Source organism: Henckelia pumila, chromosome 3 (assembly GCF_033568475.1).
Source record: "Henckelia pumila isolate YLH828 chromosome 3, ASM3356847v2, whole genome shotgun sequence".
Taxonomy (NCBI): Eukaryota; Viridiplantae; Streptophyta; class Magnoliopsida; order Lamiales; family Gesneriaceae; genus Henckelia; species Henckelia pumila.
Genome location: NC_133122.1, coordinates 16,148,629 through 16,209,576, shown reverse-complemented (window position 1 = coordinate 16,209,576; position 60,948 = coordinate 16,148,629). Strand labels below are relative to the sequence as shown.

The 60,948-nt window shown below is 34.4% G+C and overlaps 6 protein-coding genes across 12 annotated transcripts; 4 read left to right on the top strand and 2 right to left on the bottom strand.

Annotated features, from left to right (window-relative positions):
• Positions 1-1,098: 1,098 nt before the first annotated feature.
• Positions 1,099-1,895, top strand: LOC140893531 (uncharacterized). The gene has a single exon (XM_073302618.1). The coding sequence runs from the start codon at positions 1,109-1,111 to the stop codon at positions 1,604-1,606; it is 498 nt and encodes a 165-aa protein (XP_073158719.1). The 5' UTR covers positions 1,099-1,108; the 3' UTR covers positions 1,607-1,895.
• Positions 1,896-2,000: 105 nt separating this feature from the next.
• Positions 2,001-11,720, bottom strand: LOC140891327 (1-(5-phosphoribosyl)-5-[(5-phosphoribosylamino)methylideneamino] imidazole-4-carboxamide isomerase, chloroplastic). 4 transcript variants are annotated; one of them, XM_073299769.1, is made up of 9 exons: positions 11,583-11,720; positions 10,978-11,116; positions 10,836-10,894; positions 10,203-10,410; positions 9,676-9,761; positions 8,820-8,921; positions 8,601-8,734; positions 3,651-3,699; positions 2,001-2,352 (listed from the first exon to the last, which is right to left on the bottom strand). In XM_073299769.1, the coding sequence occupies exons 2-9, from the start codon at positions 11,087-11,089 to the stop codon at positions 2,176-2,178; spliced, it is 927 nt and encodes a 308-aa protein (XP_073155870.1). In that variant the 5' UTR covers positions 11,090-11,116; positions 11,583-11,720; the 3' UTR covers positions 2,001-2,175. The 4 variants fall into 4 exon arrangements, with proteins under 4 accessions (XP_073155870.1, XP_073155872.1, XP_073155871.1 ...); XM_073299771.1 differs by having other exon boundaries at positions 8,601-8,731; XM_073299770.1 differs by having other exon boundaries at positions 11,539-11,715.
• On the bottom strand, positions 6,332-7,781 carry LOC140893525 (uncharacterized). Of its 2 annotated transcripts, none has more exons than XM_073302611.1 (2): positions 7,024-7,781; positions 6,332-6,784 (listed from the first exon to the last, which is right to left on the bottom strand). In XM_073302611.1, exons 1-2 carry the CDS (start codon positions 7,775-7,777, stop codon positions 6,756-6,758), a joined length of 783 nt encoding a protein of 260 aa, XP_073158712.1. In that variant the 5' UTR covers positions 7,778-7,781; the 3' UTR covers positions 6,332-6,755. The 2 variants fall into 2 exon arrangements, with proteins under 2 accessions (XP_073158712.1, XP_073158713.1); XM_073302612.1 differs by having other exon boundaries at positions 7,099-7,781.
• Positions 11,721-12,509: 789 nt separating the features above from the next.
• On the top strand, positions 12,510-19,173 carry LOC140886712 (uncharacterized protein At5g03900, chloroplastic). Its single transcript, XM_073293443.1, has 13 exons — positions 12,510-13,115; positions 13,243-13,350; positions 13,430-13,530; positions 13,645-13,725; positions 14,245-14,317; positions 14,408-14,473; positions 15,782-15,868; positions 16,295-16,360; positions 17,378-17,520; positions 17,599-17,685; positions 17,787-17,850; positions 18,532-18,675; positions 18,769-19,173. Exons 1-13 carry the CDS (start codon positions 12,699-12,701, stop codon positions 18,910-18,912), a joined length of 1,581 nt encoding a protein of 526 aa, XP_073149544.1. The 5' UTR covers positions 12,510-12,698; the 3' UTR covers positions 18,913-19,173.
• A 1,128-nt stretch (positions 19,174-20,301) lies between these two features.
• On the top strand, positions 20,302-25,598 carry LOC140887225 (cell division protein FtsZ homolog 2-1, chloroplastic). Of its 3 annotated transcripts, none has more exons than XM_073294337.1 (8): positions 20,302-20,461; positions 20,876-21,556; positions 22,296-22,595; positions 23,421-23,511; positions 24,001-24,125; positions 24,937-25,029; positions 25,257-25,322; positions 25,404-25,598. In XM_073294337.1, the coding sequence occupies exons 2-8, from the start codon at positions 20,927-20,929 to the stop codon at positions 25,500-25,502; spliced, it is 1,404 nt and encodes a 467-aa protein (XP_073150438.1). In that variant the 5' UTR covers positions 20,302-20,461; positions 20,876-20,926; the 3' UTR covers positions 25,503-25,598. The 3 variants fall into 3 exon arrangements, with proteins under 3 accessions (XP_073150438.1, XP_073150437.1, XP_073150436.1); XM_073294336.1 differs by having other exon boundaries at positions 20,302-20,490; XM_073294335.1 differs by having other exon boundaries at positions 20,302-20,493.
• Positions 25,599-36,054: 10,456 nt separating this feature from the next.
• LOC140890511 (secoisolariciresinol dehydrogenase-like) lies at positions 36,055-37,979 on the top strand. Its single transcript, XM_073298360.1, has 2 exons — positions 36,055-36,211; positions 36,944-37,979. Exons 1-2 carry the CDS (start codon positions 36,174-36,176, stop codon positions 37,728-37,730), a joined length of 825 nt encoding a protein of 274 aa, XP_073154461.1. The 5' UTR covers positions 36,055-36,173; the 3' UTR covers positions 37,731-37,979.
• Positions 37,980-60,948: the final 22,969 nt, after the last annotated feature.

The window sequence follows — 60,948 nt, the reverse complement described above, 5'->3', positions numbered from 1 at the left end:
TACATGGTGACTGCTCGACTTTCGATAGAAGCTTCTCAGCTCGATCAAGAAGACGGAGGAGTTTGTCCGAGGATGAAGGAGGCCGATGAAGAGCTTTCCCAGCTTTTGTGAGTTGTTTTTCCAGCTCCACATCTGAAATTGACAGTTTCATCTTTGACACTCTACTCAAATTGTGGTTGCCGTTACCTTTCCGACTAAGATCCGGCAGGTCGGACCAATTGTTAGGAACCACAATTTATATATATAATAGAAGAGAATTACAATAAAGAAAAACCCAGAGATGATCTCTGTACAACCCTAGCTCACGCTAGTCCCTAGCAAAAGCTAGTATTAACCTTCGAACCAATTAACAGAATGCTTTCCCTCAATGTATTCCTTCCCTTTATAATACTATTTCCCCTTCCTCAAGTTATTTGTTTCTAGAATAAACATTTCTCTTAATGGGCTTGATTTGGTTAGGCCCAGTATCTTAGAACCTCTTGCATATTTGGGCCCGTAACAATATCAACAAAAGACTGTATAATCTTTCAAATAAAAAAAATGATATAGAAGATGCAGCGTTGGAGGCATGCAATCTTACATTATATTTGTGTGGAACAATGACTAGAATTATGAAAAATTGAAATAAATATGACTAAGACTAAAATTTGTTAACACAGAAAACCAAATTAAGCTGTAAAAATACAAAGATGTATGATCGAAATTGCAAGACTGGAGGAATACTTTGACGAGACACGTGTATCATGTTATCACCCAATTATGTTTTTTTCGAAGAGATTTCGTTTATTTTTGCTTTTTCCCCTTAATTATACCATGATTTCCCACAAAATATCAACACTAAAATGAACTAATTAGTAGGCAGTAGCTAATTAGTTTTATTTGCAATGTCTATGTTCAAATGCACCATGATGATCTCAGTGCTCCCTAGGATCCACCAAAAAAATCACTCAGTGGGACCAAAAGTGCATGCTGGTTTTCAAGTAAATTTCCGAAAGTAGAAGAGGAACCTCATGCTTTTGCCCTTTTAAATACACATAGTGCTTCCCGAAAAATTTTAAAAATTTACTCAACGTTGTGCTACGTTAGCTAAGTGTCTAAACAAAAAAAAATGGGAAATCTCTTAGTTCTCCAAGAAAAGGTTGTCAAGGTGATGAAAGTAGATGGGAAAATCCTGGAATACAAAACACCGATCCAAGTTCATCAAGTGCTATCAGAATTCAGTCACCATGCAATTTCCGATCAACTTCCGGTACTAAAACACATGCATCCCTATGCAGAAATGATCCGGGGTCACTTGTACTATCTTCTTCCTCTACCCGTATCACCCCCACCGGTTAAGCATAAGAAGAAGAAGACAGTTCGATTTTCTGATAATTTGGTGGATGAAATAGGGCAACCAACTGGGGTTGTGAGGATTAAGCTCGTGATCAGCAAACAAGAGCTGCAGACGATGCTAAGAGAAGGAGCAGTTTCCGTTGATGAGATGATAAGACAGGGGCAAAGAGAAACAAAAACAAAGAAAATTGTAAGCATTGAGAGAGAGAATGGTCGCATAACTTCAAAAGGATCGACATCAGACCCGGAGAGTATTTCAGAGGTGAACTAGCTGGTTTTTTTTTACTCTCCATCACTCTAGAGGAAAATACTATCATTAGATACAATCTTGTGCAACTTTACACCAATATTTCTGCGTGCTTATCACCATCAGATCAAATCATGTTGTTGAACGGTTATAAGACACGGAAATATGCGTGTGTAGCAACGTATAAATAGAATCCAGAGATCAATAGAATATAGATTTTGTCTTTTTTTTTTCATCACAGATGTACAAGAGATATTTCCACTTGTGAACCAGAGCTGAATTAATAAAAGAAGCTATGGTACTTGTGTGTGTCTGTAAGTTATCCATGAAACACCTTATACAGTACTCTAAAAGGTAAATTCTATCTTCTGATTCTCATATTTATGTTTTTTGGGACTCAAGGAAAGGACACTTCTTAAACACAAACGACAAATACTTCAATTTTGCTGATCATCCGATAAACAGGAATACTTTTTTCCTCACAAAATGATAGTAGATGGTTCTACAATTAAAAGGGAAATCAACTTTTGTACATAATACATTTAGAAATAATACGATTAACGACGAATAAAGATTTGTCAAACTTAAAGATTTCAAACTGTCAAGGCCTCTTGCTGAGAATGCCAAGTAACCACATCCTTGTAAGCCAAGTTACCCCCAAAAATATCCAAAGCACTGCCGACAGTAACATCAACATGTCCCATTCCTGCTACTTTGATCCTCTCTAAATCAGAAATGCAAGTAACTCCACCAGCATAGGTCACAGGAATCTGGCAAACACACATCAAAAGCAATTTAAAAATAAGTTCTCGTGTACAGTCTTTTTATACAAGGTTTTTTATATGGCACGTAGTCGTCAAATCTATGCAGCATGGAGACAAATACAAGGACACAAATGCAATATGGATACATGTACGACTTATAAAAATTGGGAAACTAAACGGGGAGGAAATGACTTTTTCACATATACGAAAGCGTCTACACACATATATATAATCATGTAAATATATCAAAACATTATAGAGATTTACAATCTAGAATATTTTATAAAACTAATAGTTGGTGTTTATAAATATTTAAAAATTTTAAGTACCTCTCAAATTGTTCAACACGATAAAGAAAAACCACTGAACATATATTATATATGCTCATAATGATGGTTAACCATGTCATATGATAAATATAGAAATCTCCGATGTATATCCCTCATTTATCCATAACATTTTTATCTAGAAAGTATCCTATACAATACGACACAGGTACATGATCATTTTAAGTGTATCTGTGCATCATATCTGGTCAAAGCGCACAGGATTGGAAGCATGTCAATTGCAGATGCTTAATGAAATCTCTTACTTTTTTATCAATAACACTTGAAGCATTGGGCATGGAAGCATGTCAATTGCTAATGCTTAATGAAAACTCTTACTTTTCTGTCAAAACAAATTGATGATAAGACTTCAAGCATTATGCTTGACGAATTGGTGACCTATGCACTGTATTCTACAGAAAATGCCCAATAAATATGAAAAAGATCATTATTTGACAACTTATAAGCTCTTACATTTTTTTTACTTCAAAATTAATCTCTTAAAGCACTTGGATAAATAAGTTGTCGAAGAAAGAAAAAATTGGAAAAGATGATAAACATTACTTCAAAATTAATCTCTTAAAGCACTCGGATAAATAAGTTGTTGAAGAAAGAAAAAATTGGAAAAGATGATAAACAAATCAAATGGGTAGATGACAAGAAAATAGTGAAAGAAAATGAATTTTTAAGTAATTTTGGATATAAAGGTGAACACTGAGGGTATGGATTAAAAAATAAATTGGTATTAACTAAATCTTTTAAACATATCTCATACGCTCTCAAGAGCTTATTGTTAAACTTTGTACAATCTTTCAAAAATATTATACAGAGATATATCTCATAAGTTCCTATGTATCTTATCAGATGTTTTAAACAATTTATAAACTAAACCTTAGTTCAAAATTGAAACAAGGAAGAAGAGAATTAAAACAGCAAGAGTAGAAAGGATTTAACCATAGCTTAACAAAAAAAACTCACCGGTGAGTACTTGCCGAGCAAAGCCACAAGTTCTTCATCAATTCCAAGCCTGAAATTTATGTAGCAGATAAATTAAAGTGACAACGGAGCAATATTTTACTAACTTTATTTTAACTTCTCTAGTGTTAAATTACAGCGTATATTGAGAAAGAATACATATCACTTGTATATTATTCATCTATCTCATACACACATATATATACAGAGTATCAGCCTATATTAGGAAATAGACTAATCAAATCCCTACAATCAATCCCTACAATCAAGGAGAATCATATCATATAATTCCTACATATATATACAATCTGTAACACTCCCCCTCAAGCTGGAGCATAGATATTGATCATGCCCAGCTTGTTACAAAGGTAATTAACCCGAACTCCAGTTAAAGCTTTTGTGAAGATATCTCCCAGTTGTTCTCCCGTCTTTACATATCCTGTAGTGATCAAACCTAGTTGGATCTTTTCACGTACAAAATGACAATCAATTTCAATATGCTTAGTTCGCTCATGAAAGACAGGATTGGAAGCAATATGTAGAGCTGCTTGATTATCAAGCCACAATTTGGCTGGCATTGAGATTTTAAGGCCTACTTCAGACAAAAACTGATATATCCACATTATCTACACAAAGCCTTTGCCATGGCTCTATATTCTGATTCTGCACTCGATCGTGAGACGACATTTTGCTTCTTGCTTTTCCATGAAACTAGATTCCCTCCAACGAAGACACAATAACCAGATGTCGACTTTCGATCATCTTTGGATCCCGCCCAATCAGCATCTGAAAAACACTCAACCTTAGTATGACCATGGTTGCTGTACAGGATACCTCGTCCAGGAGCTTGTTTCAAATAACACAAAATTTGTTCAACAGCTGCCCAATGATCAACGGTTGGAGAAGCCATATATTGACTTACAAAACTGACTGGATATGCAATATCTGGACGAGTTAAAGTGAGATAATTTAACTTTCCAACCAATCTTCTATACCTCTCAGGATTCTCAAATAATTCACCATCTTTTGTGAGCTGCTGACTAGGAATCATTGGAGTGCTACATGGTTTAGCCTCCAGTTTTCCTGTTTCAGTCAATAAATCAAGTACATATTTCCTTTGGGATAAGAGGATTCCTTTCTTACTTCTTGTTACCTCAACACCCAAGAAGTATTTTAAAACCCCTAAATCCTTTGTATGAAACTGGTTGTGAAGAAATGATTTAAGAGCAGAAATACCTTCAATGTCATCTCCAGTAATGACAATATCATCCACGTATACAACCAACAAAATGATGCCCACCACAGATTGTTTATAAAACACAGAATGATCAGACTTACTTTTCTTCATTCCAAACTTCTCAATTGCCTCGCTAAATTTTCCAAACCAGGCTCGAGGGCTTTGTTTCAAACCATATAAGGCTTTTCGAAGGTGACAAACTTTCCCATACTCCCCCTGAGCAACAAAGCCAGGTGGTTGCTCCATATAAACTTCCTCTTGAAGGTCACCATGAAGAAAAGCGTTTTTGATGTCTAACTGATATAACGGCCAGTCATGAGTGGCTGCCATGGAAACAAATAATCTGACAGAAGTAAGTTTAGCAACAGGAGAAAAAGTCAAAATAATCCACGCCATAAGTTTGGGCATAGCCTTTAGCTACAAGTCGGGCTTTTAGTCGAGCAACAGATCCATCTGGATGGACTTTAACGGTAAACACCCATTTGCATCCAATTACCTTTTTACCTGCAGGTAGATTGACTAAAGACCAAGTATGATTATCATCCAGTGCGTTCATCTCGTCAAGCATAGCACTACGCCATCCAGAATGTGACAGAGCTTCATGAACAGTCTTAGGAACATAAATAGCATCGAGAGAAGCAATAAAGGAGCATGAGGATGATGATAAGTGATTATAAGATACAAAAGATGACACTGGATAAGTACATTGACGTTTACCTTTACGAAGAGCAATTGGTATATCAGCACTGGAAATTGGATCTACCGACGAAGAGGCTGGTGCAGGACATGGAGTAGGATGAAGACGTCTACGAGAATAAACCTGTTGTATGGGAGGCTTGATGGGGACAGATTCAGTAGGGTCAGAAATAGAAGATGTGACAGTATAGATTAACAGATCATCATCTTCTACCTGACCAGGACTGTCCACAGATGGAAAGAAAGGTGTATTTTCCAGAAAAGTGACATCAGACGACACCAAGTACTTGTTAAGATGAGGACAGCAACACCTGTATCCTTTCTGAACCCGAGAGTACCCAAGAAAAACACACTTCAAAGATTTTGGATCAAGTTTTGTAACATGAGGACGAATATCCCGAACAAAAGAAGTACAACCAAACGTTCGAGGGTCCACGGGAAACAGGGGCTTAGTCGGAAAGAGGACGTGGTAAGGAGACTCACCATGAAGGATGGATGATGGCATACGATTAATTAGAAAACAAGCTGTGGAAACTGCATCAGCCCAAAAACGTTTCGGAACATGCATTTGAAACAACAAAGCTCTAGCAGTTTCAAGAAGATGTCTATTTTTTCTCTCCACAACCCCGTTTTGAGATGGTGTGTCGACACAAGAGGTCTGATGGAGAATGCCATGTTTAGTCATGTAAGTTCGAAAAGTTTCTGATAGGTATTCCTTAGCATTATCACTTCGCAATGTTTGAATAGGAACATTAAATTGAGTGTTAATCTCAGCAAAAAAAGCAGAGAAATGAGAAAATAACTCAGAACGACTTTTCATTAAATATAACCATGTCACACGAGAATAATCATCAACAAAAGTAACAAAATATTTGAAACCAGTTTGAGACAAAAGAGGACAGGGTCCCCAAACATCTGAATGAACTAATTCAAAGGGAGCACTGGCTCGTTTATTGACTCTTGGACTTGAGCTAAGACGATGGTGTTTAGCAAACTGACATGACTCACAATCTAATGAGGATAGGTTATGAAATTGTGGACAAAGTTTCTTCAGAGCTGGTAGAGAAGGATGACCCAATTGACAATGAGCTTTGAAAGGGGCTGTTATTCCAGAGCATGCAATGGACTTCGGTAATTGTGTATCAAGAATGTAGAGGCCTCCTGAATCATGTCCTTTACCAATAATCTTCTTCGTCGTAAGATCCTGAAATAGACAGTAATTTGGAAAGAATGAGACAGAGCAGTTGAGGGTACGAGTAAGTTTGCTGACAAAAATTAGATTAAAAGTCAACTGGGGTAAGCTTAAGACAGATTGCAAAGAAATCGAAGGAGTGGGAGTGATTTTGCCAGATCCTAAAACATGAGAGGTTGATCCATCTGCTAAAGTAACTGTAGAATTGGAGCTATGTGACTGAAATGCAGAGAATAACTGAGAAGAATTACCTGTCATATGATCTGTGGCACCAGAATCAATGACCCACTTCGTGGATGAAGAAACAAGACATGCATTTGGTTTACCTGACTCAGCAATGGCGGTAATTGGGGTGGATGAGGACTTTAATGACTCTTGGTACTGAGAGAATTTGACATATTCATCAGCAGGAACCGTGACAAATTGCTCAGAAGTGCCATTTGTGGAAGCGATGTAGGCTGACTGTGGTTTCTTATTCTGCAATTTCCCGCAATCACGTTTCATATGTCCCGGCTTATGACAATAATGACAAACAATACCACGAAATCCTCGAGTGTCAAAATGTTTGTCATAGTTGCTTGACCCTACTCCTTTACCATCATTCTTGTGCTGATATCTTCCAGATTCAGATATGTTATTTCGACTAACAAGAGCACTATTAAGTCCAACAGGTGGAAAGTTCTCTGTGCGCAACACCCTACTAAAAGTATCCTGCAGAGATGAAATCTCAGAGCTTGAGAGAATCTGAGATTTAGCTGTCTCAAACTCATGTGGAAGCCCGACCAAAAAACTCATTACGGCCATCTTCTCACGTTGATTTTGCTGTTCTTTTACATCAGCGCTGAATGGTAATAACATGTTGAGTTCTTCATAAGTTCTTTTAAAATCCATGAAATAGGTTGTAAGAGACCTATCTTGTTTTTCCGCACGATAAAAGGTTTTGCACACCTCATAAATACGAGAAATATTCCCTTTTCCAGAGTACAAGAAATCCAGATATTCCATTAGTTCCTTCACAAATTCACAGTGATTAATTAGACCAATTACCTCACTGTCGGAGTTTCGTATCTGTAAAAATAATCGAGCATCCTCTTTCAACCATGTCTGTTTTGACTCATCTGTAGATGGGTTATCAACCATATGCTTATCCATATCAATGTTGCGCAGATAAAGACGAACTGTCTTACTCCAATCAAGATAATTAGAGCCATTTAGATTATGTTCCGTGATTTTTGAGAACACAGGAACAACATCAGACACAACTACAGATTTCTTCTCAGCCATATATCCGAAGGGCAGCAAGAGTCAAAGGAAACTTTGAACCTTCTGCGTAAAAGGTCCCACACCTGAACTGATGCTGACCAAACCGAAAAGATTTCTGATAGCAGACGCACCGGTCTCGAATCTCTCAATCACGATTCACACGCAGGGATTCCGATGGCCGGAATCTAAGAACTGGCAGATCGGCAAGTGACTCTTCCTACAATTTGTATTAGCTCTCTGATACCATGTTAAATTACAGCGTATATTGAGAAAGAATACATATCACTTGTATATTATTCATCTATCTCATACACATATATATATACAGAGTATCAACCTATATTAGGAAATAGACTAATCAAATCCCTACAATCAATCCCTACAATCAAGGAGAATCATATCATATCATTCCTACATATATATACAATCTGTAACATCTAGTTTAAGGAGACTGGAACTCCGTGATACACAAGAGCAAACTAATGCGAAGGTTCAAACCATGACATGAAATAAGTACTAACTTTCACAAGCAAACGTAAGGAAGCATATAAGTTTAAATGCATACTTTTTGCCTTCAACATCAACTCCGTGGACCAGAAACTCATCGGCGTAATTGGCCAGAATATCCAACACTTTTTGATCAAGATATACGTCACTGAACTTCTGCCATCTATCTGTGACAATTGCATATCTATCCTTCTGGACAAAACTTTTCAAGTCAATAATCTATATATGTTGCTAGTGATACAAATTATTGAATAATCTCCAAAACCTATAAACGCACCTTCTTTCTGCAACTAAGATCCAACACAAGTCTCTGTTTTTGTACAACATCGGCAAGTTCCTTTAGCCTTTCAAAGTGTATTTCTCCATTATGAAATACATACTGCAACAAAATTGATATTTATTAAATCAACAGCTTCCAAAGAAATTTTTTATTATTTATTTTTTTTATCATGCTTTACATGAAGAGATTTTTTCGAACGAAAAATAACATCACAGATAAGTAGAACTTTTGAGATCTTTCTTCAAAATAAACAGACAGTTCGGGTAATTGTTCTGTCACACTGAAGTTGATGTTTTAGCTTTTTTCATGTAGTCTTGGTCTAATGTATGTCTTTTAAATTTTTAACATATTATTTATTATTGACTAGCATTGCCAATCTATCTAATTCAACAATCCTTTTTTTTTTTGGGTTTGTCGATAAAAGCATTTACCGCCACGAAAAAGTAAAAACTCGTTCTTTCTTGATTCTTCTATAGTCTAACATCCAAAAAACCACAGAAGAATAAAGAGGAGCCAACTCTGGAAGTGTGTCTATTAGCTTTTCTATATTTTCATCAAGACCCAGTCATCAGGCAATGGACTTCATGTAATTCAAGTATGCCCAAGTGGCTCGGTTAATTCAATGTTTGTACTCAGTAAACGGTCCCTCGGGGATCCTAGCATGCATAGCATGAGTCAGGCAAGCACAACTATTTAATCAATGTTCTCATTGCATCCTTAAGACTTGTTTCAATAAAGCATCATTTAGGAAAACCTGATTGCGACGGATGTGGCGATCTGTTGGATTAAAGGATAAGCTTGCTCAAAGTACATTCTTTCAGTAAATAAATGAATAAAGACAATAAATACGTACAGATGTAACAATAACATGGCTTGCTCCTTCATCTATATAACTCAAAGCATTACTTGAATTGATACCACCTCCGACTTGCAAACCACCTATATGTTTTTCAATTGGCAATAAGTAGTGTGGAAACCACATATTTGTGTTGCACAAACATAAAATAAAGATGTAACTTGCACATTTTAAGGTCTGAAGAGCAATTATTTCAATATCTTAACATAATTTTCTAACATCATGGCTCGGTGATGGTGGGTCAGTACGCATGGTAAATGCCATCAGTTATTCTACTTCACTTTATCAAGACAGTGACAAATTTATTTACTTAGCAGTGATCCAAAACTGAACCAAGAAACAAGTTGAGATGTGAGGTTCACAAATGAGAGACATTGGAAATGACTTAAATTGTTCTTTATTTGCACTCCATCAACATGCTCTATTGTATAAGGCCATATATAAGTATAACAACAAATGTCCCCTGCCAATTAAATAACTGATGCATCATAACACAACAAATTGATGTTTAAGAACCATTCTACCAGGATAAGCATGTAACGCTTCAATGGCTGCTGATATACTCAATGGATCAGCTCCAAGCATGATCACATGGCCACCAGTAAGCCCATCATCCCTGTACAATTTAGCATATTCTGTTGCTGACTTATCAGATACAAAATTAGTGATAAGATTCGGATCTTCTTCTTTAGAATCTTGAAGAGTGGATCCAACAATCTGTTTCACTTTTCCCTGAAAATATAAATTTATATAATATAGGTCTAACGTAATTGAAGCTTACTACATACCAAATCAGACTAAACAAATTTATTTCCTCAAGCAACATCGTGATGAAGCAAAGAGAATCATGATTACAGATTACTTGCCTCGTTTTGAGTTGACCTGAGCATTTAAGCCACTCTACAAACAAAAGTTGTCTCATTATCTCATATTAGTATGAAATGGATCAATTATAAAGTTCAGCGTGAAGTTAAACACCAACGTGCACCAAGGCATATCACTTTTACAACTAGGGTCATATCACCAATCTCTCTTTCACCTATACATGTGCATGCAGCCACACACACAGGCACGAAGAAAAATGAACTAACGGAGCATGTACATTTCCACAAGAAAAAAAAGAAAAAGAAAGAAGAACACAAGACATGGTATCCAACCTTGTGTATATCAATGCAAGGGCGAAACCGAACCCCACATTTGATTGCTTTTGGAGGTCCTGAAAATAGCTTAAACAATTCAACCACTTGAGAAACCAAACTCGATTAGTTCTACTGAAAATGCAAACAGAGTAAGGCATACTTGATAGCAGCCGAGGAGTGGCATGGATCAATTTTTGCTTCCCATGAGGGGTACACAGAGGAGTGGGCTTAGTGTTCCAGATTGGACTTGCTTGAAGCTTTTGAACACTCATAGCAAAATAATTCACTTAATGGGGCACCTGTAAATCAGCATGAACGAGGAGTCATTTGATCAAACACGTACCAGGCATGGCTTCCATTGCTTCAAAAGGCTGATAATCAGGAATCATGAGCTTTTAAACTACCGTGCACCCACAGTTAACTAATGAGATTGAACAATGCACCAATATCAAAGAAAATAAATGTATAAATATAATAAAATAGCACATCCATAAAATACAAACGAAAGTCATTGGAAATTTTATGGCTTCTCCTTGAGTTAATTCCTTGGGTTTTGTATCAGAATCTGATTCCTAAACACAATTCCTACTGTTACGAAGCATATAGAAACAACTGCAAATTCATTTTCTTTACTTTAAAATACAAATAGTCCTAGAAAAATTCAAAATTTCAACAAAATATCTAACGCCAAAAAACCCAAGTTTATGTTAACATGGATCACAAAAAATCAAAACTTATACAAAGAACAAGAGCTAGAACTCCAACCCTGCGGCAGGGAAACGACGGTGGTCGCAATTGAAGGAAAGTTGGCGGACGCAGCAAGTAGAAATGGTGGTGCTTGGTGGGTTCAGTAAGTAGGAATCAAATCGTTGAAATGAGCTGGAGGGAAGTTAGAAACGAGAGAACCTAATTTGCAACTGCCGTTAACTTTAACGTCGTTAACAACCAAAGGAGTTTTTGGTTTTTTAAGTTTAGGACCATCAAAACGTTGATGTAACAAACATATTAATTTTCGTAAAATTTTTTAATAAAAAAATTTAATTTATCAAAACCTCGGTTTAGTACATGCCGCCCGCACGGCATTACCCTGCGGGGACGTGTAATCCCATGATTGGTCAAAATTAGTGGGTCCCACGTAGAACCCACTGATTTTAACTAATCATGAACCGCCACATCACCCGCAGGACATTACCCTGCGGGTAGCATCGACTCAACCCAAAACCTCATGATAAATAAATATAATAAAATAAAATCTCATGATATCGATATACACGATATTAGATTAAATGTATTTTTAGTATCATTTGTTTTTGTCTTAAAAACACAAGGACTAAAATTGGTTAATGTCATTATTGGGATAAATAGTATGCACTCTTATTTTTGCATTATGATTTTAAATAATGATTTAGATTAAAATATGTATCGTGTGAGATGATCTCTCAATAATTTTGAATCAGGTTAATTCAATGCAATGAACCACTCATATCATAAGGAGGAAGTCAAATGCAATGAACGACTCATCGGAATATTTGTGTTAAGAAAGAAGTCAAATGACAATAAATTTTTTTTTTTTTAAAGAAAATTGGTTCAAGCACTGTGTTATAATTTTACAAAAAATTTATATGATGGTTAAAATTTGAAGTGGCATTTTTCCTTGTGAACCTTGACATTTCTACAGGGGTAATAATGTAAAATCAGCGGCGTCATCCTTCCCATTTCCATTTCCCCTCTTCGTTCCGATTTTAGAGATGGCGTCTTCCTCACCAAGCAAATGAGTTGCCAATTCTGAGACGGGGACTGTTGAAATATAAATACCCCTGAAATCATTGGATTCCATGGCCTAAAACCCTAATTCACCAAGCTCTCAAAATCTGCGAAAACATGGCATCCATGTCCATCTGCTACTTTACTGTTTCTCCAAAGTCCCACTTCTTGGCCCTTGCACGTAAACCACTCGAACCCTCCCAGTTTCACTGTTTTGCGCCGCTGAAATCACCGGTTATTCCGAGAGACAGCAGAAGGCTCCGGTGTGGAAGGGCCTCTGTTTCTTTCATTACGGCTAGCAGCAGCAGCGGAAGTAGTAATGCTGATGTCGTGACTACGTCTGCTATTAGGCCCGGTGGCAGAGTTGAGAGTGATAAAGTGCCTAAGGATGTTAGGGAGCGGGCTATGGCTGCCATTGACTCCAGCGGGAGGAGAGTTACGATTGGTGATGTGGCAAGCAAGGCGGGACTTAAGTTGAGTGAAGCTCAAAAGGCTCTTCAGGCTCTCGCTGCCGATACGAATGGCTTCTTGGAGGTCATTTTTTGGGCATTTATGTGTTTGTACTATCGTTTTGAAGCTCATCTATTTCATAATATCACACTGGGTTGTTTAAAATTGTGGGCTTATCCTACGTATGTTCTTAATGATCTTTCTTTAACAGGTGTCGGATGAAGGTGACGTTTTGTATGTGTTTCCGAAGGATTATCGATCCAACCTTGTGGCTAAGTCATTTAGGATCAAATTCGAACCTTTACTGGAGAAGGGAAAGGTATGGAATCATCCTGTAAATTGAAGTTTTTTTTTTGTAAGTTATATTCATTTGATTGGAATGAGGTTTTTGGTTTCAGATGGCGGCAGAGTATTTAGTGAGGGTTTCCTTTGGGACAGCACTGATTGCGTCCATTGTTCTTGTGTATACCACGATAATAGCAATAGTTTCGAGCAGTCGGTACAGTTTTCATCTTCCCTTGCCTGGATTGGAAAGAATTTTCATGGACATGATGAATGTTTGTGCCTTGATTTTTGATTTTTTTGCTCTGTTTCATTTCTCGGTCTTCAACAGAGAGGAGGACAATCGTGGAAGAAGAGGAAGATCCTATGACACGGGTTTCACTTTTTACTTGAGTCCGACTGATTTGTTCTGGTAATCTCCAACTCGTGTTCTATGTGGAACTAATAGTTAAATAAGTAAAAAAGAGGAGAGTATATTAACTTCTACGTAGCCGAGAATCATGTTTGGTTGTTCTGCTTGCTGACATTGTTATTTACCAGAAAGTTGTTGCACTGCTGTCCATCAAAGGAAAAATAATACTTTGAAATCTTTTACGAATCTGATTATCCAGTTTGTCGGTTATCAAATGATAAGAGCCAGTTATTTTTATTACATTGACATATTATCCACAAAGGAAACCTGTTGCTTGTTAATGTTAGTTAAATAATTGCATCCCCTTTCCTTTGATTCCCATAATGATACCAGCAATAAGAAACATGATAACATAAGATCTCAAGATTTTCGGAGTCCGGAGATTTAAGTACAGAGTGCTGAGGAAGTTAGCGTGATCTAATTTGGTTGAAGCAAGCAATACGACACCTATGATTTCGTTATCTACGTAAGCCTGGGACTAAATTTTCCGTTCATCTCACCTGTCAATCAATTATTCAGGTATTGGGATCCATATTACTACAGGAGGCGACGGGTTAGGGATGGTGATGGTGGGATGAATTTTATTGAATCCGTGAGCAAAAGTTCCAACTGAAGTTTATTAGCTTTTGGCTGTTTTTTTACCGATTAAAAGATGAATACATGATATTTTTAACTGGTGCAGGTCTTCTCCTTTGTATTTGGGGATGGAGATCCCAATCAAGGTATTGAAGAAGAGAGGTGGAAGTTGGTAATACTTGAGCACTAGTTTCAGTGGTCCGTTACTTAAATGTTTCGTTGCTAAATGTTAATTACATGATGACCCGCCCTTATTTTCTTCCCATCGTCTCTGAGTATTTTCAGAATCTTTGTTCATACCCTACTGATATGGTTATCTTTATTTTCCTACATATATAAAAAAGATATTGTTCTCTCTCATCTGTTCGTATCTTAACTGCATGAGATCTGATTCTTGTGCACTTATTTTGAATTTTTAACCCACTGTGGTTTAAACTGATTGTGGAGCTACTTGAAGGCAGATTAACTTGTACAGAATACTAGCAGGTGAACCTTCTATTGTCTAACAAATCATAAACAACATAGATTTTCAGTTAAACTCATTCCCGAACATATAGTTTTGATAGAAAAAAGGTTTTTCATCATGGTATACTTCACTGCCGTTGAGGACTAGCAGACCCTATGTTGAATATGACAGAGAAACCAAAGAATTAATCACAATAAGGAGCAGGACTTATGCTATGCGTTGTTGTATTTAAATAATCCTGGAAAGGACCTAATGTTGTATCTCAAAGAACGACCAAAACACAATTAGATCCCATATTTATTGAAAAGCTGACACATTATCAAAAATCTTGGTTGTCTCACCCTGATGACCATCATCCATCCCTATTCCAAGTAGGACTCGCATTGATGCTTCCCACTTTGATATATATGCATGAAGCTCACGTATGGAGTTCAACACTGGACCACTCGCATTAATTCGAGTATTCAACCTCCAAAAATATTAAAGAATCAAAATTTTAACCATGGAGAAGTTCCCTATTCAGACTTAAGAGGCAAGTGAAAAGGGTTGGAGGAATCCATCTGAAATGCCCATGACTCAAAAGGAGGATTTACAGATGAATACATTTCATAAAGATTTAAAAGCTACCATATCTTGTCAATATGTGGCAGAGGTAAAGCAGATATCATAGTATGAGAGTTATGTGCTCTACGAGGCTAGGATATGTAGTTACACGTCATATTCAGTAGATGCTTATGCTTAATGTGCCACCTATCCGTCAAATCTGTTAAATGATGCATTAAAATATGCTTTGGTTTTCAGAAAGAATGATTAGAGAACGAGATTCTGGTCTGTAAGATCTTACTTTGAATTGTTTTGGTACAGAATCAAATCTCATTTTTCATTGTTTATGCTTAGGAGGCTATTTGATATGAATGGAACATGGTATCTAATCATTTTTATGCCGAAGATCGTTTACAAACTTGTATTGACTAAAATTTGGACTTTTAGAACTTTTTCCGTGGTAATCTACAGATTGGACAATATATAGCTTCAAATGGTGGTGTTGTCACTGCTGATGAATTAGCCCCATATCTCGATCTGGACACTGCTGATAATAAGGTATCTTCAATCTGATACTCATTGCCGAAAGACAGTTCTCAGTTATCTATTGCATGTTCAAAGCACCGTGAACTTTCTAGATACCTAATTTTTTCTCACTGGTTTCAAAGGATATACTAAAAATGTCAAGGCTATTTTAACTTTGTCAGAGCCAAACCTCAGTTCCTAACTGGATTGATCATCTATTAATATATGTCGGTTGTGTTTGTTCAAACTCATCATTTTGATGCCAGTATCTACCAAGTTTGTGTGTGTGTGTCTCTGTCTGCTTAACTATTTGGACGCGTGTGGCCAGTTTTTTGTAATTGTTGTGCTCGTGTCTCCGTCTGCTTAACTATTTGGACGCATGTGGCCAGTTTTTATTAATTGTATTATGGTGAAACTTCTGGCATAATTTACTCTATTGTCATTGTTTGAATCACCCAGGATGATGATTCGTACATATTACCTGTGCTGCTGCGATTTGACGGTCAGCCAGAAGTAGATGAAGAGGTTTGTCCTCTTTGACTTGTTGTGAGTCTTAATTGTGTTTCTTTTCTGCGAATGTAAACTCAATTTAATTGCAGCATACTGATAGAAATTGTGAATGTTGTGCTTTGTACATCTAGCATCATCTCTTTCCACATTATGTATACTCGATTGACCAGTAAAAAATATGGTTAAAATGTCGAACCAATGTTGGTTTTTGAAACTGAGTGGTTCTTTGAGTCTGCGCAGGATAATAAAGGTAGACAACAGTTTCAGTAACCAAACAAATATTCTATATCCATTTAAGGATTTATGGTGTTAATTTTCTCTGGTGCTACTCTTGGCACGTGAAAGATTTCTTGACCAACATGGGCATTCTCTATTTGTCACTAGTTTCTCATTAATTTGTAGGTGAACTATGTTGGATTATTTGCATTTCTTGACTGGGTTGGAAGGCTGTTACATATAAGTTCATTTTAAGATAAGAAGAGGTTTAAGGATGATAAGATGCCCATAAATGCAAGTTTTGTATACCTTTTGAGCTGTGGTAAGTCGGACCCATCTTATTAATTAAGTTTCATTCCATGTCCACAAGTGCCCCACTTAATGATTTGCTCTTACTTGATCATCTGCATATGTTAAATTCAAGGGACAAGTATGATATGTAGTCTCACTTGGAGCTGCTCCCAAATGCAAGTTTGTGGTCTAATCCTTCAGTTGTGGCTAGTTAAGAATTATATGATGCATGTAAATGCAACTTTTTGTATAATTCCCGAGTTGTGGAAAGTCAAAACCATTCTCCCAATCAAGTTTTATGCATGTCCGCTCTGTGCTGCTGATTTTTCTGTACTTGTTCAACTGCATGTGTTAAATTCGAGCATCGAGTATAACATGCAGAGTCACTTGGAGCCGCTTGCAAATTCATGCTTGGTGTATAATCCTTCGGTTGTGGCTAGTTAAAACCAGATTCCAAATCATTGACTTGCCATCTTGTGCAAACATGTGCTTTGTCTGGATTTCTTGACTCTGTGTTGGGTGCAGGGGAATATTTTATACCGTTTTCCATCCCTACAACGCACTGCAGTCCCCCAGTCGAGTGGGCGGAAGGAATATGTCGGAAAAAAGTGGGCTGACTGGGTTGGTGGAGTTGAAAAGTTTTTTAATGAAAAGATGTGGCAATTTAGGTATCATTTTTATGCCTTCAATGTTATATGGTTAGTAGCATGAAGTTCCATGATCTAACATCAGAAATATTTCTGCAGCAAAACTAGTTCTTCAGAGAGGGCCATGGTGATTGGTCTTGGTGGACTTAATCTATTTGGGGTTATAATTCTTGGTTCCATGTTGAAGTACGATTCAGCTTGCATTGATTTTTAATTCAGCTTGCATTGATTTTTAATTTGGTTTATCTTCATCTACTCTTGACTTTTCACTGATTTGTAACATGAAGGAATATGACAGTTGAGCCACGGGGTTTCATATCATTTGTTTCCGACATATTTCCCTTACTTCAGGTATGAAACAGCTCATATACACCTACCAGTTGGATCGCGTTATCTGAATTCTGAACCATATTAAATGCAAACTATTATTTGTTTTAGTACAATGTGCTTTTGCAACCTTCGATTGGTCGTGGATCTCTTTTGAGATGTTTGCACGGACTTGCCTGTAAACGAAATAACCAAAAAGTCCAGACATCCTTATCTTTCTCTTCATGATGTCTTAGTTAGCAATGAGTGCTGTTCTGCTCACAGAAGATTTGAGGTATTTGCAAATTGCTTGGGATAAGGGTCTTGTCTACACAACTTCAGCTTGAAAATTTTGTGGTGAGGAGGATTTGATAAATACTAGTTTGCGCTCTGGTTGGAGTAGATGGAGACTTAATATCTCATCATTAGTTGTTTATTTCAATATTTGGTGTCTACATCTCATTTTCAAGATTCATGAGTTTTGTTTTGAATTTGATTATTCTAGTCAGTAGAAGCAGTGAAGTAGATTCTGTTAATTTGTTATGCAGATGCTCCTTATTTTGTGTAAACAGCAGTGTCACCGCCTATTCACTTTGTTTTCTCAGTATCGCCTTTGGTCCTGAAAAAGTCCATAGTCCATGTCACGTTCTTTGATACTTTCCCATGATACAGCTGAATAAGTTTTACGTTATGTTGCATCATTGTCATGTTCTTTTCAACTCACAGATATATGCTGGATCTTTCTTTGCAATTCCATTGATACGGTGGTTTTTGGTTCAAAACACAAACTCGAAAATTGTCAAGAGGAATCAAGCCAGGAAACAGCGTGCTATAGCACTCGAATCACCTGATCTTTCCTTGAGGCGAAAGGTGAAAGCTAACTATGTGCCACAACTTGTAGTCGTAGACATTTCATTGTCCTGTTTTGATCGTTCGAGTATACCAATCCGTTTCAATTTTCAGCTTCTGAGTGCTCGGGACATGGCACAGAAGAAGTTCATAGGACAGGATCGAATTGTTTACAGCACTGAGAGGGACTTTTTCGACCAAGATTATGATACCCGTGATTGGGATCGAAGGTTCAAAGAGATTGAAAGGTCCGAGTAAGCAAAACCATCGAGGTCTGATTCATCATCTCCCTGTTCCCGAATATATGTTTGTTCTACCGGCATAGTGGGACTTTATCCTTACTGACATTTTTTGTACAATATTTTATTATTATTTAAAAATACAGAAAGTCCTAGGAACAAAATAGGAGTGTATAAAATATGTAGATTGATGGCTCTTTTGTTCACAAAATTTGAGTAAGCAGCAATCACTTCTTGAAGATGCTTGAGGTCAAAATTATTGCTTGTTCTCAGAATTTTATATTGATGATGATTATTATTTTTTGCAAATGTTTTCCGATCTGATAGAATATTTGTTATTTGTAAAGCAGCTTTCAAGTCAATTTTTAAAAATTAAAATTGAAAGAACTATTGAGAGAATACCGTAAAATAGTGGAATTGCGTAATGCATAAATGAATAAGTGAAAAAACAAATATATTGATCAATCCTTTTCAAATCATTGGCGAATAAATGTTTTTTTTTAATTAAAGAAATAGTTTTGATTGATGAAATTAATACTTTTCCTCACCACCCTATATTTGGTAATTCAGGTAGCTTTTTCCGATTCTACCCCTTCATAAGGCAAGGGTTTATTTGTCCTCTATTCTGCCTACTTTGTCAAATATTGCTTGTAACTAGAGCTGGTATATCGGATTAAAATATCGAATTTTTCGTATATTATATCGAAATTTTTTCGATATACAGACATTTTTTCGGTATAATAAATTTTTTTTCGATATCTATACGATATCAATATGGATTTTTTTCATACCAAAATTTCGAAATTTCGCTATCGGTATGTGTATGAATTTTTTTCATACCAATATTTTTAGTACGGTATACCGAAAAATCACTCCTACTTATAACATATCTATTTTTTTATTATATATTATTTTTCCTAAAATAATCGCCATTCTTTTTAATTTCTAATTCCTATATTAAAGAAGAAAAATACTAAATAGTAACAATTATTCATTCGTCTTATACATCTGTTTTATTACTACAATTTTTTTTAATTCTAGTTTGGATTTTAAATAGAATATCAAATTATTATAAATAAATATATTATTATTTGACAAATAATATGTCTATTGTGAGATGATTAGTTGAACATATATATATATTTACATAAAAAATAATATTTTTGACGTAAAATTAATATTTTTATAGATAAATTCAAATAAAAAAGTTCTCTTATAAAATGAACTCTCCTCATAAATTTTTTATAAAATTGGTAGTGAGAGTAGTCCAATCCAAACTAATCGATGAACATGTGGCAATATATCGGAACAACCCAACAAATAAATGATAATAAAAAAAAAGTGTCGAGTCATGAGAGTTATAAATAAATAAATAAATAAATAAATTTTGGGAAAGAAAATGGAAACACCAAATGAAGCAAACCATGTCGTCTGCATCTGAAACAAGAAAGTGACAGCTCCACTCCACTTTGCTTTCCTGGCCTCTTCTTACTGACCCATTAGCTATTAGTCTCCCATTGCTGCAAAAAATCTCATCATCCTTTCCGCCATTGCTCAAATTCAAGGAGGTTCTTCATATCTCTCGAGTGACTTTGCGGTGGTTGTTTATTTCTTCTCGTTTACTACGCTTGCTTACTGATGCTTTATTGAATTTAGTCGCTCATTCATTAGTTTTTGATATGGGGTTTTATGAAGTTTTGGCTGCTGTCCTTTTAGACTTTATTTAGTTTTTTTATAAAAAAAAAAAATTTATGCGGATTGAATTTGGTGATACCTGATTTTTTTTTTCCATTTATGATGATATGCTGGTGAAATATATTTGTGTTTAATGATATATTCAGTTAGTGTATCATCAATAATCTCTGCTGGGAAAAATTCTATTATATTTTGCTTATTTTATTAAAAGAAAAAAAAATACTGACAGGCGCAAGAGCAAGACAATGAAAAAGGGCGGATTTTAACTTGATAATATTGTTATGCAGTGAGAACCTAATCAGAAAGGAGCTACTCGGAATAGAAGTTTGTATTTTAGAATGACTACGTGCATATCCCCTTATTTCACTCCCCCAGATACTAGAAGATCAATAGGGGCGTCCACTGTTCTTGGAGCAAGAGTTTCCCCCTTAAAAATAGTGGAAGAAAAAAATGGATTTTCAGTTATGAGTAAAAAATGTGGCTTGAGTATCCATCAGGTCAAATGTTCAGCAAACTCTCACAGGGTTGATCAATTTCAGAGTGAAGATCAGTTTCTGAATCTACACCCTGAGATCCAAATGCTTAGAGGTGAGACAAACTCTACAATTGGCCCGCCAAAACACGATAGTTGGAGTGGAAGTGTTTCTGAGAGCTTGAAAGGTTCATCGACTTTGTACAATCATAATGAGGCTAAAATCAAGGTTATTGGTGTTGGAGGCGGTGGCTCTAATGCTGTAAATCGTATGATAGAGAGTCGAATGGAGGGTGTCGAGTTTTGGATCGTCAATACAGATATACAAGCCATGAGGGCTTCACCAGTCCTCTCTGAGCATCGGTTGCAGATTGGCCAAGAGCTGACCAGAGGACTTGGTGCTGGTGGGAATCCAGATATCGGTATGAGTGCTGCTAAAGAAAGCAAAAAAGCAATAGAGGATGCGGTTAATGGGGCGGACATGATCTTCGTGACCGTAAGTTCAGCATTCACTGTCTATTCGCCAAATATCCTTTGGCACTGACTATGAAACTGTTTCATTCTATTCTATCATGATTTGTTGTTTGGTCTTATCACTGGCATTGTTATTCATTTCATTGTAATTTGTCACTAAAAGATGAACGATAATCGGAAATCTCTAATGATGTGATTTGATTGTTCCTAAGTTTTCAAGTGATCCGGGGATATGGAATCCTTGAAATGACTTTTTAAAATTTTCGATTGTGTGCTGATGCTCGGCTGAAAACCTTGTCATGTCAATCTTTCCTGATATTTTTATCTGGACAAATAACAAATTGTCCAACAGTTTTTAGAATATTATAAATCACATCCATGATTGATAATCATTCTTTTCTGTAGCTAAAATTCTTAATTGTAGATGGCTATTTATCTACTTCATGGTCCACTGGAATAACTGTCTTATGTTCTTTCTTTACAACAGCGAATTTGTTAACTGTTTCAGAACATATTTTTTTGTAATTTTTTATTTGCTTCTGGATGAATCTCAAAACATAGTGTTATTTTTATACTGTTGACACCTGGATGATTGAAAATAACCAGACATTTCTCAGACTCAAATGGTCAAACCTCTCGTGATTGGAGTGCATTAAAGGAACTTCCAAATTTTCTTTTTGGGTGTTTACATTTACTTAGAAAGAGACTAGTATCTGAGGATGTTTAGTTCCTCCTTATCTCTTATCCTGAAAATTTTGCAGTCTGGGATGGGTGGTGGAACAGGGACTGGTGGAGCTCCTGTAATTGCTGGCATTGCCAAGTCTATGGGTATTTTGACTGTTGGTATAGTCACCACACCCTTTTCTTTCGAGGGAAGACGAAGAACGGTTCAAGCCCAAGAAGGAATTGCAGCTTTAAGAGCAAATGTTGACACTCTAATTGTCATCCCAAATGATAAACTACTGACTGCAGTTTCCCCATCTACGCCAGTAACAGAAGCATTTAATCTTGCTGATGACATTCTACGTCAAGGAGTTCGTGGTATATCAGATATAATCACGGTATGTCAGCTCATTTGAATATTTCATTTTTTTTTCAGTGGATTTTGCACGGTCATTTTTATTTGGGATTCATCTGCATCTATGTTTCCTTAGAGAATTTTCAGTTTCATATTGAAAGATATTGTTGTCTTTTAATGAATTTATAGAGCTTATATAAGCTGTCAACTCTTATTTTAAAAACAAGTTTTTAAAGTGTTTTGATGAACTTATTTTAAATAACTTAAAGATGTTGATGTGTTTGACATTATAAGTTTTTTTTTATTGTCGAAATTATCAAAAAGATTATAATACTATGAATGTAACGTAAATAGTAAATTAGTAATATATATATAAAAATAGTTTTAAATTTATCATAAATGTTAAACATGTATTAAAGAAATAAAACTATTTTTAATTTTAATTTTAAAAAAATTGATAAATTATGTACTAAAAATGAGCAGAGGGCATGATGAGAATTTAACAAAATATACAAGGATAATATGATAAATTAAAATATCCAAATAAGATTTTTTTTAAAAACGTAGGGGCGACCCTATTTTTTTAAAAAACAGCTTATTTTGACAGCTTATCAGCTGTTTCACAAAAAAAATGCTAAACAAATTTAAAGAGTTTATAAACTCTGAAACAACTTGTAAGTTGTTTTCAAGACCAAATTTAAAGAGTTTATAAGCTCTGAAACAACTTGTAAGTTGTTTTCAAGAGCTTATAAGCTCTGCTAAACACCCTCTAAATATGCACAATATCTGCCGATTGACTGATATTTATTTGATTGGCTTCAAAATTTTTAAGGTGTCATGGAATTGATTTTGTGTGCATTATCTGCAGATTCCGGGACTAGTAAATGTTGATTTTGCTGATGTGAGAGCTGTAATGGCTAACGCAGGTTCTTCACTAATGGGTGTAGGAACCGCAACAGGTATTATCAAGATTTGCTATTTCTACTCATAACTGTTGCAATCAAAGGTTTGCAATAAAAAAAAGGTTTGCACGTGTTTGAGATTTTATAAGTCTGTATAGTATGATAATGATACACGCACACACATTTGAAGTAGTGAAATAATTGGAACATCTAAAATGTTGGTGTGATGGGATTGAGGAAGTACTGTTATCTTGAGGAATAAGCACAAAAAATTGCATTGAGTCCCATATATGTATGAAGATGTTGGTAGTGGTAAAATATGTTGAAGATGTATATTATTCAATTTCAACCATAGGATTATGAGGGTAGGAACAATAGAGAAGAATATGTAACATCATGGTGTGAGAGAGAAATGCATGTAAATTGACGAGTATAATTTGAATCAATAAATAAATGATTGCCATACTGATACAATATTTTTATCATTCTGCCACTTTCTTGTTAAGCTGTAATGTTGAGTTGTCAATATTGTCATATTACAAATAGGAAAGAGCAGGGCAAGAGAAGCAGCTTTAAATGCCGTTCAATCTCCTTTACTGGATATCGGCATAGAGAGAGCTACTGGAATTGTTTGGAATATAACTGGTGGTACTGATTTAACATTGTTTGAGGTAGTTCTCTCACTCAACTATGTTTTCTTTGCTGTATATCTGCGATGTGTGCCTGTGTTTGTTTCAATAGACACCATTACCATGTATTTGGAAAGAAAAAGTACTGTGAAATTCTATATTTCTATTACATTAGCCCTATCCTACAGCCTTATATGCTATTGCTTTCGTATGACTGCAAGAGAATTTATTGTAATGTTTAATTTTTAAAATTAGTTAATCTCCTGTATATCAAGATTCAGATTCCTAGGGCTGCAAACAAACTCCATTGAGCCGAATGCTAATTAAATTTTCATATTCGAGCTTTCAATTGAAATTTTTTAACTAGCTCAAAGATCGATAAATAATTATTATGACTTGAGTTTGGGTCAGACGCATGATTGAATTGTCCTCGATTCTGGTTTAAATTTAATCATTGACTTTTGTTAAATGAGTGTTTATACCTCAAGCCTGTGAGCTTTTTTATTTTGAATATACTGAAGCTCGTTTGAGTTTGGCCTTCATTAGTTTTGAATATCAAAAGAATCATATTTGAGTAAACTAAAAACAAATACACATGATGCATCGATTCAGCCACATGATTTCATGGAGTTTTCAAACAAACTCCCATTATGGTAAATTGGATGCACAAAATAGTGGTCGACCTGCGAACATTGAGAAATCAGATGCTGACTGGGAAAACTGAGTTTCATGTACATTGCTAGAAGGGTTTGTTATAGGTTTATCAATCGTTATGCGATGGAGATATAGAAGTTGTCGAATTTCCAGCGCGTATATATTCTCTTAACATATGTTTTTAAATGTGGAACGACAGGTAAATGATGCGGCAGAGGTTATATATGATCTTGTGGATCCAAATGCCAACTTGATATTTGGTGCGGTGATAGACCCTTCACTGAGTGGTCAAGTAAGTTCACTCACTTGAGGCTACTATTCATAAACTTCATACCAACATCATCAATCTGACACCCACTGGTCATTCAATGTTCGTATTTGTTTGCGATTTGGAGAGTTCTTGGCCAGAAAGTATCATTTAGTAAAGAGAGGAAGTTAAGTTAGGCGAACATATTAGACGGCCAGTTAACTTGGTTGTTATGGTACAAGTTGTAATACACTAATTGTTTGATAATACAGGTAAGCATAACTTTGATAGCCACTGGGTTTAAAAAGCTAGAGGAAAGTGCTGGGAAATCTATCCAGGTATTTGTGCCCAAAACACTCCATCATCTTTTAATACATTAGCCACATGAGTAATGGTAGAGGAAATCAAAATCGATGCAGGCAAGTCCTTTAGATTCGATCAGGCCATCTGGTGATGTAGAGATCCCTGAGTTCTTGAGGAAGAAGGGACGCCCACGCCCTCGTTATCCACCTATATAAATACTTGTTCTCCCTGTACAGCATTTTCATGTCTTAGTTTTGAGCACAACACTTTCTTGATAATTATGAACCGAGAGGAGATCATGGTTCAATTAATGCCGTTGGATCATTTTAATTTTTTTTTAAAAAAAAAGTCAACCGAAATTTTGAGGATTCCCTGAAAATACAACTCACAATAATTTGCGTAATATTAGTGTTTTTTGTTTGAACATGTAATGTTAGTGTTATTAAATAGTGATACTCACTAAAATTTGGTGGTCCGGATCCCACTCAAGCCCAAAGCTTCAAGTCTAGAGATGAACTTGAAATCAAGCAGATAATGTTAGAGGGGGCCGGGAGGGTATCCCGGCGTAGCCCCTCCGACGCTCAAGTCAGAGATGTGAACGAATAAGAGAAAGAGGAGCTTGAGCGCCCTCAAAATGAAAGTGAATTGAATTCAAATGGAAAGAGCAAATCCGTATTTATAGGAGGCAAAGTAGGGGACCACGAGCGTGTAGTTCACGCGCCTCTCCTTTAGAGCTTGCCCTCCAAAAACAACTCAAGGCAAAAAACCAAGCTTACCGCCTTAGAGCTTGTCCACCCTAGGGGTCGCCCACCTTGTGGCTCGCCCACCCTGGGGCGAGCCTCTCCTCCACCTCTTTCACATCTCCATTTCAAATTGTCATAAGCTTTCGACTTACCTTAGAGACCTCATGTCGAAAGTCCAACTCGACGGGGCTCTCCTTCACCCCTTAGGAGCCAACATACGCCTTCTTCCATAATCCCCTGATGAGCCAGCCCTACCTCTAAAAGATGAGACTCGGATCTTAGTCTTTGGTTATGGGCTTTTATTGGGCTCAAGCACTTGATGGGCCACTCATTGGGTATCAAATAGGTATATAATGCACATCTGGGGACAAAATGCTTGCAAGTCATTGTTGATTGTGCATATCTTAAAAATGTCATCTTGTCATTTTAGATTTGTTTTTTATATCTTCAAATATATATATGCATGATTTTTGCAAATGAAAAGCAATATTGTGTATTCTCAAGATTTCTGTAAATTGTATATACAAAAAATATAAATCAACATATATATATATGTATAATGATTACCTCCACCCTAGGGTGCAGGGTTTTTCGTGTGCGATCGCTAAAACCCGGATATAGGGTTTTAGTGTTTTTTTACACTAAAACACGGTACCGGGTTTTAGTGGTCATACACGAAAAGCCCTGCATCCTAGGGTGCAGGTGATCAAAATTTTATATATATATATATATATATATATATATAGTTTCTTTCAAGTGCCCACCTACCATGCCCACCACCATGTCCACCAATGATGTGGCACTATTCTATTGGACCTACAATTTATCACATCTTTATCACATCCAATAGAATAGTGTCACATCATTGGTGGACATGGTAGGTGGGTACTTGAAAGAAACTCTATATAGACATCATCTTTATTCCTACCCAAATTATCCTTATGTGATATAGATTATTACACTTTTGTTTTTGTTTTGTTTTTTAATTTCGATATTTCAAATTATAGTTTAATCCCTCGATTATTTTTACAACTATACTATTATTATTATTTAAATATAAATCAAATTAATTACAAAAATATTATACAAACAAGTAAAACGTACATCAATACACTATTATATTTAACACTTATTAAAAACTTCTTACACGGAGTTTTCATTTGTGATATTGTGATCACCCTATATCTTTCCAGCACTAAAAAATTACCATATATACAAAAATACATATAAATTATTATTATATATATATATATGTATATATATATATATATATTAATATATAATAATGATCCAGCAATGACCGTGTTTGTGGGCAAGAATGGTAGAAAATGACTTGGGAACCAAATATCTCCTTCAACATCCAATACCAGCCAAGTCCATTTCCCATTAAATGATTAAGATGCAAATGCGAAAATGACTTTATTCTTCCTCGATCAAATTCTAGCCCACGATTTTATTAAAATTCTTTCATATCAACATCTACCTCATACTATATCCACAAATAATCCTTTACCAGGAAAAAGAAGAAAAAGGACCCTCAACTACTTGTTCATTTACATTCCATTTAACATGGACATATATTTTCTAGAAAAGAGGAGCGTTCTTGTGAACTGATTTAGAGCATGTTCAATTGTGTGAGGATATCAGTGTGATGAAGTTGGTAACAACATTGCATGCTGATGTCAGCGATAACTTTATCTCATGGTTCTACCAAGGTTAGATAATGTTGAAGAGATGATATCCCAAGGAGGTGTCCAAGTTGGCAAACTGGGTGAACTCTTGGCGAAGGTGAGAAGTTCAATTTTCCATATCAACACCTTCTTGGATTAGTCTGTCACACAGGGCTTGCCTAGTGTGATTTACCTGGCTAACGTAGTTTGCAGGTTATTGCGTTAGTTCTGGGGTTTACCTAATGCGCACCGAAAGATAACAGCTGTGAGTTATCGCGTCATAAAAAAAAAAATGATGCTGCAATATTAATTTTTTGTTAAAATATTAATTTTTATTTCATTAAATAAATGAATATTTTAAAATAAAATTACATATAATTGAAAAATATTAAAATTACATATAATTAAAATTTAAAAATATATTATTAAAAATAATACACACAAATTAAAAAACACACAAATTAATTATTCATCTTCATGATTCACGTCCATTATTTTTTAAAAAAATGTATATTATTTTTTAAATATTAAAACGATCAGATTAAATTTGACAATTAAAATTTTTTTAAAAAAAATAATAAAAAAGAAGAGCAGGTGGGACTTTACCGCGCGGATTCTTTTTGCACGGCCCCGCCTGTTTTATTGCACGAGGATTTTTTTTTGGGACTTACTCGCTCATTAAACATGTTCTTGATCGACTTAATCTATATTTACCGTGAAAAATATAAGTTTTTATTGTTTAACAAGAGATCAGTCTCATCACGTGAGCCAAAATCTGTGTATTGAAAAATCATTTATTTCTTTCTTTAAAATGGCATCTTCCCACTAAAATATAGTTATTCAAAATCATATTAATATTAGTTTACATAAAAAATTAAATCCATGACAAATGCATGGATCTAACAGTCACATGACTCCCGTCCCGTCGTTCTAAAAAAAAAATATCTAAAAAAGCCAAAAAAAAACAATATTTTTGAGGTGCAGAAAATAAAATCACAAAGATTGGAATCTGAATCTTACAGCACACCAGCAGAGTTCTTCCATCGCCCCCCCGTATATAAAGGAAGCAAGAAGAAGCATCCCCGAACTAAATCCGATTCCCAATTCCAATCATGTCTCCGCAGAATCGGAACAACGAAATCCAATCCACAAAATCGAAGAAGAGCAGGTCTGGAACTGTGACGAATGCAAAAGTAGTGGAGGATAGCGGAAGCGGGAGGGAGAAGCTGAAGAGGCATCGGGTGGAGGTGGCGGGTCGGGTCTGGATACCCGATATATGGGGACAGGAGGATTTGCTCAAGGATTGGATCGACTGCGCGGTGTTTGATTCTCCGGTGATGGGTAGCACCGTCGTGTCGGCCAGAGCCTCTCTCGTAGAACAAGGGCGGAATGCCAATTCCGCGGCGGTTCTCGCAATCAAGAATTCATGATAATATTATTACTTGTTGAATAAGTTTAATTATTTTTTTCACCCTTTTTTCCCCATTTTTGTGGGTTTATTTATTCATAATTTCCGTTTCGTGGGGAAAAGGTGAAATTTAACGAGTTTGATGGTTTTAATCAGGGAATTTCTGTATTCCAGGTTATATTTTAGAAAAATGATATTCTTTGTTAAATATTTGAAAAACTACTTAATGTAACCTTCTTTTACTATTTTCTTTATCTTAAAATAAATTTGCTCCATTTTAGCCGATTATCATAATTATATCTAAAACCCATAAAGAAATGGAATCTCCCAACTATTTGGAAAGAAGTCGAAATCTCAACATTACAAGGATATAGAAAAGTAATTATTAGGTGACAATGTGTAGTTCATCTAACATTTATTTTACATTCAGTCTCGGGTCGGTTCGGGTACCCGATATCGGATACCCGAACGCCCACCCCTACCCATACTCACAAATCTTCACCCTTCACAACCCCAGACTCACGAAACCCACCCCTCTCATCGAAATACCAACACAATCAAAAACACATTCAAAATCAAACATTACATTACAATTGCAGAGAGCTCCTAAAGGTACGGAACACGATTGACCTCATCCATCTCCTCCGTTTCACGTCATCCAGGTACGACATACATGTTATTTCATTTCATTCCATTTCAATTCATTCAATTTCCTTTCAAATAGTCATCAAAATTTAATTTAAATTCACAGGACATATTTCATAGTCTCACCACATGAAATGCAACTTCTTTTTCTAAAATTCTGCAAATACATTAATTTTGTATTTAATTTAAATACCGTCATTTTTCTAAATGCCTAATTAGTAGAGTTGCAGTAGGGAATTTCTTACTAATAATTTAAATTAAAATTCTCTAAACATTAATTTGTTTTCATTGTTTAAGATTAAATGTAAAATTTAGCATAAATATGTCTTTAGAAATTTTAGTTAAATTTTGAGGGTAACTATCGAGAATTTTTTATAAAGTGTGATTGAGTGATGACCAATAAGAATTTGTTTTGATTACTTATAAAGTCTTAACAGTGACATAAATTCTTATGTTTAGTTCCAGGGACCCAGAAAAAAATGCTTTTGGAGTAGGTAAATTGGTGTCTGAATGTCTATGTACACATTCAAATGGCCAATCCTCAAATTCTACAGTAGGAAATTTCATAAAGTTAATTTAAATTTGATTTATCTAAACATTAATTATTTTTCATTGTTTAAGATTAAATGTAAAATTTTGCATAAATACATCTTTTGAAACTTTAGTTAAATTTTGAGAGTAACTATCGAGAACTTTTTTTATAAATTATGATTGAGTGATGAACAATATGAAGTTATTTTGATTATTTATCAAGTCTTAACAGTGATATAAATTATTAGGTTTAGGCCCAAAAAAATGCATTTGGAGTAGGTGAATTGGTGTCTGAATGTCAACCTAAGCTAAGTACTCATTTGCGTACATTCCTTACTCTAGCAATATTTGCAAAAATAGCATAGTGACAAATGTTTATGCAAAACTGTTTTAATGCGCTTTGTTTATTTTATTTGTTATGTCTGTTATGTTATGTTCTGTCTATGCGTGTCACCTATTGTTTCCAGAGGATCAACATACTGTATATGCTAGGCTATAGTGAGTTAACTCATGTTTCCTGCGAAATAGTTAAGATGATATATCTTAATAAATCGTGGATATCAGATACAAGCATTTTCTTAAGGCTAAAAAATAGCATTTTCATATGATTGAAAAATTTGGATCTCTAATTCTCTATAATTATTTAAAGATTAATTCTCTTCTCCATTTTCACCTCAGGTTCTCAAGCTTCATAGACTCAATTTCTTCATCAAACTAAAATTAAAATCAAAATTCAGCATGGGCCGAAAAAATACAATATTCTCACATATATAGAAGGTATGATTCAACATTTTACCAACTCATTTAGTATTTGGATTATATCATATTCCCATAATCATTTCTCACTGCAACATTCTGTATTTCTAACCTTAATCGTGTAACGAAGTTCTTAATGGGTTCAAAGTTAACAATTTTCTCTTATTTATGATAGTCACCGGTGATACAATACAATAATCCATTTTTTTTTAATCAATAGACTGTTATTCGAAAGTAGTAGTTATAGACTATATAATATGCCACCAAATTCTACCTTGCAAGGTACAATTATCTTCACCACTTATTATGAACCTCACTTCAAAAAAACAAAACTTTGTTGCCTCACACGCCTTACTTGATGTTGTCCTCTGTATTAATATCAGATTCATTCGCAGCAAGTGCCCCAAAAGTCAAAAAAACAATCCGAGGATGCATCTAAACCAAACAAGAAAATAACAGAAAGAGGTTCCATCTCAAACAAGTTTTTCAAATTTCATTTCATCATTGTCCTACATATTGTCATCAATTGTAATGTTATAAAAAAACAAGTGATCTTTGCTCATATTTATTTACTTATATATGATCATTTTGTATTGTAACTTTTCAAAATCATTTCATGAAAAAATAAATAAATTTGATTAAAGTTATTTTAACATTTGTATACAATTTTAATTTCGCTTTTTAAGTTTATAATGTATTAAAAACATTTATCACCTCTGAACTTATCATTATTTTTATTGTTATATGCTATGATATACGTTACGCTAACATGCATTTTATTTTCCTTTATTTTTCCTCTCATATATAATATGTCATCAGATCGAGTACGAGTTAAATATAACATTTGAAACAGAGCCAAAATATTACAATAGGGAAGGGCTGCCAATTTATGTAGAGTTGTATATAATTACATACAGTCCATATTATATATCTTTCAATTAGCCTGACTCTGTTTTCCTATTGAAATCTTCATGACGATCACATAATCACTCAATATGTGTGAAATTTTGGTCAAAATAATGGTACAACATAAAAAATTGATTGTCATAAATGTCGGAAAAATCATAATCAGCAAAACTTCATACAATAATTTTACCCGATGATTTTTCATTTTAATTTTATAAGCTTCCTCCATAAATTTGTTCTAGAAATCAAGTGATTTTCTACTTGTGGAAAAAAATTCAAAAAAAAATTACTTTTAATTAGGTCATTGACATGGTTTTTACTGGAATCGAACATATTCTTTAAATATATGAGAATTTAAAATGCTAGGGTTATGGATTTGGTTCCCCCTCTACCAACCCTTCTTTTGGCTTTGCTAAAAGATGCTACCTTCTGCTTATTTATGATGTCAAGTTTTGATCATAACCATGCTTCTTGTTCTTTTTGACAAAACTTTAAGGTTCTTATATTTATAATGTATCGGTTGATTTTTAAATGCACTTGGTGTATTTCTGAAATATATTTGAAGAAAATTGTAAGAAGTTAGCATTATTCTAGTATACCATGGATATCGATCTTTACGCAAAGACACTTATTTTATCCAGTTTGTTTTTCTATATTATTTTTTTCAATGTTGTTCCTAATTATAGCTCCTCAATAGATAAGTCATGAGTTAATGAAATGATTGCAAACAACATATTCCTGATGTTCATAATTATTATTATTTTTAATTTGATAATAATTAGTTTGATGTTGTAAAAGTCAACTTCTTATGATGAATTAGTATGGAGATGAGACAGTGGACAATACAATTGTTATAAATAAAAAAGCAGAATTCATTTTATTTTGAATACCCTAATAATAAAATACAAGATGTATTTTGTTTAAATTTTGTTTTCTGCAGGTTTTAACAAATTTAAATTATTTCTATTTAAATTACCACTTGCATTAAGAGCATTCACTGATATTCATTCCTTAGAGAATTTCCTGTTATGATTTTACAGTGTTTAGCTAAATATATGGACTGGAGTGCAAGCTTATTGGAAGATGATGCTAGAAGGAAGTTGAAGAATGCTGAGTTTCAGGCAAAGAAGACACAATTAAGAATGTGGACTAACTATGTTCTTCCTGCATCGAACTTAAAGGCCATTCATGACCAAAACATTATAGGAAAGCAAGTCACTCCCGTTGCTGATAGCAATATTAAATCCTTTTTCCTGCACTTTTTGCAGAAACTTAGTTTTGAACTTATGTAGGTCCTTGAAATTGTTAGTGTGTTTTGATATAAGTGGTATTAATGAATGATTCTTTTAGAAATTTTTTTAGTTTCATCACATTTTTTTTATATACATATTTTTCACATGCAGCGCACGTGTTATTTTTCTAGTAAAGTAAAATGAGGACATCAAAGAACTATAAGCATTTCCGAGTTCGGCTGAAAAAAAAAATTATTTACCAGTCCAATTGCATAGAATATTTTAGAGCATCTACAGTAGACGATGAAGTTTGCTTGATTGAACATTGGGTTTACGTGTGATTGCGTGGTGAAATTGGTCCACTTTTTAATCATACATGATTTTTAATCATGTATATATTTTTTATTATGCGTAAGTTTTAATTGTGTTAAAATTTTAAATTATGTATAATTTCCTTTTTTTAAAAAAAATTATTTGTAAATTTAAATTTTGTATTAATTGTTATGACAACTTCATCTCAACATTGAAAGTTCTAAGAAAATTCGGTCCATGGTTTGTGAAATTTGCTTGAACCTGAGCTACCGACCATAGACAAACCCTTTACAATTTATATGTTTTATATACACAATTTTAATTAGATAAATTTGATACTGCAAGAGTCCCATGAACTTGAAGGCTTTATCATCTAGCTCATATTATATTTTAGGCAATTAAATTAATGAAGTGGATGAAAACAAATAAATTGTGAAATCGGCCTACTCCACAAAGAGCTTATTGTTTCAGTTTTATTGATTGGGCCGCAGAATGTGTATTTTTCCAACAATTAATAATTTATGGTTTATAATATTAAGCTGTATATATATGTTTGACCTTTTTATACTATTTTTAATATATTATTTATTTTAAATTGAATTAAAAAAAATTATACAATAGAATTAAAATTTTTTATCGTAAACTCGTCAAAAAAAAATTTGTATAATAAAAATATTTGATTGAAAACAAATAGATATATAATTGAATAAACGCAATAAAATTAATAATACGCACAAAAGTATTTATGTATTCTTGAAAAGTAAAATTTAATTATTTAAATATAAAGAATTCGAGATATAGATCACCAAATGAAAAAACAAACGATGCGGTCATAGGAATTATCTCTTCTATGGGGATTTACCACTAGCATTAAAGAGGCATTTACGTTTCTCAATTCTCTCACCCAACATTTTGTTTACTTGATTATCGTGGTTTGTAAACTATTGCGTTAGTTGAAGATTTTATCCGATGCACACTGAAAAATAGCGACTACGGATTCTCACGTCATAAAAAATAAAATAAAATAAAAGTGAGTCTCTACGAAATAGATCTACCCGATTCATGCATATTTATTATAATAAAAAATAATATTTTTTTATGAAATAAATTCGAAAAATCATCTTACAATATTAAACCTTGAAATAATATCACAAAATTGACACCTGCAACGCAACAAAAAATTGTGTAAAATTATGTAATATGAAAGTAATTTTTCTTAAAGCATAATTGGTTGCAAGTAGCAGCCACAGTCAATAATGTCGGCTCAGGAAACTTTAAAAAATTAATAAAAGAGGCATATAAAGTCTAAAGTTGCGAGTTGCGACAAAATTTAAAAGTAGGAATCGGCTGTCGATCAACATCTCTTCTCACACCAAACATCGACAAAACTATAATGTAACCCATTTTTATTATTTTAATAGTCCTAATTATGTGAAGAAAAATAAATATATGAAATAAGTAGTCCCATTTACAAAATTTATTCTTAAGAGAGTTAAAGGTTCGTTCGTGAAACAAGTGAGAATTCGAAAAGATCAAACATTGGATTTCTAAGTGACCCATTTGAGCACGAGATCTTTCGAGCTGGTTTAAGTCGTCGATTTTGTCAACCACATCAATTACACAAAAAAACTGAATGAAAGCAACGCAATTAATTTAAACTCATTTTCTTAATCAGCTATTAAACAAAATTATGGGATCACTTGCTTTTCCTCTGGCCCCTTTCTCTTCGGTCAACCATCCGGATAAATTTTTTAGGGTTGATTCGATCCTACTTCATGGGTATTACCCCATGTGATAGGTGGCAAGATTTTATTAGTGCATATCATCTGAGACTCACTCAATCATGTGAAACTCATATGATATGCACCAATTAAATCATGTCACCTATTCCATGGGAATAATACCCATAGAGTAGGATCGAATTTTTCATTCTTTAGGGCTTTAATTATTTTTAGTCAAGCCTCCACGTTTAATAATTTTTCCATCTTACCTTAAAAAAATAAATAATTTTTCCATCTATAACATTTTTGGTTTTGTTTTTATTTTTGTTAATCTTAGGCATGTTTGAGTTAGGTCGTACTGGCATGACATCGTCATGTATAATAATACAAGTCAATAATATATAACTCATATCATATAAAAGCTCCACGACATTGTATCACAGTTACGAGTTTATTTTGTGATTTGAACTCTGAGCTAACCTGAATTTTGAAAAAAAAAACATTTTTTTAATGTAAAAGGAATATTACTTTTAATTACATATACACGTTGATCATTTCAAACCACAGGAGATCTCCACTTCTTATACGATGAGATTCTAGCATATTGGTAATACCAAAATCATGGATTCAACGGTTCATATTTTTACACATAGACGTAATTAATTATATATTATTGACGTGGCAAATCATGGAACATTAGATCTATCATTGGGGTATTACCCGTATCTTAAGTTGAAATTTACCATTATATTATTAAGTCAATATATATATATTTTTAATTAAAAAAGATACGGATCACCCAGATTAGTTTTACTTCTTGGTTTCACTTGGTTTGACTTTGACTATCAACGCTTTTGCTCAAAAGAATTATGCTATAAATCTGGCTACATCTCTCCCTCGATCGCCTAAATAATTCGATTTTCTGCATTACTCTGTTTCTCTGTTCGTCGATTTTTCAGGGCATGACAACGGCTTCGGTTTTTTCTGGAATCGCAAGAAGGTAAACATACATACTCCCCTTGCATATATATTATATGTGTGTATGTATCTGGTTACATCCCATCAAAAGTTCGTGTCTTTGAATTTCTTTTGTTTTTCATTGGCTAATTTTGTTCTCTGGATCATGATCAATTATTTTCCATGGGTCGCTGTGGCCTTTGGGGAACAAATCATTAATAGAGAAAATAGTATTCAAGTTGAAGAAATTGATAGTATTCATAGTCTTGGATAGAACAATATAGCAAATTTTTCTTAAATAGTGTATGTTCATACTTTATCCTATTGATTTCAACTTATCTACTTGAGTACATCGCTCACAGGAGATCCAATCGATGACTAAACTTTATATAATCTACTGATGAGATTTATATGTTTTTAAGTTTATATGCATAAAGTTTGAAAATTTGTGATTAGAGAGGGCCATTTTTGACATTGGTCTCGTTGGCACAATTAGGCAGACAAAGATTGTGCAACATCGAGTGCCATTATTTATTGTTTATGCCTTTTATTTGCCTACTTGCTGATGCATGTACCGAGTTGTAATATATTTGATTTCATTTTCAGTGCATTTTTCAAGATTCTTTCTCCATTGAACATGATTAAAAAAAATAAAAATGATCGAATTGAGACAATGAAACCTATCTTCTTGTTCATGAAGAATTGAATTCTTTGTGTAACATAAAATATTTATAATCCGATTGATCATAATTTGTTGCCATGTCATTTGGCATAGGCTAGAAGGAAAAGTAGCCCTGATAACTGGTGGAGCGAGCGGCATCGGCGAATGCACGGCCAAGCTCTTCTCCAAACACGGCGCCAAAGTCATCGTCGCCGATATCCAAGATGAATTAGGCCACTCTCTCATCAAATCCATAGATCCTTCCAACTCAACCTACATACACTGCGACGTGACCAACGAAGATCACCTTAGAACCGCCGTCGACACCGCCGTCTCAACCTACGGAAAACTCGACATCATGTTCAACAACGCCGGGATTTGTGACCCACCCAAGTCCCGAATCACCGACAACGAAAAAGCCGACTTCGAACGCGTCCTGAGCATCAACATCACGGGCGTTTTCCTCGGCATGAAGCACGCGGCCCGCGTCATGGTCCCGGCACGTCGTGGCAGCATCATATCGATGTCGAGCGTGTGTTCGGGGATGGGAGGGGCGGCCCCGCATGCGTACACGAGCTCGAAGCATGCTGTGGTCGGGCTCACGAAGAACTTGGCCGTGGAACTGGGGGAGTTCGGGATAAGGGTGAACTGTTTGTCACCTTTCGCGATGGCGACGCCTCTCGCGAAGAAGTTTTTGTTGGTGGAAGATGAAGAACTGGAGCGAGTTGTGTGTGGGAAGGCTAATCTCAAAGGGACAGTGCTAAGGGTGGATGATGTTGCGAACGGGGCTCTGTTTCTTGCGAGTGATGAGTCAAAGTATGTGAGTGGGCATAATTTGTTTATAGACGGGGGTGTGGGGGTTACTAATTCAGCCATTCAAACCACCAAGCGTGTCCATTAAAGTAGTGTTTGAGAGAGAAACACTTTTTTGTTTTTCTCAACAAAAGTTGAGTAGTGATTTCTAGAAGGTTTATCAAACACTTATTAATGGTTGATCATATGCAGAAAGATTTGGATCATTATATGAAATACCCATTTATGGTTAATAATTATATGAATAAAATAAAATTTCTGTCATAATCAAATTTATGTGAAAATGTGTGGAGAAGTGTAATTGTAAAGTTTAATAATAATATATATTGTATAGATACGACCAATGTTTTGATATGGACTCGACTCTTTAAATTTGAGGTTTGTGTTTAGGTGGTGGATTTGATATATATTCATTGACTTGTTTGGATGTACAAAATTCAAATGAATTTTAAATCCAGCATATATTGAATTATGCAATTTCAACGATAACTATAATGCATTTCAAATACGCTAATTTTGATTTTCATCGGAGCTTAATTTTTAAATCAAATCTCACCTTCATAATCAATTCTATCAATTGTCCATCTCAGGATAAAAGTGATCGGATAGATTCAAGTAAACGTGATCAATTTTATGCAATTTAGAACAATAGCCGAAATGAACCAATTTAATAAAAACCGAACTTCAAAATAAACTGAATCGAATTTTCTGAATAATAAATTCGACCGTTTATAGCGATTTTATGGAACTTTTGCTCACCGGCCACCACGCTGGGACCTTCTAGATTTTAGGATTAATTGGTTTCTCTCTATTATGAACATGTCATGCTCTCTTTTAGTGTCGTGCTATTAAACATCTTTGGAAATCTACTCCATTTTTGCATTTAATTCGTGAGGGGCAATGGGAGTGCACTTTGGATTTTTGTGGTTGGATGAAAGAGAAACTAAACAAGGCTGAGTTTGAGAGCTTTGCAATCCACACTTGGGCTGTGTGGAAAGCTAAGCAAGAGTTTTTACATGGGAATCGACAGGGTAAGAGCAGAGGACTTAGGGTGGAGATCGGCTCTACTTGCTGATTTTCGCAAAATCAGAGATCTTGGCAGACATATTGTGGTGAGTACAGGGCCAGGGAGAGAAAGGAAATGGGTTGCGCCGCCTCATAATGCTTTTAAACTTAATGCTGATGCTGCTATCAATCCTAACTCTAATCGAGCTAGTGTGGGGGGTTTATTGCGAGATTGTCAAGGTCGTTTACTGTTGGCATTTGGCAAACAAATTAGTAAACCATTGTCTGTCATACATGGGGAGCTATTGGCGATCAAGGAAGGAGTAAAGCTTCTATATGAACTGGGGTTCAGAAATGTGCATATTGAATCAGATTCCTTGTTGGCAGTGCAAGCAGTCACTACCAATCAGGAAAATCTTGGCTATGTCGGTGTCTGTGCTCAAGAGATTACTTCTCTGTTGAAGGAGCCTATAATCACGGGGATTAGTCATATCAACCGAGTTGCTAATAATGTAGCTCATCTTCTTGCTCATTTTGCTTTTTCTTCCCAATTACCTTTTACTTGGGTAAATGATGAATTTCCAGGTTGGTTGGTTTGTCTTGTAATAAATGATTATCCTCAATAATATTACAAGCTTTTCGTCAAAAAAAAAAAAAAATGAAATTTCGAATTGGATTTAGATTTAGATTTTAAATTCATGAAATTCAAATTTTATTTTGGTGTTTGGAAAAAAAAGTTAAAATACATATTGAAATTTACTACCATAAAATTTAGGAAAATGATATTTGTAAAAAAAATGTATTGCCAAACACCAAAACAGTATTTGCAAATCCAAATCTCATGATATATTTGTTTTTTTTTTTTTTTGCAATTTTAATAATCTTTTCCTACATTACCAAGATTACGGGAAAAAAATACAAAATAAATAAAAAACAGAAACTCAAGATCGAATTAGAAAATGAGCTGAAGTTAAAAACCCGTAACTTTCTATAAACGTCTCTACACAATATTAGGGGTGGAATCAGGTTGGGACCCGTCCCGTAACCCCCTTACTCGATTCTCGCCCCGATAGAAATTGTGATATTTTTTTCTCCGATTCCGCACCCGAAAAGTGTCGGGACTCGAATGTTCGGAATCCCGAACATTCACGATCCCGTCGGGTCGGGAAAGGGTAATCCCCGAATAATATTTTTTTATAAAAAAAATTCTATGAAAATATTTTTTAAAAAAAATTATGAAAAAATCAAAATTTTTTTTAATACATTACAAATAAATTAAAATTTCTTTATATATAATCATTAAAAAAATAAAACATTTTTTAGTACATTACAAATAAACTAAAACAATACTTAATAAATAAAAAAACATATAATTATTCATAATAATAAAAAAACAAAATAAAAATTTATAACTCAATGTTAATATTAAAAAGATAAATATAAAAAAATACTATTTTTATATTCGGGTCGGGTCGGGTCGGGAATTTCGTCGGGAAGAGTAGCCTATCCCGATCCCGATCCCAAAATTAACCGGGTCGGAAAAAATCACGACCACTCGGGTCGGGATCGGGTTGGGAATCGGGACGGGTCGGGATTTATATAAAATTTGCCGCCCCTACACAATATAATGATAAGTCGAAATGTTAATATAATTTCTTGTGTTTAATCGATAAAATTTTGATGAATTTTAATTGTTAGATGGATATATATGGTCTTAATTATAGCTTTTGATTGTGTTTAGGTGAAATCGAGCGAGATGAGTTGAAACATTGGAAAAATAGAAGTTTTTACATAGTTTCGGTGCACTGGCGTAACTGGATGATCTCATGCAGGAAGAAAACAAGGTGCGTTGTTACTAGGGGTGACTACGGTATTGTTTGGACGATTTTTTTCCCCCAAAATGAAACCGAATTGTCATGCACAATTCGAATTGTCATGTACAATTCAGTTTACATGATTTTTGTAAGTTGCAGTTTTAAAATAAAACGTATTGCACAGTTCGATCGGATTCAGATTGTTATGAGTTTTTTTCTTTAAAAAAAAGTAATAAATTTTATATTCAAACATAAAAAAGTGAATAGTAATTTGATACTTATTAAATTGATTAAAAAAATAATAATATAAATGAAATTTTCAAAATATTGATGCCTAAGAAAACATGGGCAATATCAACCTCATGTTTACTTGTTTTTTTAGGGTTTGTATAACTCATAAAATCCATCCATATTTACCTAATTTAAACTTTAAACTTTGATGATTTATCACAAATAAAAAGTGTGATAGATAATCATTTTTAACTAATTATCTTTCCAATTGACAAAAATTACATTAATAACCTTTACTTCCTAAAAAATAATATATGAAAACCACATTTAAAAAAAAGTATAAAAGATGAATAGAAATTTCAAATATTTTAAGATATATTTAATACATTTGTTTTGATTTTAATATATGAAAAATCAATTAAAAAATTTAAAAAACATGAATAAAAATTTTAATAATTTAAGATATTATTAATACATTTCATTGAATTTTATCCTTATTCATGAAAAAAATTCTTTTTTACTAAATTTATTAATTTTTATTTTAAAAAATTATATTTATACTCAATAATTTTGATCAATTAAAATAATTTACATATGAATTAATAATAATTTATGTTATTCAATAAAAATCACAATCTAAATTTTACAAACACAAACTAAAAAAATATTATATATTATAAGCAAAGGGAAAATTTTTAATTCGTCTCTTAATTATAATATCAATCACAAAATTGATCAATTAAAATAAACATGTTATTATTTATCCATCATTATTCCACATCCTATAAAATTAGTTTAATAGTCTCAATATTATTTATCTATATATATATATATAAGTAATCTCACTAAGTAAACTGTAGTGACCCTTACCCGGATCACTTACTAAACAGAACTAGGCATGCAATTAACTTAATTAAACAAAAATCAGAATTCAACTGCGAAAACCATAACATTAATACAATCCCAAGAAAAGAAATCTGTAATTATCCAAAATAATATACAACCAAATTGAATAGCTGTATAAACCCAAAACAACAGAATAAAAACCTAACGAAGCTCCAGCTGGCCAACCACTGCCTAGCCCCTCTTGGATCCACCCGCCTCGTCAAATCGCAAACCTTCCCCATGGAATAGGGTATTCAGAAACACAGAGTACAAGACGTGAGCATAAAACGCTCAGTACGAGAGTATGAGTATACATGCATGCAAAGTGAACTCCCTATAACTCGAGGTCAAGGATCAGATAACAGAGACAGACCGGGCCCTGGTATGTTGCACGCTGTGCCGTCGCTTCAGGAGGTGGCTCCCATACCAAATACCAGTGGATTTACCGGACCCAAAGCCATGGAAGTCCATCCACTAACAGGATAGGGTACAACCCTACTAATAGACATCTCGAAGAAGATAGCTCAGTATGCAAATGAATGCAGCATAAATCAATGACATATAAACCATGCAGTCACATAATACATGCATACTCAGTCAGGATATCTCGAACAGTACTTTCGTATCTCAAATCAGTGCAAGCTCTACCAACTCTAGGTCCACGCCTATAGTCTGCTCTACACTGCCAAATGATACTACTATCATTAAAGTGCTTTAAAAGCCTTAACTAAGCTACTGCATACTCCTAAATATTTATAGGAAGCAAAAGCTATACCTTCGTCCGTCGTTAGCTCTTTAATGTTGAGTGCCTCAAAACTAGGCCACAGCTCAGCTACGACGCCTGGATCGCTATGCCACTTCCGGATTCCCCACGGGACGCCTAGAATTCCCTAGATCTGAGTTAGAAGGCTAAGGAATTGAGAAAGAAGAGAGGGATTGGTGCACTCAAATGTGAGCTCGGCACCCCCTATTTATAGACGACGATCGGAACCTAGGTTCCTCGATCGGAACGTCGATCACGATTGGAACGTCCGATCCCGACATCGGAGCTTCCAATCTCGCTTATCTGCCACGTGTCAAAATCTCGCTGGTTGACTTTGGATAGAGGAAATCGGAACTTTCGATCCTGATCGAAGCTTCCGATCCTGCCACACGTCATGCCTGACGTAATTCGATCGGAGCTTCGATCCTGCATCGGAGCTTCCGATCCGTCCGGTACCCAATCTATTTAATTAGCGTTGATTAATCCCTAATCACTGATTTTGGGTACGGGCTACTACATTCTCCCCCACTTAAGATGTTTCGTCTTCGAAATCATATCTTAAGTACCGAATGTAATGCAGAAATTAGAAACATTCTTTATTCAAATCAAACGTTTACAGAGTTTGCAACTGAATACAACTTAAGAATGAAATCAAAACAACTCAGGATGGTCTTCACGCATCCTGTCCTCAAGCTCCCAAGTAGCTTCCTCAGTGCCTCGGCGCTGCCACTGAACTAAAACCAAATGAATGACTTTGTTCCGCAAAACCTTATCCTTATGATCCAGGATACGAATAGGTTTCTCAACATAGGTCAAATACTTGCTCACTTGAACCTCAGACCGCTGCAGAATATGAGACTCATCCGCCACATACCGTCGCAACAGAGATACGTGAAACACGTCGTGAAAACTGGAAAGATGTGGTGGCAAGGCTAGTCGATAAGCCAAATCGCCAATGCTTTCCAAGATCTCAAACGGACCGATAAATCTGGGAGACAACTTGCCCTTAAGACCAAATCTGAGAATCTTTCAGAAAGGTGACACTCTCATAAACACTTTCTCTCCGACATCGAACTGCAAAGGCCTACGCTTGGTGTTAGCATAGCTGGCCTGACGATCCTGTGCAGTCTTAATCCGTTTCTTGATCTGATCAACAATGTCTACCGCCTGCTGGATAAATTTCGGCCCCTCAGCCTGTCTCTCCCCCACTTCTTCTCAGAAGAGTGGAGTACGACAACGTCGTCCGTACAACGCCTCAAAAGGTGCCATCCCAATGCTAGTATGATAGCTGTTGTTGTACGCGAACTCGATCAATGGCAAATGATCCTGCCAGGCTGAACCAAAATACATGACGCACGCTCTAAGCATATCCTCCAAAGTACGGATAGTGCGCTCTGACTGACCATCAGTCTCCGGATGATAGGCAGTACTCAAACTAAGAGTAGTACCCATCGCACGCTGAACACTCCCCCAGAATCTAGAAGTAAACCTGGGGTCCCAATCGCTGACAATGCTCATAGGCACTCCATGAAGTCGAACGATCTCCTAAATGTACAACCGAGCCATTCGATCAACATTATACTCCCGGCTATAGGCAATGAAATGCGTTGACTTGGTGAGTCGGTCCACCACAACCCAGATAGCATCACAGTTCCTCGGGGATACCGGCAAATGGGTCACAAAGTCCATTGTGATAAACTCCCATTTCCATTCAAGAATAGACAGACTGTGAAGCAATCCTCCAGGTCTTCGGTGCTCTGCCTTGACCTGTTGACACACCAAACATCTCGAAACAAACTGATAAACACTGCGTTTCATTCCCTTCCACCAGAAACGAGCACGTAGATCTTTGTACATCTTGTTGCTCCCAGGATGAATACTCAACTTAGTGCGATGCGCTTGAGACAAAATATCCTCTCGCAACTCTCACAGGCCTACCAGACAAACACAGAAAGCCATCTGACTGATAATGAAATCCAGACGAGCTACCCTCGTTAGCTAGACGAGCTAAACGCTGGGTCTTCGAATCAGACATCTGAGCATCTCGAATCCGCAAATACAAAGCTGGCTCAGATAATATCGCAAACATCTAGATACTCTGCATTCCTTTCTTATGCTTGAAATTATATCCTGAAGTACAACAGTCACTGATCGCACTAGACATCGAACAAGTCTGAAGTGCGGATAGTCGCACCTTGCGACTCAAAGCATCAGCAGTGAGATTAGCAGCTCCCGGATGGTACTTAATCTCACAATCATAGTTTTTAAGCAAGTCCATCCAACGTCTCTGCCTCATGTTCAACTCCGCCTGAGTGAACAAATACTTGAGACTCTTATGATCGGTGAAGATCTCAAATTTCTTGTCATACAGATAATGACGCCAGATCTTCAAAGCGAACACAATGGCTGCTAACTTCAAATCATGGACTGGATAGTTGTCCTCGTGAAGCTTCAGCTGTCTAGAAGCGTATGCGATCACATGCCCATTCTGAGTCAGGACACAACCTAACCCCTAAAGAGAAGCATCAGTGTACACCACATACCCTCCAAATCCTGACGATAATGCCAACACCGGCGCAGAAGTCAACCGCCGTCGAAGCTCACAGAAGTTCTCCTCACACTCGGAGGACCGCTCGAAATCCACACCCTTACGGGTAAGCTGCGTCAAAGGTCAAGCTAGCTGAGAGAAGTTCAGAATGAAGCGACGATAATATCCTACTAAACCCAGAAAGCTACGGATCTCAGCAACCGTCGTCGGTCGCAACCAATTAAGCACCGCCTCAATCTTGCTTGGATCAACAGAAATCCCCTCCCTGGATATGATATGGCCAAGAAAGACCACTCGATTCATCCAGAACTCACACTTGCTTAGTTTGGCGTACAACTGCTCATCCCAAAAAGTCTGCAGTACCAACCGCAAGTGAGAAACATGCTCTTCCGTATTACGTGAATACACCAAGATGTTGTCAATGAAGACCACGACAAACTTGTCCAAATACTACCTGAAGACACGGTTCATCAGGTCCATGAATATAGCCGGCGCATTAGTCAAACCAAATGGCATCACTAGAAACTCGTAATGCCCATAGCGAGTACGGAATGCAGTCTTGACTACGTCCTGATCTCGGACTCTCAACTGATGATACCCAGATCTCAAGTCAATCTTGGAGTAAACTGAAGTGCCCTGCAGCTGATCAAACAAGTCATCAATACGAGGCAAGGGATACTTGTTCTTCACAGTGACCCGATTCAGCTGCCGATAGTCAATGTATAGCCGCATAGACCCATCCTTCTTCTTTACAAAAAGAACAGGAGCTTCCCAAAGAGATACACTAGGACGAATGTATCCCTTGTCCAAAAGATCCTGTAGCTGATTCTTCAACTCACGCATCTCTGACGGAGCCAGACGATACGGTGCTCGAGAAATAGGAGAAGTACCAGGAATCAACTCTATGCCAAACTCGACTTCCCTAACAGGAGGAAAACCCGGAATCTCATCAGAAAATACATCTGGAAATTCATCCACGATCGGAATGCTCTCTATCCCAATACTCTCAGCGGACAAATCAACTGCATAGATAAGGTAGTCTTCCCCGCCAGACTCTAGAGCTCAACAGGCTCTCAAAGCTGATACCAAGGGCATCGGGGGTCGCGCTCCCTCACCATAGAAAAACCAGCTCTCACTCCATTCCGGATGAAAGCGTACTAATCTCTGATAGCAGTCCACTGAAGCTCGATAGGTAGTTAACATGTCTATTCCCAGAATGCAATCAAAGTCGTCCATCGCAAGAACCATGAGATTCGCTAACAGAATGTTCCCCTCGAACTCTAAAGGGCAACCCATCACTAGACGCTTAGCCAAAGCAGATTGGCCCGTCGGAGTAGAAACAGACATCACTACGTCTAGTGCTTTTTTAAATATATTTTAATTCTTTTTTTTACACTTTATGACTTTTTTTTGTTTTGTTATATTTTTATTTTTTAATATATATATATATATATATATATATACACACAATTTTGCTAGCTATCGTGCCCACTTATCGTGCACACCATGAGGTGACACTCAACTATTGGATGTGATGAATTGTGCGTCTAATTATTGAGTGCCACCTCATGGTGGGCACATTATGTGGGCACGGTAAATGGGCATGACAGCAAAACTATATATATATATATATATATATATATATATATATATATATATATAGTACTTCTTTTATGGTGCCCAACAACTATGCCCAACTCCGTGTCCACCATGTATAAGTCAACTCACTAATTATGTTGGTCAACTCAACTATTGTACATGGAGGGCACGAAGTTGGGCATTGTTGTTGGGCACCATAAAAGAACTCTATATATATATATATATATATATATATATATAAATAAATTTTCAGATGCCCAACTCATCCCCGAAAACTAAAACCCGATAGTGGGTTTTAGTGATACGAATTTTTTTAAAAAAATACAACTAAAACCCGGTAGCGGGTTTTAGTTGTCGGGGACGAGTTGAACAGGAATGGTTTTTTTTTTTCTTTTTTTACATTATGTTTCTCTCTTTATTTTGGGAGAAAGACATAGTTTGTGTTTTATTTTTACTCATTTTTCACATGTTTGATTATTCCTTTTTTTTTTCTTCTTCTTCTATTCATTTTAAAAAAAATTTATTACAGAAAATGAGAATATTTGAATATAAAACGTTCGATTTTTTTGAACATTTTCATTTCAGTTTTTTTCTAATTGTTTGGTTATCGAACTTATTTATTTTTGGAGTAAAATATATATTTATTTATTTTTGTTTCTATATTGACATATTTAATCAGTTGGTGTATTACTATATTATATATTGTAAAAAGATAAATTATAACAAAAATATTGATACAAGAAAAATTGACAATATAAAAAAATAAAAAAAATTAGACTGTATTAAAAAAAAGGTAAAAAAAAAGAAAACAAAAGACAAAAAAGGTGAAATCGAAATATATATAAAAAAATTTTAAAAAAAAAGAAAATGGTGCTGTGGTGTCGTTTTGACACCACAAACGATACCACAACATCCACTACTGTGGCAAGGGCCACAGTAGGGGATCCATTCCCTTTCATTCACCGACAAATTTGTTTGAGCTTCTAACCAATTTAATTAAATAATCGAGAAAACTTCAATTTTTGTCATTTATATTTGTCATTTTGCGATTTTGGTCTTCTATGTTTTTGTATTTCAATTTTAGTCTTGCATGTTTCGATTTTTGATAATTTCAGTTTTTTTTATTCGAAAATGCTTATGTGCACTGTACACGTCAGCTCCACACCAGCATCGCATTGGTGCCACGTCAGCGCTACATCGAAAAAAGGACTAACATTTTCAAAAAATAAAGATAGCGGACTAAAACTAAAATCTAAAAATATATATAAAAGACCAAAAGCACAAAGTAACAAAGATACATGACCAAAAAACAATTTTTCCTAAAATAAATCTAAGCCTTCACATTCAACGGTACCCGCAGGGGTTGTAATAATCAAGACATCAACAAATATATAAATTTATAAAAGGAGAATTAATGGTAAAATTACACTTTTTAATTTTTTTTTTATACATGTAATAGAATATCAATATTTTGCCATATAATAATAGTAGAACTTCGAAAAAACTACATGGGGTGGGAAATTAATAGTGAATAAATTTTAAAAAAAGGAACAAGATAAATAAATTATTCAAATTCCATCAAATAAAATAATATTACTACAAAATATACGAGAAACCTGACAAAAATCTTCCTATAATCGTCATTGGTGGATTAGTTCAACTCATTTTCTGGCATGTGAATTTGTGCAATGAAAACCTAACTAATTAGCATTAGGGGTGTAACCAACAGGAATGGGGTAGGCTAAACTAGATATTAAGTACCATAAAATTTTATTTCAAAAAATGCATTCTTAATAATTTAATATATATGGAGATAAGTGATAATCCAACAAACCATTACGTGTGCTATATATATAACTAAATGCATGTAAAAATAAGTTGAAGTACATATAATATTTGTTGTAAGTAGTGCACGAAAAATAAGAAACATGCATGCAATATATTTTTTCAAACACAAGTTTCAATAGTTGTAGTATTGTTGTTAAAGACAAATATAACGAGGAGTGAATGATTTTTTTGGTCCATTAACTTGTTTATTTTTTTGTTTAGCTAGGTCAATTAATTTTTCGAAATTTGGTTTTTGTGCAGTAACTTTTAATTTTTGGTGATTTTGGTCCAATATTTGTTGATGTGGCAACTTGCCATGTCAGAATTTTTAAGTGTCACGTTAGCATTTTCAATGCTATGTCATCCGTTGGACCAAAATAACAGAAGATTAAAAGTTAGTGTATTAAAATCATGCAAATTAAACTTTAAAAAGTTAATGAACCAAAACAATAAAATGAACAAGTTAATGGACCAAAAAATTATTTTAACTTTAATTTAATATGTGCCAAATTTAAAAAAACAGTTAAATACTTTTGATATATATATAAATTAATTTTTTTTATTTGTGATCCAAATAAAAGATTTTTTTCCCTCATAAAATCGACCAATCGGAACTATCTAGCTTGCTATAATCTTTCCTCCCCTGTCAAAAATAAATATGCTATAAATTGGGTTAGTCAATGACATGTATGTTGATCCCATGGTTGACATTTGACCACATCATAAGAAGAGAAACATTCGAAATATAACATATATATAATAATCTCAATAAATTTGGCAATGCATTCTCTCTCAAACGCATCAATACCAGCCAAAATAATTCGATTTCTGCATTCCAATTTCCTATCCTACGTACAGACATGACAACCACTTCTGTTCTTCCTGGAATCGCAAGAAGGTAAATATGGCTACCTTTATATGTATATTAGATGTTCCATATATAAATAATATTAGTGGGTCATTAATTATTTATTGTTTGTACATTTTGATTTTCATAGATACTTATGTATGAAGTTTCTAATTTCAAGAAATATTGATTTCTTGTGATATCACAAATGTTGTCAATACAAGCATTAATTCATTTGTTTTCATGTCATTTGACATATATAGGCTAGCTAGAAGGAAAAGTAGCCCTGATAACCGGCGGAGCGAGCGGCATTGGCGAATGCACGGCCAAGCTCTTCTCCAAACACGGCGCCAAAGTCGTCGTGGCCACCACACATGCTCAAAGCATGCAGTGGTGGGGCTCACCAAGAACTTGGCCGTTGAATTGGGGGAGTTTGGGATTAGGGTCAACTGTTTGTCACCTTTCGGGTTGGCGACGCCTCTGACGAAGAAGGCTTTGAACTTCTTGGACGATGAAGAGGTGGAGCGGGTTATGGTTGCGGCGGCGAATATCAAAGAAAGTGTGCTTATAGGGTGGATGATGGGCGCTGTTTCTTACAAGTGATGAGTCGTCCACATTATATGTGAGTGGCCATAATTTGTTTATAGATGGCCGGGGGTGTGGCGATCACTAATTCAGGGGAAAAGTACATTGAATTCGATAACAAATTCAATCATTCATCTTTTTTTCATTTTTGGTCCTATTAACATTGAATTCGCATTTTTAGTCCTGTAACTTTCATGATTTTTTCACTTAAAGTCCTGTTAACATTGAATTTACAATTTTAATCCGATAACTTGCATTTCTTTTCATTTTTAGTCCCTTTTACATTGAATTTTCATTTTTTTAATCTTGTAACTTCCTTATATTTTTATTTTTATTCATATTATCAATGAATTTATATTTTTCATTTAATAAATTTCATACTTTTTTATATTTTTATTCATAATATATTATTATTCACATATTTTAAAACTTTTACAATTTAAATGAATCAACAAAAATTCAACTAAAAATTATTCGAAATTTTTTTTACACTAAATATCATCTTATAAAATACATAATATAAATAAAACTATTAATCTAAATGAATCATTTTTTTCGGTTTAGTTTTTGATTTCATATTATATATCAAAACTAAACCCAAAAAAATTCATATTTTTTATATGTTTATTCATAATATATTATTATTCACATATTTTAAAACTTTTAGAATTTAAATGAATTAACAAAAATTCAACTAAAATTTATTCGAAAATTTTTTACACTAAATATCATCTTATAAAATGCATAATATAAATAAAACTATTAATCTAAATGAATTATTTTTTTGTTTAGTTTTCGATTTCATATTATATATCAAAACTAAACCCAAAAAAATATGATTAACATTAGATTAATAGTTTTATTTATATTAAGTATTTTATAAGATGATATTTATAAGTGTAAAATTTTTTTGAATAATTTTAGTTGAACTTTTTATTTAATTCATTTAAATTTTAAAAGTTTTAAAATATTTAAATAATAATATATTATGATAAAAAATATAAAAAATATGAAATTTATTGAATTAAAAATATAAATTCGTCGATAATATAACTAAAAATAAAAATATATAAAAGTTACAATATTAAAAAAATAAAAATTCAATGTAAAAGAGACTAAAAATGAAAAAGAATGGAAGTTACCGGACTAAAATTGTAAATTCAATGTTAATAGAACTCAAAGTGGAAAAATCATGAAAGTTACAGGACTAAAAATGCGAATTCAATGCTAATAGGACCAAAAATGAAAAAAGAATGCAAGTTATAGGACTAAAGTTGAAAATTTATTTTTAACAGGACCAAAAATGGAAAATATGCAAATTACAGGACCAAAAGTGTACTTTTTCCCTAATTCAGGCAGTCAGATCCTCAAAGGTTTTGATTAATGGATGATTGATTATATGCATGCCAAAACATTAATTGTAAGAAGAAATGGGTCTATGCATGGCGATCGACGGTAATATTTATCAATCAAATATTTTTTTATTATTATAATCAAATATATGGGGAAATATGAATATGTAATTGTAAAGTTTATAATAACATATCTATTACGTATCACTGCCAATGTTTTGATATGTGCCATGTAGTGTTGATGTAAGGACTCGACTCATCAACTATTTATATCTACGCTTGTGCTTGATAGGTAGATTTGAAACATTCAAGTAATTACTGTATTATAACCACGTACATGATACTATTCCCTCCATTCATATTTATTTCTTTAATTTGAAGAAAGATGAAAAAAAATTAAAATTAGAAGACCCACTCCACTCTCTAATGGTATAAAGTCATGAATTAATATAAGGAGAGATTTTTGCGCCAAAACATTACATACATATATATATATATGTGTGTGTGTGTGTGAAGATATAAAATTCTTTTTGCTAGCAATTGGTTTGTTGAAGACATACTGTAATGTACACTAAGTCATGAAAACAATATACTAGTCACTATCATGATTTCACAAAATAAGAATGAAAAGGCAAAAATGTTCCAACTGGTGTAAACAAATCGAACCGAATTTCACTACTTAATTAAATCTGAGACGCTTATATATACTAACCAACTTCTAATTAATTAATTTGGTAAAGCATTATTTTAAATTACAATTATACCCTCATTATATAGTCTTATAGATATATTTTTAAATTTTTGCAGAACTAAATTTCTATTTAAGTTTTCAATTCTATATTTTGTAAATGTAATCCTATTTTCATCAGTCTTTGTACATGTTTAGGTAGTACCCTCTAAAAAATATGAAAAACCATTAATTTGAAAATAATTAGTATGAATCAATTTTTTTTGCCTCGAATTAAATATATTCGAGCTCGAGTTCGATTCGAACCTTGAACACTTTCATATTTCATACTCGAATTCATTTGGAAGCAAGACTCGAGTTTGCTTCGAAATATTCAAACATGTGATCTCGAACAACTCGAAAGTAAATGCTAAAAATATATTTATTTAATTTATAATTATAGATTAATGAAATGTTAAATATCACAAACGATACGATCGTAATTTATCGAACAAAATAATTTAGGTTCGCGTTCGGCTCGAAAAATCATTTCAAATATATTCGATAAATTTAAATAGGAATCAAATAGCACAATTTCTTTACACCCTTTCTTCCAACTCATTATTTTCTGGCATGTTAATTTACATGTGCAATGAAAACCTAAAAATTAGTAATTATTAGTCTTTATACAAAGCTCGAGTGACAGTCGTGTGCAAGAACGGATGTGATTGGAGACTTCATGCATCGGTCATATATAATGGGAGGTCCATTATTTCAAGTGAAGAGACAATGACATGAAAACACACTTGTGCGAAAATTCCATCCAACAAGCTTGCAACGTATCAATATTTGGCTAAGAGGATTGAAAATACCATTAGGAACAACCCAAAGATCACTGTGGATAAATTAAAAATTACAGTTTTGAGAAAATGCAAAGTTAAGACTAGTAAGTACAAGGTGTACAGGGCAAAAAGAACAGCTGCAAAGAACCTTAGAGGGCAAGATAGTGCACAATAAAAATGAACATTTATCTCAGATAGACAAAAAGGTTTGATCGAGGCACTAAATTAAAGGATCAAGCATCAAACTGTGAGCACAGGTATTGTTTCGACATATATATGTACCAGAATATGAGTTTGAAGTATAAAGGGGATGAGTTATGAAAGTTGTTGTGGAGAGCTGCTATTACATGTAATAAAGATGAATTCGCAATTTGGATGAAGAAGATTGGGGCAGCTGATCGAAAAGAGAACCCTCAACATGTAACTGGTTTTGAATGGTTAGGTAAACTTGTAAAATGTATGCTTATTTTTTAAATATCTTATTATTTTTAATTTAATGTGCATTTAATTGTTAGGTAAAATTCCTCCGGTTCATTGGGCTAGATCTCATTTTTTCACCTCTTGTTTGTGTGATGTTATTGTCAATAACATGTCCGAATCATTTAAAACTTATGTTTTGGAGGCTCGGGGTATGCCAATTATTTCTATGTTCGATTGGATTTCAAGAAAATTAATGGTTAGAATTGTTTGAAAAAATAATAGGCCTGGAGAAATATGATGGGGATATCTGCCCCAATATTTTGACAAAAATCAGGAAAAATCAGGACTTGGGTAGGGACTGTTCCACATTAATGCATGTATTGTGGTCTGATGGAGTATGAGGTTGAACTTGGACTGAACAATATATTGTTGACTTAGAGAAAAAAGGTATGCACGTGTGGAATGTTTCAGTTATGTGGATATCCTTGTGCTCATGATTTCATATTATGAATTTTTAGGGTATTGATGGAAAGCAAGGTAAGAAGAAAAAATCACAATCAATAACATTGCAACAACAAACATCAATTATGGCTGGTACATAGGTTCCAGCTCAAGCAAGCTAATTAAAGAGGAAGTTCACACACTAGAGCATCATCAATTGTGGTCAGAATCTTTTGATATTTTGGTGTTGTGGTATTTTTATGATCTGCGAATTTTGGATATTTCATACGAGCAAGTGCTAGCGAAACTAGACGTTAAGGCAACTATATTTTTGTCATGTTTGGATGGTGAATTAATGATCCAAGCATTTGGTTTCACTACAACAAAAAAGGCCAATGACAACACTTTTTCCGCATTGTCTATGTAGCTGAAAAAGCGTTGTTAAAGCCAGTGTTGTAAAAAACCCGCTCAACGACAACGCTTTTTTCGCGTTGTCTTTTTTAGAAAAGACAACGCTTTTTTCTCAACGACAACGCTTTTTTCGTATTGTCGTTTTGAGAAAAGACAACGCTTAAAAAAGCGTTGTCTTTTCTCAAAACGACAACGCGAAAAAAGCATTGTCGTTGGGCGGGCTTTTTTACAACACTGACTTTAACAACGCTTTTTCAGCCACATAGACAACGTGGAAAAAACGTTGTCTTTTTTCGAATAAAAAACAAAAAAAAATTAAAATTTAATTCACGAATTTTCAATATTATTTAATATACAATATTTCTATATTATAAATCATTCAAATGTAAAAAATAATCAAATTAATTCTAACGCCATAAACACTAGGAAAAAAAACTATACATTAATCCATCCTACAACATAGGATCTACACTACAACAAAAAAGTTAATAGACAAGGGTGAAAAACCGTTGTTAAAGGGGGGTGTAAAACCGATGTTAAAAGCCATGTTGTTAAAGGTCCGGTCAAATAACAACGGTTAAAAACCGTTGTCTTTTTGAGCTTACGACAACGGTTTTTAACCGTTGTCATTTGCTGAAAAACTGATGTCTTTTGCTCGAAAGACAACGTTTAAATACCGTTGTTTTTTACTTCACTTTTAACAGACCCTTTAACATCGGTTTTAAACATGCAATAGACAACGTTTTTTCACCCTTGTCGTTTTTCAACTATAAAATAAAAAAAAAATTAATATACAAATATCCAATATTATAAATTACACAAAATTCAAAAATAAAATTTATTATAAAATATTTCAGTATTACAAATGACTCAAAATTAAAATTCGAATCGAAGTTCTATGCACACTAAAAAATAGAGCTACACTAACTAAAAAGGAAGCGGCTAGACAACAATAATCATGACTTCTTTAATCGCCATTCTTCAAATCAACCATGAACGACTTCTCATTGAACTCAATTTACTGCCAACTAAAAAAGAAACGAGATCAAAAACCAAGATCACACAACATAATAAATTTAAATGGATCAAAGATTCTAAAGCAAGAAACTTGAAGATCTCAAAAGCACGCAACTTAATACATATTTTTGGAGGCTTTTAAAATATTAAATTTGTACAAAATGTTATTTTAGTCGTGATTATTAAAAACTTCTTGTATATATTGAATCCAACATCATACTTTTCAACTACAAAACCACTGAAAATTACCCAATTTTCTGAGATAGAGATAGCTTACAAAATAGAGATATCTATGAATAAATAGAGATTGCTTACAAAATTACACGGACCTGGCAGTGGGGTGTAAGAGTCAAAGCTTCTTTAGCATCCTCAAGTGCTCCAGATACATCTCCCATTGCTAGCCTTGCAGCAGATCTGGAGAAGAACACATGGTCATATGAGCCTTCTAATTGGTTTGAAATAATCTTCTAGTAAGTTAAAATGTGAAGTAGTAAGTTTCAACATATTAAAATCATCATGCAGGATTCAATCGAAAATAACAAAAACAAGATGTTTGAAAGTAAGCTCTTATGATGGCACTTGATGACTGCAACAAAGATGCCAATAAAAGCATTTCTTGGATATGCTTAGTTGCACAGATAAAATATAAAGAAGATAACTTGCTTTCAAAAAAACAAGTAACGGTTCCATTACACCACACAAGAAAACTATAAAGAAGATAACATGTTTTCAAAGAAACAAGTAAAAGTTCCGAATTCTAAAGTAAACATGATAACGAAAATCGAGTGCAGTGTGGAAACAGAATTCCAGATTCACCACTTTTTAGTATAAAATTCATATTTAATTCATTTTTATCCAAATTATGTTCCTTAAATTGCAAATGAAAGCTAACTTTATTAACTATAACTTTTAAGTTGACATCTAATTCCAATTCGTAGCCATATGTAACCAGAATTTACAAGAACAAGCTATATAATCATGAACTTGCACAAAATCTCACACTGGAACAGTTTCAGGAAAATGAGCATAACTCTTTGGATATGTAATTAAATGAAACGATTTTGGTGTTATTTCGAAGAAAAAACATAGCTCTATACCTTTTATTGAAACACCAAGTCGAAATTCCCTACCAAATATTCCCCAATTTAATCAAACACAATACTAGAATATAGACTTAAACTGAAATTCAATGACACATAGTAAACGAACATTAAAATTTCAAAACTTTATATAAAGTAGATTAAGAAACAAGAAAACCAACTTAAAAATATTTACCAAATAAAACTGGACCCAAAAAATAAAAAGAAAAGAAAACATACCTTGAAATGAACTCGGAGATGGGATCCCCTGGCTTTGCAGGCTGCGAATAAAGACATAAAGGATCTTTAGAAAAACTTAACATAGAAACCAAATTCTAAGCTCTGCCACTAAAAAAGATAAACGAAGACCAACCTTTCGTGGCGTTATCAGGCTCTCTCGAGTACTTCACCTGTCAAAATATTAATAACGAATATGAAAAATTAAATGTTAAGATCAACATTATAAACTCAGTGATTGTGAATACTGTAGAGATTGGTGGAAGAGATATACCATCCTGCTTCAGCGAATCGGACTTCGTCTCTTGTTAAGATCAAAATATTGTGAATATTTTGTTTTTACTTTCATCTGATTGAAGCCATCAGAATTACCTTAGAACTAAGGTAAGTGATCCAGTTAGTTCTAAGTAAAAAGCTCGAAACTCTTACTAAAATCACAGGCATGCGATGCGTGCTTAACTTCATAATCTATAATTGGGGCATACCTCAAATCGACTGAAAAGGCAAGATCTTGAAGATGTGGAACTACACAAGGAGCTTCTTTCTCAACCATTGTACTTCCATTCGCAAAAGACAGCTACAAAATGTTGAGATGAGAAGAAAGATAAATTCTGGAAAAAACCAAAAATTCAACTCTTTTCAATGATTTCACTAGCACACAACAATACTAAGATATCCCATAAATAAATGCAATTAAAATAAAAGATAAGTTTCTAACAAAAAAAAAAGGACTATCTTAAGCAGGTCCAAGAAGAAATAATTTCTAGCTAGGCACCAGCATCTTCTTTAAAGCCGGGTTTTTCTGAAATATAGAAATAAAGGCTAATTAAAGATAGACATAATCCACAAATCTTGAAATCATTTAACCCACAAATAACACTATTAAACATTCTGGAGCTGGCCAATATGCGTGTGATACCAAATAAGAGAGTTGAAATACTAAACCTGCAACAAAAACAAACAAAATGATGTCAAAGGCCACTTTTGTTCTGCCTTTTACGAGCAAAAAATATTGAACTAGGATAAATGACAGTTTCTTTATAAAGGCAGAGAGGTGTGGGGGTGGGGAGGATTTATTTATCATATTTGATCATTGATAATATATATACGTATGTTACATTTAATTTAAGCCCCGTTGCAACATAAACTTCAATATTTTGTTTTTAACAAATCTACCATCTTTTCTCGCCACACAAATTTAGTCACATCTTTTAACAAGTATGTCAATAAGACAAAAAAACGTATATAATTACTGACCACAATCCCAAATAATAATAAATCCAACAAATCTACAATTATTTTATAATAGATGTATTCGTGGCTGCCTTTTACAGCAGCCACAAATAAATCGATGCAGAATCCATTAAAGTATTCGTGCCAGAACTTTTCTTTGATGCAGCCATATTAGCATATAACCTATAACCTATAACTTATATATATTCGCATATAACATATAACATATAAACTTGCGTGCTCCATACCAAATCCCAACTCCAAATTTGAAGCTTTGTAGAAATTTTATGCATGTAGACAAATTATATTAACAATACCAAACAACAATAATACATATCAATATCGCACTTAAATAATTCGACATCAATTACTTTGAACCTACAAACTCCATTCTGGCACCTTTTTTGCTTTACTTTTGACTGTGTAATGCTTTTCAACTCGTCTATCACAGCAAGAGAGAAACAATACTCCCACTAGGAACAGAGCAGGAAATTGTAATCTCCTGAAAGTCCAAATCGCTGACATAAATCGTTGCAAAAAGGGACTGGTTAGTTTCGAAATTCTCCTATGCTAGAGCACTATGTACGCACAACTGAAATCTAAAAAAAACGATTTGGAAATCTTGCATAAGAGAATTCACACAGTACCTCTCGTGAAAAGGGTTCAAGTAGGGAAAAAATCTCTCAAGCCAGCAAGTTAGCGTGATAGTGATGACCGCGACCCCATCTTTCCTACCACCATGGCCACCGTAACTCAAAAACAGTCTAGGTTTTAAATACACCCTTCAATCGACAAAGCACAGCAAACAAAGTGGACAGAAAAGTGGCTAGCGAGGAAGAAGGTCGCACAAAAGTTTGCTCGCGACATGGCTTCAGTGGTGAGGTTCTTGAGCTCCCAAACTCGATCTAGGCCAAAACCAAGGTCGCGAGGTATTGTGGTATCATCTAGGGTGGTCGTTGGGCTCTTTTCGACGGAGTAGGAGCGGCGATGGCGGCAGATTTGTGCTGGAATGAGAGAACATAGAAAAGGGGCTAGGGTTAATTGTGCGTAGAAATCAAAAGGGAATCGATGTCTTCTTTAAAAAAATGAAACTGTTTTCTTCTAAAAGGAAATAAAAAAAACTATCTAAAATTAAAATAAATAAAAATATTAAAGACCACGCTCATAGACAACGGTTTTTAAAAACCGTTGTCTATGAGCGTGTTTTTTATTAATAGACATTAAAAACCGTTGTATTTAATTAAAAAAAAACTCTTAAAGACAACGGTTTTTTCAAACACCGTTGTCTTTAATTACAGAAAACTATAATAGACAACGGTTTTAGTAAAAACCGTTGTCTATACATAATTTACAACAGTTTTTTGTAAAAACGTTGTCTTATGACTGTTGCCTATTACTCTTTTCCTTGTAGTGCTATCATATTTGCAGGTGTTCCCTCACGCTAATGCCTCCAAACCTGAATCAATCCAAAGACATATATCCTTGATCAGTAACTAATACTTGCAACAAATTTAGAATGCAAAGATTTGAGACATTTATATAATTTGAATTTGAATTTATCAATATACTTGCAAAAAATTGTTTAAACGGACAACAACATAAGAAGCTTACCCCACTGGCACTTCAAGGTTGTCCAAGGCAAGCTAAGCTCGCAAATTGGATCCAAAATTGTAAATTCAGTTCCACAAATTTTACGATCGATTGGATTTCCATATTGGAAAGGATCAGAGATTTTAAAATTATGGTTAGCCAAGATGAGATAACATTTTTTTCCTTTTTCAAAAACAAACTAACTCCAACCCCTTTGTCAAAATAAATAAATAAATAAACAAATAAACAAATAAACAAACTAAGGCCAAATTTGAAATGATTTATCAAAAAATCAGAGCATCATAAGCTACGTGAGAGTTGGTAGACTCGACTAATTATAAGGATTAGCATGAGAATAAGATTTATTCGTTGGAGCAATCTCATTAGTTCTCAAAAAGCTAGTTCAAAACTTTGTATACTTTTAAGAGTATTTCATGTGGACTGCTAGTGATGGATATATATTTAGAAACAATGGACATGTTCATTCAAATTCCAGGAGATCCGACAAGTTTAGATGCTTTGATGAAAGAAACCCATACATAACAGATGGAAAGCACCTCTTGTTCCAAAGATAGATATATACAGTCTAGAAAAGTTAAAATTTAATCTCATAAACTTTTGTCAGATAAGATCTAACAATTATGATACTGAACCTGCATTGTTACAAAACACATGTCACATGTTCCTTGCTACATGTATGCAAGTCCTTGGTACTTATTTATTCACGTAATCAAATCCTTCTAAAACAGTCTAAAAAGTGTTTCTTCTCCTTCTCAAAGATACAAGTATCCAAACCTGCTCTCGCTTAATTAGTCACCTAATAAGGCAAGGACAAATTTGCAAAATAAAATGAAAACACAAATATTACCTCCATGAAGACCTGCTCTCCCATAAGCGTCAACCATTATATTGTACGAGGCTCTATCTGGTTCACATCTCATGTGATGCATAAGTGAACAAATTCCTGCAGCACCGAAAGGAAAACCTGCACGACTGTCAAAATAGCAGATTGAGTGTGTTACAGACAATCCAATTCAAATATAAGGATGTAATACATTCCAAGCCATAGTGGTAGGGTGAACTTCATATTCTGGTCTTCTTTTCCCAGTGAACTGACTTGAAGATTGTTTTTTTTCATAAAACCTAATACATTCAAAAATATTTTAGGTTTATTTACAATCGAAAAAAATAGAATGGTTACTGATAGAATGGTTACCGATATTTTAGGGGCGGAAATGAACACGGTGTCGCCTTTTTTGGGAGAGCATACCTCATAAAAACCACAGTAAGCAGTAGTCCCAGGCATGCTAAGTAAAAAAGAGAAGTATAATGGATAAATAAAAGTTAGGGAGACTTAATATTGAAGTTTCAATTTAATCAAGCATCATTTGAAATCATAATCCAGTTGAATACTGAATTCTATGCAGGGATGGAGCCTTAGCCTCTAAATTTACAATAACACTTATTTTTCTAAGTGATTTATTCATACCGCCCTTATCCGATAAAAAAATAATTCTCACCTCTCTCAGTTAGTTGAATTTCCTGTCTCCGTCCCTGTTTCTAAGTGTACCTAAAACACAGGCACATTGTCCAGCAAGGATGAGCCATGGTCACATACTGATTTGTTCTTATCTGGGTGGATAGCAAAAGCCACTTTCCTGTACTGCCTTTTCAATACTTCTTCGGAAGAAGAAGGATCAACGCCAAGAATTCTGTAGCAGTCCATTTCTCCCTTTACTTTCTCTTCAAATGCAACGTAAAGGTCAATGACCTCCAAGAACTGAGAAAGGCCATCAAGCTCAGAGTACATGCTTTGAGCCTTTAGAGCAAATTTCTTGGCACCTTTGATGTCCCTCTCTAACAATTTCTTCTCCGCGTTATCTTTTGCCCTGATAGCTTCATCTCTGTTATTC

What these genes read in the sequence shown, in the direction of transcription:
- LOC140887225 (XM_073294337.1), top strand. Translation starts at nt 20,927, where the DNA reads ATGACTACGTGCATATCCCCTTATTTCACTCCCCCAGATACTAGAAGA. An exon ending in CGGACATGATCTTCGTGACC is followed by an intron (nt 21,557 to 22,295) that starts GTAAGTTCAGCA and finishes AAAATTTTGCAG; the next exon opens with TCTGGGATGGGTGGTGGAAC. An exon ending in CTGATTTAACATTGTTTGAG is followed by an intron (nt 24,126 to 24,936) that starts GTAGTTCTCTCA and finishes GTGGAACGACAG; the next exon opens with GTAAATGATGCGGCAGAGGT.
- LOC140890511 (XM_073298360.1), top strand. Translation starts at nt 36,174, where the DNA reads ATGACAACGGCTTCGGTTTTTTCTGGAATCGCAAGAAG. An exon ending in TTTTCTGGAATCGCAAGAAG is followed by an intron (nt 36,212 to 36,943) that starts GTAAACATACAT and finishes CATTTGGCATAG; the next exon opens with GCTAGAAGGAAAAGTAGCCC.
- LOC140893525 (XM_073302611.1), bottom strand. Translation starts at nt 7,777, where the DNA reads ATGGAATATCTGGATTTCTTGTACTCTGGAAAAGGGAATATTTCTCGT. An exon ending in TGCCACAGATCATATGACAG is followed by an intron (nt 6,785 to 7,023) that starts GTAATTCTTCTC and finishes TGTCTATTTCAG; the next exon opens with GATCTTACGACGAAGAAGAT.
- LOC140891327 (XM_073299769.1), bottom strand. Translation starts at nt 11,089, where the DNA reads ATGAGTGTTCAAAAGCTTCAAGCAAGTCCAATCTGGAACACTAAGCCC. An exon ending in ATCTTAGTTGCAGAAAGAAG is followed by an intron (nt 8,735 to 8,819) that starts GTGCGTTTATAG and finishes AGTTTTGTCCAG; the next exon opens with AAGGATAGATATGCAATTGT. An exon ending in TGCTCGGCAAGTACTCACCG is followed by an intron (nt 2,353 to 3,650) that starts GTGAGTTTTTTT and finishes TGTGTTTGCCAG; the next exon opens with ATTCCTGTGACCTATGCTGG.
- LOC140886712 (XM_073293443.1), top strand. Translation starts at nt 12,699, where the DNA reads ATGGCATCCATGTCCATCTGCTACTTTACTGTTTCTCCAAAGTCCCAC. An exon ending in GGATGAATTTTATTGAATCC is followed by an intron (nt 14,318 to 14,407) that starts GTGAGCAAAAGT and finishes TAACTGGTGCAG; the next exon opens with GTCTTCTCCTTTGTATTTGG. An exon ending in AAGAAGAGAGGTGGAAGTTG is followed by an intron (nt 14,474 to 15,781) that starts GTAATACTTGAG and finishes GGTAATCTACAG; the next exon opens with ATTGGACAATATATAGCTTC.
- LOC140893531 (XM_073302618.1), top strand. Translation starts at nt 1,109, where the DNA reads ATGGGAAATCTCTTAGTTCTCCAAGAAAAGGTTGTCAAGGTGATGAAA.